We start from the raw sequence: 67,500 nt of genomic DNA on the forward strand, positions 1-67,500 counted from the left end.
TTATTTTGAGTGTTTGGCATGTGTTCTCCTCGGGGTCCTTGACTGACCTCTCCTCTGCATTATCGCTCCTCATGCTGTTGGAGTTCGTGCTTTTCAAAGTACTGGCAGCTTGTTGTCTGTTTCTGCAGTACTGAAGCTTTGATCGGGCTCCAGCGCTCTGCCATTAAGAACATGTGTTTAGTAGACGGCATGTCTGCAGTCGCAGAACATTCCCATGTTTGTGTGTGTGTGCGTGCGTGTATGTGTGTGTGTGTGTGTGTGTGTGTGTGTGTGTGTCCACTCTCATGGAGCACATGCATCTGGGGTTCATCGTAATGCCCGTGGTATGCGAACAGCCACAGGAAATGACATCACGTCACCACGGCACTTGTGGTTTACTCGCTCTCTCTCCAGCTTCTTTTCCTCAGGGCTGTTGTGGAGCATCCGGGCGTGTTTGTTTTGAGGTTGTGCAAAAGCCTACGTTGCGGTGGAAACCGCGGTTGAAGCCTGAGATCCACAGACCGGTTCACAAGCGTTCCCCTAAAGTGCACAGCTGTGGGGGCTGATGATTTCAAAGAACATGCATCCAGCTCCTGAGATGTTTGCCTGAGTGAGATTTTGACTGATCACCTCCAGATTACAACTGTCAGTCAGTCAGATGGTTCAAATAAATGGCCAGAAGTGATGATGAATTTGGCTGCGGTTAAATTGAGATTTGTTTAATCTGATGGGGAAAATGTTTCTGTTTGAATTAGCGATTTCAGGATTAAATACCTGCTTTGTACTTACCCCAGACAATTAGTCAAGCGCTTGCTATTATTCCGGTGTGTTTATTTTTAGTCTGAGTGGAAGAACGAGCGTGTCTGTGTGTGTGTGTTTCTTTGATTTGTACTGGTGTGTGCTCTAGTTTGTTCATGCGTGGCAATAACATGCTCGCCCAGGTCCCATTTGTGGGTGTGCTGCCACGGGGTCAGATACACAGATGCACTGTCCAGTCCACGGCCCTGTGAATGCATTGAACCAGGGCCACTGGTGGTGGGCTCACATTCGGGTCAGCAAAGAAATGGGACAGGCTCAATAAAAACAGCCTGATCAATTCAGGGGGAAAGGGAGCTTGTTGGTAAAGCCACAAGTATGCATCTATATTTGTGTGTTTGTGTGTGTGTGTGCGTGTGAAAGGATCTTTTGGCACGCTTACAACTGGGAAGTCCCTTCTCCTACCCAACCCATTGGAATAAGGATGCCGTGACCGTTTTTGTGAAATGAAGGCTTTGTTTTTCTATGTTGTTGTTTAATATGGGAGCAGCCCTGAAGCTCAGGCTGTTTAGTTTCCTGCTCTTGGTTATCTGACTCCTTTGGTCAGTGCAATGCCCTCTCCTCTCTCAACCCCAAGCTGATGGAACCAAATCAAAAACAAAGTCATTATTTCCACTGAAATGTTTAGCAACAGGGCCGACCGGGCCCCAAAAACAGTGGCGCATTGAAAGTTTTGCAGGCCGTGGTGCCGCTCTTGTTACGTAAGTCTTGAGCAGTGAGCGAGTGAGGCAGTCTTGCCCAGTGAGGTCACCCTGTTCCATAACTATAGTATTAATACGCTTATGGGGCAAATGCTTCAGCGCCACGGCTCTGCCCCACGCCAGCTAATCTGCCCCTCTTACGCAATCTCACCAGACCCCATGGTGGCAGTTGAGCTGACTCTGGAACACATCTGGGCCGGACGTGACCCTGGTGCGGCCTAGGTCTGGCTTGGACCTAAGACCAGGACTGTTCCACAGACAGACTTCATGTTCTCTGTGTTGGTTTGTGACTTTCCACTTGTGGCCTGCGGATCTCCATCAAATCCTAAGTGACTCAATTTGAGTGATTTCGTGCCTATCACATTGCTTGATTGTCTCTGTGTGTGTGTGTCTGTTTATAGCTCTTATATGAATATTGCATGAAGGAGAGAAGGGTAATTTATAGATCATACTCTTCAGTTTAGCATTCATCATTTCGTTTATAAGACACTCATATTTTCAAAGCCAGAGAAATAGATAGAGAGATCAGTATAAGCTTAAGAAATCCTTTCCGGCCTATATTGATGACTGTCCTAGTCCTCTGTATGATTGATTGTGTTTGGTGTGTGTATGTGTGTGTTTTGCCTTGAAAGGCTTTGTAGATTATGGCACAGGGAAGGTGAGTTCAGCAGGCAGCCACACACACACACACACACACACACACACACACACACACACACACACACACACACACACACACACACACACACACACACACACACAACTGGCAGCACAGATGGAACGGCCAAAAGTGTGTCACTGCTGTCCCCTAGCCTAATCACCTCTGTGCCCCTCCTCCTTCCTTCCTCTCTCTCTCTCTCTCTCTCTCTCTCTGTCTCTCCCTCCCTCTCTTTCTGACACATCCTCCTGTTGTCAACCCATTCTACTCATGCATGCTGCAGAGTGGTGGAAAAAAAAGGCCTGAAGTTATCCTTCTGAAGACTTTGTTGTTGTTGTTGCTGCTGCTGCTGCTGCTGCTGAACGCGCGCGCATGTATCTGTGTGTGTCTGTGTGGGAACACACGCGGCGTTGGGACCTAGAGCGAGCCCGCACGCAAACGTGTCCGTCGGCCTCGCCAAGTTAATCCCTTAAGAAGAGGTGTGGTTGGCTCTTCCCTCTCGTCTGGATCGCAGAAGTACATTTTCATTTTTTTTTTTTTCAATATCGTCATTCCGTTTTTGTGCGGCCGTGCCTTCTCTCTCTCTCTCTCTCTCTCTCTCTCTCAATCTCTCTCCTCCTCTCCAGCTTTTTTTCCTGGGGTGTGTGCTCTTTTTTGTGCGTCCCCTTGCACTGTCTTCTTCTCTCAGTCATCTGTGGCGCTTCCCGGAGGAAACACGGGATCTCTCCACTCTCTTCTTTGAACCCCGCACTCTTCTGACCACTCTTCTCCGCCACTCTTGTTTATTTTGCATGAGAGGGATGAGTTCGAACAGTGAAATGGAGGAGGCAGTGGAAGGGAGGTGAGTCACCAGCTGTCTGTGTATATATATAGATATATTTTCACACAAACGCACTGAGCTTAATGCATTCTACCATCTGCTTAACAAAACTGCTGATATTTAACTGCCTGTCTTCCCCAGAACACTTTTGAAGGCTAGTTTTCAGCCGTCTATCCCAGAGTCCTGGCTATCCAGGCTTATTTGATAGCCATATTCCCAGCTAATAGCCTTACAGGTAGCAGCTGCAGGGGCCATGAAGCCCATATGGTCCAGATTAATGGCTAAATTGATAAGCTGAGGCAGCCAACCACATTTGTTTATACAGTGAGGTTCTGTCATTAAGCGTTTAAGCTGCGTTAAAGAGTTCTCTCCATGTTTGGCAGAGCCACTACCAGCCACTTCATACTAGCATACATGCCTTGCTCATGGTGTTCTACAAGTGTACTGAAATAAGTGTTGGGAAACTAGATAGGACCTTGCTGCTATGATGCAGGGTATGAGATGAAAAACCTTGTAGGGACAAGGTTTGGAGGAAGTAGGTTTAAGTGGAGAGGACCAGTTTATTTGTTAGTTTTTTTAGAGGATCAGTTTTTTTATGTTTGTCAAGAGAATCTGTTCTAAAGTATCTGAATAATCTGGTTCAGACCCTCAAAAGGCAAAAGAAGGAGAGAGTGGCTTGCTCTGTTTTTTTGCAAAAGAGCAAGTAGAATGCATCCAATACACTTCAGCATGTTTGTGTTAATCACCCCCTTGCTGATTTCTGCTCCAGGTAGACATCTTTATATAGTGTGGAGGCAGCATTATTACCCTACTTGTCCTTTCTTCTTACCTCTATATGTCACGGTGAAAGATTTGCATACCCTGATGTGCACAGTAGAACCTATTCAGTATTGCAGTGTCTGAACATCATGTCGTGGTTGTTTGTGTCTGTTCTGTGTATGTGGGCTGAGGATGGAGGAAGGCCATATTAGGTCTTCCTTATGTTTAACCTTTAGACTGTATGTGTGTGGGATGAAATGCTACTGGAATCAGTCAGCACTTAAGTTTTAGAGGTTCTGTCATTAAGAGGGTTCATCTTGAAGCATTTTGTAACAAGAGGGACCATTCAGGAATGAACTCTCGAAGCGAGAGTCCATCCAAGCTGAAAGAGGAGAGTGGACATTTAGGCCACCGTTCAATCATTTGGGCTGGAAGTCCCAGTTTCAACCACATCTGTCCAGTCAGCGTCCACTGGTCCTCTCAGGGATGGGGGACACAAGTGTTTTTCTTAAAATGTCTTGAAGGTACTCAGACAGGCACCCAGTAATGACGGAACTCAAAGGTGTATCGTTGACACAGAAAACAACTGAGTTTAGTGGTATTATCCTGGTTACTATTGGCTGTGAACATATGCAATATCTGCAAGAAAAGCAAAGCAAATGCCTTCTAATGGTAGCTTTCTGGCATTCTATCAATATCTCTATTTTGTACGTATATACTGAACTTTCAACGTTAATTTTCAGCACAATTACGGGCATTATTATGTCATTGCCCGTCTACTGTGACCATTTGTGCCTTGTGGTCTTGTACTGATTTTTCTGTGACGCGTGTTCTGGCCACAGTGATGTGGAAAAGACCCTAACAGGCTGTGGATCCTAACAGTCTCAGACTGCTCGCAGCATGGTCCCCTTGATCATCCTTTGCTGTACACGGTAGGGTTCCCAATATCCAAATGTTTATCTCAGTAAATGTTATGTTCAATCAGTGACACATTTAGAGAAACATTTAGACGAGACAGATTCCAGCCAGACTCAACAGAATTGAGGGTTGAATTGCCCCATAGTTAAGATTAATGAGCACTTCATTTGAGTGTTTGTCTAGTTAAGGACCCAAGAATTAGAGCATTGTGATATGTTATTGACTCCCTTGCCCGTTAAACTGTGTCACTGTCAGCAGTGGAGACCCATCCGATCACCATCAGAAAGAAGCTTTGCTCAGAAGGCATGCTCAGAGCTCAGCAAGTCTCTTTCTCTCAATTAGGTCAAGCTTTCAGTCCCACAAAGAACTTTCACTCAGGCATTCTGTCTCAGAGATCAACCAGCAGAATGTCTTTTTTTTTAGTGCTAATTTCTTGCCCAAAAGCCAAGGTCATGTACCGTTGTCTTTGTTTAGTCTGGTGGGGGATTATAAAATGGCCACACAAAACGAGTATGTTCTTGGCTATCTCCTTGACACTTGCCATGTGTTCAGTTGCTGCCACAATGCCCAGTGCCCTACCACCCTCAATTGACCTACATGCAGCCCTGATTAAATTTGCCCCAACCATCCTGGTCTTCCAGGAACCTCCCTCGCCTGTAATTGAATCAGAGGGTCACAGGAAGGTATTCACAAGACGTTCTCCACAGTCTCAAACATTTGCCAGACCGGAGTGGACATGAGCTCATGGTCGGTGCTAGTGTCAATCATACACCCGATCTTTGCTTTTTACTCTCTTGGGTTTTATCATCTTATTATTAACTATTGCAATAGATCATGTGATCATTAGAGATAATCTCTTACACTGCCGTTTGCACTTTGCACTCATCAGACCTTTGCACTTTCCACCATTAATGCTAGTGATGACAAGATTGACAGGTCATCCGAGGTGTTGATATGTGACTGTGTGGTGTTTGTGTAAACTAGAGTGACCTCAGGAACATCTCTCCCCCCATCACGGGTCAGTCCTCAGAGGCCGTCCACTGGCCACCGCTGGCATTAGCTGCTGCTTTGAGTAGATTGAGTTTGTGTGCAGCTGATTTACTCTGACCTGCTGTAGGAGTAATTTCACATTTCTGTGAGCTGGAGCAGTTGTAGAGGTCGTAGAGGGCGTGTACCACGATGGCAGCCAGCTCGAATGGTTTTAATCCATCCCCTTTTCCCAGTGCAGCACCAACCATTGTAGCAGGTTTTGTGCTACAGAGGGGTGATAAGACACGAGTCCCCTGGGCTTGGTGTGGAAGTTTTGGGTGGAGAGGAGAGAAGGGAGTGCTGAAGCTAGAGAAGGAAAGAAGGGGGGAGCCACAGGAGTCTCTGCTGGGGAGACAGTGTGTCAGTCTGGGAGCAGGGGAGCTTTGTGCGCGTTTGGCTGCCTCTGATTCAGCTGTCTCATCTCATCAGAGTCCAGAACTGTCCTCTATCGAAATCACACAGGCACACACACACACACACACACACACACACACACACACACACACACACACACACACACACACACAGAGTTACAGACAGTCATAAGAGAGCACAGACGTTCTCTTTTTAAAGCACACACACCCACACTCTTAACGCTTATCAGAACTCACAATTCTAAGCCCAGACGCACCTCAAAAGCTTCCAAAAACAAGATTAACTCCAGTGTAATGAAAAACTCAGCTTAACGGTGCAAAGGCGCTGAACAAAATCATATTCCTCGGCTGGAAAAAAAAAACAGCCATTTTTCCCTGTCTGCCACACATGGCAAACAGATCTGGCAGGTCAGAACTCGACCAGGTTCCGCAGGTCATGTTTTGTGGCACCTCCGACCTCCGGCCCCTTGGGTCAACACTTGCCAACGGGAACGTGCGACCCAAGACACTCCCAGATGTAACCCCACACTACCCCGCCTTGGAGGGTGGGGTGTGAAGGGTGAAGGGGTGGGGTGCCGTGCGGTGTTTGATGTATGAGAGTGTCACACGTGAGAGGCTTGGGGATAGGGTCGTCGTGTCTTGTACGCTCCCAGGTCAGAGCGGAGATTCTGTTTACTACAGCTCGCCGCTGCCCTGCCCTGAGAAGAGAAGTGGGTCACCCAGAGGCTGCGTCTGTGCGTCTGGCTCAAAGAGTGTGTCATACATTTCTCCTCGTGTGTGTGTGCGTTTATGCTACGTGTATGCTATTTTGCTACGCGTGGAGTCTAAACCTAGTGATCTCCCTTGTATTAATGTACGTTATCAGCAGTAGCTCTTTGTACTAGGATTACCTCAGAGCACCTGTGCCAGCTCCCCCACACACACACACTCCCACCTGTCTGCCCTGAATCGTAGATCAAGCATGCAAAGCTACAGCCAAGCCAGAAATCCCATCACCTCATACAATGAGAGCGATGTCCGACTTGCTCTCTGCGACACACCAGCACCTTTGTTCCCCTGCCAGCCCGATTCCGATTTCGCTCGTAACAGCCCCCGCCGGACAGCTTCCAGCCCCCCCGCCGTCATTTCCAATTTTAGCCCCGATGTTAGCGCTCATGGCGTGTCGGCTCAGAGAGAAGCCACATCAGCGAAGTCCAGCAAAACACCTCAGGCTTTTACCAACACTTGCGCCAAGTGAAGGACAAGTGTGCTGTGGCCCATGTCCCAAAACGCTGATCCCGAACAGGGAATGGATCAGTCTGAGAGAGAGAGTGAGAGAGTGTGAGTTACGGGTCAGAGCAGATGCAGTCTAATTGTTCTCATGTTTCGGTTTAGGATTTTGCAATCTGTGGTTTGTGGATTTAGCTGCTTTGTGCGTCTGCTGTGTGTGTGTGTGTGTGTGTGTGTGTGTGTGTGTGTGTGTGTGTGTGTCTGTCTGTCTGTCTGTCTGTCTGTATATTTGTACTTGTGTGTGTGTGTCTGTCTGTCTGACGTGTGTGTGTGTGTGTGTGTGTGTGTGTCTAAGTTTTCTTTGTGGACACGCTGCATGTCTGTGGGAGGGTGGGTTCAGCACAGCTCCTGTCATCCTGCCCTGACTGCTCCACATATCACCGTTGTTAGTGGTTTTGGGTTGTTCTCATGTTGATGACCTCACCATCTCCTCTCTAGACCTCCTCTCCTCTCTCTTCTTCCTTCCAAGGAATGGTGTTTGATCGCTTGGCCACAGTCATATAATGTTCAGTGCACTGGCTTAGAGAGATAGGTGTACACCTATCCTCTCTCACACAACACGCGTATACTTAACTCCCACACTCTCCTAACAGTACTTGGTCTGCGATTGTGTTATAAATAAATAGATACACAATATAGAGACGAGGATGGAGGGAGAGAGAGAGAGAGAGGGAGGGAGGGGTGGATGGAGGGAGAAGAAACCTGCAGCTGTAATCTCACCCTTTGTCCTGTGGCAGATCCATCTATCGGCTCACGGTGGGGAGGGGAAGCGATGGACAGATGGAGGAGGAGGAGAGGAGAGATTGAAAGAGAGATAGAGTGGGCGAGGGAAGGGACCGCTGGTTTACAGGAAAGCCGCCACAACCAGGCCTGTTGCAGCCTCCTTGCTTTCCTTGCTTTCAGCTTCTCTCTCCTTCTGCAACCCGGCACTTGCCCCACTTTTTGGACGCTGGGGGAATTGCATGTCGTCCATTTTCCTTGCAGTGTTTAGCAGAGAGGAGGCTTTTCTCTTGGTATCTTTGTTGTTTACTCAACACAGAGATGCCTGCCAAGCTCCACGTTTATAAGACGGTAGAGAGGATGGCTAAAACAGGACCCATCTGTGTTCAGTCAAGTGTAGCATAGGGAATTCAACAAACCTCACCTACTGGTAGGTCTTAAAAACTATGTCAAAGGGCTACGAGACTACGACCAGTAGGCTTAATATGACATTTTTCTCCAACATAATTATAATTTTCAGAAGAACGTGTATGCTCACTTGAAATGAAACATGGCCTGCCAATGAATGGGCACACACAACAGCAGTTTCGCCTCGCCAAGGATAAAGATCTAATTAATCAAACAAAGCCAGTTAACAGCCAATCAGACATATATCCACTGACCTTAGACAGAACCAGAAGAGACATTAGACTAATTTATAGATCCTTGGATTAGCACTGAGGGAACTGGGAGAGTGGCTAGTATAATGATATTGCACTAAGTCAACGCCCAAGGGCTTATGGTTCTCTTAAGACTTGAGTTCAGAGGTGAACAAATGACTGAACATCACCACCCCCCACACCCACACACATACACACATACACATACACACACACACACGCACACACACACACACACACACACACACAAGCTAACGCATGACTGGCGAGTAGCCATCAACAAAGCTAACACTGTGTCTGAGATTCCCGCTCTTTGTGTCCCCATGGAGATACAGCACACAGAAGGCAACAAACATGTTTATCACCACAAGGGCAGCTTTGGACTTATCTCCTGAAGTCATTTCCTGTTATATTTCTCAGAATGAATAGTTTATATAGAGGAATTATTTGGGCTTATACAAATTGAACTGCTAGCTTTCAAAAAAAGGAGCTTCAATTGCTAAACAAAGGGAAAAAAGAGTCAAGGCAAGCAAACAACCCAGCGCTTTTTTTTTGAAAGAATGCAACAGAAATACACTCGTCCTTATTTAGCCTTGCAGCATCATCTCTCTCTCTCCTTCAGGACGACGCATTCCAGATGTGCTGTTCCTGTGTGTGTGTGTGTGTGTGTGTCTGAGGGCAAGAACAGTTTATGGAGAAGAAAAACACTGATTATGTACATCTGTTCAGCCGAGGCAGTTCCATCGCGCAGACTAAACGTTTGTGTGGGTGTTTTTCAGCACATAGGCGCGTTGCACTCGTCTGTTCTCACAACTTTCGCATATGAAAGGAGTTAAGGGTTCTGGGCTGCGTACTCCTCCCTGTCATTCTGGTACGTTTCTTTTTTTCCTCTCTTTTTCCTTGTCCTGCAGTCTCTCTCTCTCTCCCTCTTTCCATCTTTCCTCGTCTTTTCTCTGTCTTTTCTCCAGCTGGTTTTCATTGGGGGATGAAATCATCGCTCTGGAAGGCATCGCACAGACCTTATGGCTCTTTTAGTCTTTTTGTGTGTATGTGTGTGTGTCTCCCTTGCTCTCTCTCTCTGAATGTGTGTGTGTGTGTGTGTGTGTGTGTGTGTGTGCGTGTGCGTGTGTGCGTGTGTGTGTGTGTGTTTAATGGGCCCAGGAGAGGTGTGGGCCGGGCTGAGGTGGGATGACTTGCAGCTGGGCCTGAGAGGGCTGAGGGAGGACAGCACTCTGTGGGCCTCTGCTCCTGCAGTCCCCTGTTGGACGGCTGTTGAACGCCGTAGGTCCTCGTCTCTCCTTCCTGGCAGGATGGATGTTGGCAGTCAAGGTCGTAGGGACCTTGTGGCTGTGTGGTTGCAGTAGTCAGCTCCAGTACGCGTTCAGGCCACATGAGGGTGGATTAGCAATGCAGCGGAGCGCATCGGACCTGGACAGGGTTTTCTTCCGAGCCGGTTGCTCTGGGATGTGGTAAGCGAGGGACACATTAATAGCCGGGTTGAATGAGACCGGTGTTGAAAGAGTTTTGGATGGCGAGTCTGCTGGTCTTCGCGTGGTTGTTAGGATGTGGTCAAATCCTGTTTGAGAGTGAGCACAGCAACATCTGGATGGTGGCCCCTTGCCTTTGTTTGGTAATTAATGCTTTAAGTTTAAGTGTAGCGTCCCTGATGTGGATTGAAGTGTTGAGGTGAGTGTGGATTACTGGGTATTGTTGTCAGTGAGAAGAAGCAGAGTTACTAATAGTAACAGTAGAGTAGAGTTGGTAGTGTAAGCCTGTCTGAGACTGATGTTGAAGTACAGTAGTAGTAAGCAGCTGGGCGTCTGTGTGGGGAGTAGTGTGGGTGGCCTGATGCATGGTTGGATGATGGATGGGTGTTGGGAGTGTTGTGGAGAGGCAGGAGAGTGCTGGTTAGAGCTGCTGGAGTGCTGCTGTTAGTGGTGGTGGTGCTGCTGCTGCTGGAGAGGAGACCCTGGTGGAGGGAAGCTCCCGTCAGCAGTAGGCCATCTGTGTTGATGAGCCGGCAGAAATAATGAGGCTGATCAATACAGTCCCTCTTCTTTCTCTCTGCCTCTCTCTCTCTCTCTCTCTCTCTCTCTCTCTCTCTCTCTCTGTCTGTCTCTGGCCCTCCATCACCCACACTCACTGTTATTCACTCACTCTCTTTTTATCACTTCTTTCTCTCTATTGGCGTCTGTATCTCTCCTTGCTGACACTCTACTTTCTCTCTGCCTCTACCTCTCTCTTTATCTCTCTCTCTACCTCTCTTTCTCTTTGTCTGTCTCCCTCTATCTCTCTCTTTCTTTCTCTCTCTCTCTCTCTCCATCCCTCTCTCTATCATATCTTGAAAACACAGCACACACATTCTTCTCTCATATTTTCCTGTTTTCTCTCTGACTGCCTCTTTCTCAGTTTCCATCTTTCTTCCCCCTCTTTCCTTCTTTTTCCTCTCTCCCTCCTCCTCTCCTCTCCTCTCCCCTCTGCTCTGTCTTGGGCATGCCCATAGTGTATTCATTAGCTCAGTCCTCAGAAAGTGGAGCAGTGCTGGTAAAGACTCCTCCCTCTGTTCTACTCTCTAATGCAACCAGCACACACACACACACACACACACACACACACACACACACACACACACACACACACACACACTGTGTCCTTGCATACTGTATGTGCATGTGCCATTCCACCCGGCCGGCGACAAGATGCCCGGTGCCTGTCTGAATGCTTTGTAACCCTGGGGAGCTCTTTGGCTCCTGATGAGTCCACACCTGCTATGCGTGTGCACGCACACACACACACACACACATACACACACACACACACACACACACACACACACACACACACACACCTGCTTAAGCCTTCCCAGGGGTGAGGCCAGGTGCCAGTCTGCGGGACGCTGTGCCCAGAAACGCCGGCATGGCCTCACGGCTCCTGGTCACACTTGGCACGGGCACCATGCCAGGGCCCAGCATATGCCACTCACACACACACAGCCTCACACAGACACACACCAGAGTGCTTTAAAAGGAGCACACATAAACAAACACACATGCGTATGTGTGTGTGTGACAGTGTGTGTGTATGTGTGTGTGAGTCACCGCGCATACTTACGCCTCCGCCGTACCATGTTTCACAGCTGTTGCCTGTAAGGTCACCGAGCTACGGGAACTGTATGAGTGTGTGTGTCGGTAGTGCTGATCTGTGCAGGCGTATGCCTGTGAGTGTGTGTGTGTGTGTGTGCGTGTGTGTGAGTGAGTGTATGTGTGTCAGTGGGTATATAAGCGCTGCCCCAGTGATGTGGTCTGCAGTGCAATCAGTTCAGCTTCTGGCCTGACATCTCAACTGTGCGAGTCTCCACGTGCCTGTGTGTGTGTGTGTGTGTGTGTATGTTGTCATTGGCCTAGCTGGGGCAGTAAGTCAAACACGCTCGTAAGCAAACAGAGGAACTGGTGAGAGGAGAGCGAGGCCAACAGGAGAGATGCCTATACGGATGACGAAGCGGTAACTCTTTCAACTCTTTCAACTCTTTCTGTTTGACTTCTTTTGTGTTGAACGTCTGCACTTCAACTCAGCTGAGAGTTACTAAATCCTCGGTCGGTGACACGCTTGTCTTAAAGTTTGCCATGAAGTTGGTCGGTGGTGGTGGCTGCTTGCTGGGGTTGTTTACAGAGTGTTGTTCATTAGGTGGTTGTTTGGCGGCGATGTTGTGCGGGGAGGAAATTGGCCTCTTTCTGGAAGCAGAAATTAGCATTCTTAAGCAGAAGCTGTTTTGATGGTGTCATGTTTCATTATGCAAGGGAATGGAATTAGCAATGCAAATCAAGCAGAAAATATGAATGGCCTAATTAAGCCACATAAACAGGGGGATGATACACAGCTGCGGAAAGGGGGAAAGAGTGTGTGTGTGTGTGTGAGAGAGAAAGAGAGGGAGAGTTTTAGCATTTTTGTGGGGTTTAACATTTTACTTTAGTGCATTTCTCTGTTGTGTATCACTGTAAATATCTGTTTCTGTTTGCCCTTGTTTGAAAATGCAAATCACCAAAGGTTTAGTGGTTCCTCGGGAGTTAAGCCACAAGTGATAATGAGAAATTAATTGCCATATGTCTATAAGGACGAGATGGGATCAACAACACATTATACAGTCAGCAAGTCATGCCGTTCTCTGTGTAGCCATGTCATCGTGTCAGTAACTGACCTTTTTAGTGATCCATATACTGTACACTGCTGACCTCCTTTTCTCTATATATTTCCCTTCCTCTTTCTCTCTCTCTCTCTCTCTCTCTCTCTCTCTCTCTCCATCCTCCTCTCTCCTGGGCTTTTGCAGCAGCCGGGAGCCAGAGAGTCTGGAGATGAATAAGTTGCGTCAGAGCCTTCGCCGGAAGAAGCCCACATACGTGCCCGAGGCCAGCCGACCCCACCAGTGGCAGGCCGACGAGGAGGCAGTGCGCAAGGGCAAATGCAGCTTCCCCGTGCGGGTAAGACTCCCTGACCTCCACCCATCTGTCTGCACCATCAAGTAGATCTAGTGTCTCTATCAGTACCAGTTTTCTACCAGCAGTATGAAGACGCTTGACAGGTGCTACAGCAGCAAATATGGGGTTTACTGAATAATAAGGGTCTATACTGTATTTCAGCTAGCTTGTGTTTCTGTGGAAGTGAACCTCTGACCTTGGCAATGCAAGACACCCTGCCTGACTAGCCGCGCCATTTGAGCTAGCTGATAGCGTTTCTGTTCATATCCGATGTCAACATCATTGTTGTTCAAAACGGATCCGAAATGCTGATCCCTCACGTGACCCCTAGACTTGCCGAATGAACATTGCCTTACAGTATCAGATACTGTTGCCGTTGTCAATCAAAAAATGCCACTGGGTTACCACAGCAAAAGGAGGTAGCATATTCAGCAGCATAGTGAATAGGTAACTGAATGCACAATGAATGTACAGATTGATTTGTATGGATGTGGTCGTCCCAGACAAAGGCCACTAGACAGCGTCGTCTGGTCTGTGGTCTGTGGTGGCCGGAGGATGATTAGCTTAGCGCAGGGGCCATGGGAGCCGTCCAGTGGGAGGAAATGAGAAAAAGCTCACAGAGAAATTGAGTTTCAGGGGTGAATGGGAGAGTTCACAGCATCCAGTCACGCTCCGTCCACAATTATCACTCTATTTTTGGCAGTCATTGTGTTCTTGTGTGTGTGTGTGTGTGTGTGTGTGTGTGTGTGTGTGTGTGTGTGTGTGTGTGTGTGTGTGTGTGTGTGTGTGTGAGTGTGTGTGTGTGTGTGTGTGTGTGTGTGTGTGTGTGTGTGTGTGTGTGTGTGTGTGTGTGTGTGTGTGTGTGTGTGTGTGTGTGTGTGTGTGTGAGTGTGTGTGTGTGTGTGTGTGTGTGTGTGTGTGTGTGTGTGAGTGTGTGTGTGTTTTAAGGAACGCTTTATGCTTCAAAGGTGTACTTGGAGTACCTGTCGGGGATGCTATAAATGAAGATGTCCATTTGGAGAACTCTTTGTTCTTTTCCTCCTTTTTTCCACATTTCATTGATTTTCCTCTCGCTGCTCCTGTCAGTGCCTCGCACAGCAGTGAGAGGTAAAAAGATGTCCCGTCTCCTTTTCACAGTGTGATCTGTGTCTTTGGTTTCCTTTTGGTGGTCAAAAAGAAAAAGAGAAGGAAAGAGAAGGGAAGAAAAGTGGCGGCCATGATGGAGGATTGCACTTCACATGCTTGGAATATCAGGGCCTCAGTGCTTCTTCTTTCCCCTGGGGGGCGGGGGGTGCATACGAGACTAGGCTCCCTGCTCGTGAACTTCCCATGAAAATACTAAGGCCAATGCAATGGATAAGCAGGGAAAAAAGAAAAGCCAGACAAAACAAAAACGACAAACAAAAAAAAACATCAATCAGAAAACACAGTCGAAGAGTTAAAGAGTCAATACAGATGGATCAGATTTCAAAACTGCAGACACTACGTGAGGGAGGATCAGTCTGTCTGAAACCAGACAAAAAGAAAGAGTCAGGATGAAGAGTCAGCCTGTATCACAGCAATATCCTCAGGAGATGAGCAGAAAAGAAAGGCAGGGAAGGATAGTGTGTGGAGAGAGAGAGAGAAAATAACAGAGAGGAAAAAGAAATGAATAAGCTGAGTAAAGCAAAGATGGAGGAATGAGGGGAAGGGGGGTGACAGAGTGAGAGAGAGAGGAGGAGAGAGAGAGAAAGAGAACAAGAGAGAGAGAGAGTAAGAAGGGGAGGAGAAATTCCTAATTGAGATGATGGGAACTGCAGAGAGGCCCTGGAGTGGCAGACTGTCTGCTGAAAGGCTTTGAAAGTCGATAAATTCAGCATCAGTGGCTGGAGGCCTGCCAAGACCCACACAAAATATGGCTCTGCTCAGACGCCAGCCCTGTCCCCACTCCCGCTGTTGCCTGCTTGCCTGTCTGCCTGGCTCTGCCTGATGCTAGGCTAACAGCCGCTCTGCACAATCGATCGCTCCCAATGAAAACGGGATTTAGTTTTAAAGCGAATTGAGCTGTTTCAAATGGCCCTCGGAGTGCTTCTGGCTGGCGCAAGGCAGAGGGGGCTGTTTAAGAGGCTGTTTATTTGTTACAGGGATGAGGAATGTGGAGCACCCTTCCATGCTTTCCTGCCCTTTAACAGCTTACGACAAACAAAACAGTCTTACTTACTTGGTCGTGACGCACTGTGTCTAATACCTAAGGGCAGCATGGTTTTAGCTAGTCTCCACAATCGATAGCTTTGAAAGCTACTTTATTCCCCTGAAAACGGATCAACTTCATGTTCATTAAACCAAGTTTAAATAGCAAGAAGTGGTCTATAATGAAGTGAGGACTGCTGGGAAGAGGGTGGAAGCCTTGGTTCTGGGAAAGGGTTTGGAAGAGCTACAAAAACAAAAGCCAAGAGAGATAACTTCCCTCACTCACTTTCTTTCCTCTTTTTCTCCTTCCACCCCTCCCTCTCTCTATCCCCCTCTTTTTGTGTCTCTCTTTTTCTTTTCTTTAGTATCTGGGCTTGGTGGAGGTGGATGAGTCCAGGGGAATGCATGTGTGTGAAGAGGCGGTGAAGAAACTCAAAGTTGTAAGTATCTCACTGTTTATTTGTGTGTGTGTGTGTGTGTGTGTGTGTGTGTGTGTGTGTGTGTGTGTGTGTGTGTGTGTGTGTGTGTCATTCCTGTTTCATGTATGCTCCTCATAGGTTTCATTTCTACATTTCAACAACATAACCAGACAGCAGCAGTGCATAGGCCTTCATGAGTGTTTGGGTTGGGATGTTGTGAGAATATGTCTGGGAGAGTATGTGTGCTTGTGTATATGTGTGTGTGTGTGGAGGAGGGGCAAAGAAACATAGTGCTGTGTGTGTGTGTGTGTGTGTGTGTGTGTGTGTGTGTGTGTGTGTGTGTGTGTGTGTGTGTGTGGTATAGCATGCCAGAGATGCTCCTGGAGACAGCTATGTCAGTGGAAGTGCCTGTTTGTTCCATCTGTAAGAGCTCTTTGTTTGCCCGCCCTTTGTGTTCCGCTCTGGGTGTTGTCAGTGTGTGTGTGTGTGTGTGTGTGTGTGTGTGTGTGTGTGTGTGTGTGTGTGTGTGTGTGTGTGTGTAACTGCACTGGGAGCGGTAGTTGTGGCAGAAGTGTATTCGGAGTATGCGGGTCCCTTCCCTTCCTCTAGTGCTTCCGTTTGTTCTCCAGTGCCTTTTCCTCTGTCCATCAATCTGGCCCTCCACCCCTCTCTGTCTCGCGCGCCTCTGCTCCAGTGCTCCAGTCCAAGATTAACGGCTGGCCCCCTACTGCTCCTCTGTCCCTCGCTCACTCTCCCAATCTCTCTCTCTCTCTCTCTCTCTCTCTCTCCCTTTCACTTTTCTCTGTTTCTACTTGTTTATCTTTTTCTACTGTTTCCCTCTCTCTCTCGCTCTCTGTCATGTGGTCTGATCTCGATCTCCCTGCCTCTTTATATTTATTGCTGTTTTCTCTCGTTCACTCTGTCTTTCTCACTCAATCACAGCCTTTTCTCCTCTTTCTCTTACTCTTTCTATTTTTTTCCCCCTTTGTTCCCCTTGCCTCCCTTTTTTCCCTATTCACCTGTCGGCCTTTATTTCGAGAGAGAGCCTGTGCTTTTTTACGGGGGCCAGTCCAGTGGAAAGCCTCTCTCTCTCTCTTCTCTCTCTCTCTTTCTTCTGTCTCTCTCTCTCTTCTGTCTCCTTCCTTCGCTCACCTCTTTCCTGCTCTTTTTGTTTTGCTTCCCATTCATTGCTCCTGGCCTTTCTTTCTCTCCCTCCCTCCTCCTCCCTTCCATCCCTCCTCCTCCTCCTTTTTCCCCCCCCTGTTTTCTTATTTTCGCCTCATTTTGACCCTCACTCCGGTTACTCTGCTGCTTAACTCTTGTCTGGGGGATTATGCAAAACAGAGGGGCTCTGCCCGTTTTGTCATGCTCTTCCTCTGGTCTCTCTCTCTTTCACTCTCTCTCTTTCTCTCCTTCCGTCTCTCTTTTTCTCTCATGGCTCTGCAGGGCGAGGTCCATGTAACCAGACCTGTCCCATAATGCATTGTGCCAGCATTGCATTGCCTCAGCTGAGATAAATCCCCAACAGTATAGTTATATTCATGGGTGTTAAAACACAGGTGAAAGCCAGTCCAAAGGAAATGGCTGTGTCACAAAGAGCAACATTGTCAATCTCACAGATTTTGAGATTTCTCTGCCAAGTTGAATTTCTTTATTCTTTTCCTTTTGCATGTGTGCAGTTCATCATCTTTTCTAGAGTTATCTTGGCAGTGGGGTGAACTCACTGAAACATCATTGATGTGTAATGTTTGCTCCCCTTTCACAGAGTGGGAAGAAAACGGTGAAAGCGGTTCTGTGGGTGTCCGCAGACGGCCTCAGGGTTGTGGACGACAAGACCAAGGTGAGTGTGGTGCTTGGAACTGGAAGAAAGGAAGGGAGACAGGAGAAAGAGTGAGAGAGAGAGAGAGAGAAAATGCAAGGGAGGGGGAGAACTATGAGCCATTAAATTTAAGGCAGTAAAAGCTGGAGATAGACTCCCACTGGAATGACTCCCCTCAGTAGCCCCTAGCCATCAATAAAAGCCTCAGCTCTCTGTTGACTGGGTCAGTGGCTGAAGAGAGAGCAGGTCAGTGGCAAATGGCCAAAAAAAATCCAAGCCCAGTAGGTGAGGGCTTGGGCTTAGCTACTGCCCAGCAGACTAGCCTCATGACCGGACCATGACCATTAAGGCCACCGGGGCCATGTTAGTCACTAATGAGCCTCTCTCTGTCTTGGCTGTTGCCATGCGCTGTTGCTAAGGCACTCGGGGGCAACCGGGAGGGGTGTGCTGAGGTAATGGGCAGTTAGCTGTGAAGCGTGTATACAATCAAAGGACATACACACACACACACACACACACACACACACACCCACCTCTGTTCATCACTCTCCATCTCACATCTCCATTGCTCTCCCGCGCTCAGACACGGTAATTCAATTAGATTTCATTTCAATAGGGGTGGCAAATGGCATGGGCTTCAATCCAGCTACTGTGGAATTCAGAGGGGGGGGCAAATGGCATGGGCTTCAATCCAGCTACTGTGGAATTCATAAGCAAGAAATAACAGCGAAGTTTCAAAAGCTAGCCGGCTACTTAGTCGCTCCATGCTTTCCTAGCTACAGGCAGGCAGCCTCGATATTGAACCACACTGGCTCTAAACACTGGCTCTAATTAAAATGGGTAACTCTGAAAGCCACGATTGCATCGCTGCTTTCTGTTTTCTTTCCCCGACACGGAGTGACTCAGCAACCTCCCCCCTGTCTCTGAGCGGCGGCGCGGCGCCCGTATCGCCAGGCGTCAACGCACACTCTCATCCGTGTCGAGCTCTTCACCTCTGGAGCCCCTCATCTGCTAATTGGCTCAGGATAAACAGTCTCTTTTTTTCTCTGTTCCTCTTGCCATTCTTCACACACTCTCCGCCCCTCGAGAGGAAGGAATAGCAATCATGAGCGGGCAATGTCCCCCCCGCCCCCCAAACCTCTTCCTAATGCCAGAGTCTCTGTGTCTCTCTCTCTCTCTCTCTCTCTCTCTCTCTCTCTCTCTCTCTTTGACTCCTGTCTTGCGGACACACCTCTGTTGCGTCAACACCCAGTCTAATATTGGCTTGTGGGGACAATGGCTTGGGAGGGGGGCTCCTGAAAACCAGGCTCCTGTGTATCCAGCTGGGCTCAGCAGGTAGTGGAGGATAATATAATATTATACAGGCAGTACTGAGCCGTAGCTTTTCATAATGAGGGAAAAAATGACAAAAAGAGAGATGAAAGACAATCACGATACATGGCACAGAATAGACACAGCTCAGATGGTCTCAGGTCTTCAAGTAGAGACACAATAGATACAAAAGACTGATAAATGACATGTAGCCCACCCTCAAGATACAAAGTAGAGGAAGGCCCTGAATATTTTGCACCCAGTCCATATGTATCCTTGTCCAAAACTATTAAATGTCTCATTTAATTTGAATATGTAGAATATATTTTAGTATATTTACAAGTAGAGTTTACAAGTAGAGTTTACAAGTTCCCCACCATGCACGGGTTGCACAGAACTATGAGTGCTGCTCAAGTGAAACAAATCAATGCTGTTTGTGTCCCTCAGGATCTCATTGTGGACCAGACCATTGAGAAGGTGTCCTTCTGTGCGCCTGACCGCAACTACGACAAAGCCTTCTCCTACATCTGCCGTGACGGCACCACCCGCAGATGGATATGCCACTGCTTCATGGCGCTCAAGGACTCGGTAAGTGGGGCTTTAGGTGCCGGTGCTGGGTGGGCTGGGCTGGGCTGGGTTGAGTTGAGGGGGGATTAAGCCACCACTCCTTTGCCACGCTAAGCAAAGTGGGATTAAGATAAGGGATTATGCTGGGTTATCGCAATCTGAAGAGCTGCTGGAGCGCTTCTATCTGCCCAGCAAGAACACCAAGGGAGGGCTTAATGACAAGATTGCGGGATGCGCTTAGGACGTCCTCTAACCTCTCCAGCAATCGCAGGAAGAGCTTTTGGTTTTTCAACTCACCAACACTCAAATTGAATCCATTATTCTTTCAAATGAATCCTTCAAGATCTCCATCATTACTCCCCATTTGTATGTTTAAGTGGCTAATTTCTAATTGAATACGATGAAGACGACTGAATACCATGCGGAAAAGATGGGCACTTTGGATGGGGAGAAGTACACTCATTCAGAATTTGTTAATGTGCTCTCTTAACTTGTTGTCATGCCTCTGGTTGAGACGTCCTTTGGCCATCAGACCTGCTGTGAAGCTGTGTGGGGCATCTTTTAATCTCCCCTAATATCCCCCAACAGTCCCAGTGGTAGCAAGCTCACGCAAGTGAGGTATTATCTGTCGGGCCTGAGTTAAGCAGTGCATCTATTGAGCATAGCATCTGGTGCTATGCACTTGGAGACACTGTGGTTGTTTTTGCAAAGTCATGATGACTTGGCATCAATATTTCAGCAGCTGCTGCAATGTTGTCTTCTCAGGAAAACCATGTGACGTTTAAGCGTTTGAATTATTTACTGGATCCAACAAACAAGGCTTATCTGCTCCTTTCCTGCCAGGCAAGGCTAAATGCGCTTTTATTGGTGCTGTTGTGTTTTTTAATGCGTGAATGCTAATGCTGTCTATATCCTCTCTCATACACCAGGGGAGCTGCCTGAGTCACGCCCGCCGGGCTGCTTCGCCGCCTGCCTCGAAGCGCAAAACAGCGGGCGCTGAAGGAGTGCGGGCGCCACCGCCGCTCTCGACGCCAGCCGCGACGCCGCTCGTCCGCTGGCGGCTCCTTCCGGGTGACGTCGGGCAGCCAGCAGAACGAACAGCAACTCCAGGATAAGAAGAAAGGTTCGTGACACCACCCCCTACTGGCTCGGCTGTGTAGCTGCAGACCCATCGATCTTGTCTTGATCTACTTCACAGTCATAAAACCTCCTGCACGTGTGGTTGGTAAAGTCATGCAGCAGCTCAGGAAATGTAGATGTAACCTGACAAGCAAAACAAAAACAACCATTAGCACCACAAAAATGTGAAACAGGGTCAGGTCGACAACATAATGCACAAAGCATGTGCACTCGGCAGGGCCTTTACGGGCCATGATGTCGAGCCAGTGTGTGGTGAAATTAGTGGCTCTTTGAAAGCTGAAGCAGGTGGAGATAAGAGAAACCATATGTGGCGCGGTAGTGATCTGTGTGGCTGTTAAGGCCTGTGGTGTTGTCCCTGATGTTGTGGCCGGAAAAAGGAGAAACAGGTGTTGTGTTGACGGGCGGACGACAGCTGGGCTTCCCCCCTCGAGCGCTGCACTGATTAGCCGGGGAGCGAGTCTGTTAAACTTTGACATAAAACAAGTAGTAAAAGAGCGGGTCAGAGAGCAGGCGAGACCAACAGGCATATTTGCAGCGGACAAGTAATGTTGCACGGTTTGTTTCACATGATGAAGGTGCTGAGTGGGAGCAGAAACAGATACAGGCTTTAGTGAGCACCAGGGAACACAGAGACATAATAATGGCCTAGCGCTAACATAAAGCACATCACCACCATCAACCCCAACTCATCTCCCAGCAATGTTTGGTCAGTATCTGGCATGCCAGATTGTATTTTACAGCCACAACCACAGATCAGCTAATGAGGTTCTTGGTTCATGTCCTGCTTCTCATCCATAACCTTGGTCTGTATAGATTGTGTTATAATGGAGAGCTAGCTTATAGAGTAGCATCCTCTCTCCATCTGGTTCCTGCAAGTGTCAGGATAGTCAATAGCAAGGGGGTACCAGTGGTCCCTCTCAGGCCTTGAGTTGCTACAGCAAACTATATGCTCTGTACTGTACTGTAATGTGCTGAACACATGCATAAAACATCATCTGTTTTATGACCTTAGCAGGCATCGGTATTGATCTGAGTATTGAACACACCTTTCACTGGCTCTTGTGGTACTCTCTGGTTTGAAGGAGTATAGGACAGGCTGAGTTCATCTATCTCCATTGTGTTGTGTTAGTGATAAGGATAAAGCTGAAAGCATCACAATCAATTCTGACCGAGCCCCTCTCTCTCCCCCTTCACAGAGCCATGTGTGTCAGCCATGCCGCCTGGCAACGCCTCACCTCCAGAGGGCGCCGCATCGCCAGGGGACCGCGGCGAGCCACATGCCGTCATCCCGCGGCGCCATGCCCCCCTGGAGCAGCTGGTGCGCCAGGGCTCGTTCCGCGGGTTCCCCGCACTCAGCGGGAAGAACTCGCCCTTCAAGCGCCAGCTCTCGCTGCGCCTAAATGACCTGCCCTCCACACTGCAGCGCAAGACCGACTTCCAGACCAAGAACCCAGGTGAGCCTCCACACCCATCCACATCAGCAGCGGCTCAGAGCAAACATCACCGCCTCTTGTTGGTTTATCTCCAATGTCTGTCTGTGCTGTTTAGTATTTACCGGTATGCATCAGACTAAAAGTCCATGATTTTGATGCTGCACTTTATCTTGGCTTGTACATGTCAATCAGTAATATTAGTGTAATGATTGCACTCTGCTCACACTGACAAACTTCTCCACCAGTTTAGAAGAACTGGAACTGTTCCCAGAATGTTGTGTTTCACAGCATTTCAAGGTATTAGTAAAAGAAAATGCTCATGTCAAGTCAGCATATGTTAAACGGTCGAACACTGCCAGTTTTTAGGGCAGATGAACACTCATGGATTCCATCCAAGAAAAAGCTGCTGCAAACGCTCTCATTTTGTGCAGTATCATTTATTCCTCACAGAATCATAATATTATATATGAAGTATTTAAGCCCTCTTGACGCATCTTGATATTTGAGTGAGGTGTATAAGAATGCGGTTTCAGCTATCGTCTGCATGCGAGGAGACATGTAAGAAGAGCATCTCTGGTGTAAAAAAATGGCCTGCCGCATTTATATGTCACTAAATCACCGGGCTGATACCGGCATGAGGTCTTCATCGGTCTTGTCAGTGACATCTCGCTCACTAAATTTAGCCAACTGCCCGTGCTGTGCCAGTATCACGTGATGAAACTCAATCATGTTTACGGTATGACCTACTAAGATGCCATCAGGCTAAGATTTGCCCTCACACCAGGCTCATCTGTGAGTGAGGGCTGGCTTTGCTATTGTTGTGGTTTGAAAATCCTCAACCCCAAAGGCTACACTTAAGGCCCTGACTCACTGTGGGAAGTCAAGAGTGCCAAAAACATAGTCCTAAGTCATGCGTTTTCATCTGTGAGCTCTCACTGTAATTCCTCCCAGTCTTCAAAACCATCATCTCCTCCCCCCTCTCCATCACTGCATCATTACGACACTGGCGTCCTTCCTCGTGCGGTTAGCACTCATCAGTGGTGCTTGAGTCATAACCACAGTCGGGTACATTTCTCTGAAATCCCGCCGAGACGCAATCCATTATTAACAATATTACATCACCAAGTGTGATTGTCATGGTAAAGGAGCCAAACTCAGTGGTGGCTTAGTGTCTCTGCTGTGATTGGACGTTCGTATGGGAATTACAGTTGATGCATGGGGTTAGGATTCCCACACTGATTTCATTACATAAGGGATGAGGAGCTTAAAAAGAGCTGTGAACCTGTAGATAAAAATCTCAGCCCCTGTCATGAGACTAAAATAGATTTGTATTGAAATGTGCAGAAGCATCAGTGCTGTTGGCTGTCAGGATTGATATCACATCAACTGGCTTACTGTGTAAATATTGTTCCCCTGTATGACATCACAGTGGATGTTCTTTTACTAATACAGGATTATATTTATGCATGTATTTGATCTAAAAATAGGTGCACAAATCAAAGATAAAATGTTGAACTGCCATTGGACTATGAGGCAAGAAATGCTTAAACACTGCTATTCCTGAGAATAAATGAACGCTTGACCTCACCGACATTTTCCTCTGGTCCCCCCTAGTCCCCGAGATGGACCTGACTGTGTCCGGAGAGGCGGACAGCATCAACGCACTGTGCAGCCAAATAAACATGTCCTTCACCAAACCATCCGAGGAGCTGTGTGCCAAACCCTCCACAAATGGCTTGCCAGTCAGCACCATCCCCCCATGATCCCCCCTCCGCCTGCCCCCCTGCAGGGTGAGTCACCCTCACCAGCCCCCTGGTGCTGTGTCAGGAGTGTGTCACAATCAAGTCGACTGCTTGGATGCTTAAAATAATATTTATCCAAAAGAGTGAGAGATGATCCGCACACCAGATCGCTCCCATTCAGCGTTTTGATGTTGTTTTTATGACGTTTCAAAACTAAAATAAATAAAACACTGTGAATGGGAGCTATTTGGTGTCCCGATCATCTCTTATTTTTTTGAATACTGATGTGCTGGATCATGCCTCCATCCAATTTTGGCCTGGGGATGTGCATGGCTTTTGTGGTGCTTCTGAAATATATGAATGCAAACTCAGTGGATTCCAGACAACCTCCAAATATAGTAGATAGGTTGGGTTGGGAACATAACATTAATGTGTGCAATTTAAATGTATAACAACTTAGTCAGAATGCTGTTGAAGACTGTAGTTGGAGACTGTACATGAACTGACTGCGGGGAAATGTATGGGATGTTAAGCTATTTCCTGTCTCCTCTTTCCAGCCACCACCTTGTGGGTGCAGACGGAGAGCCCAGTGCAGGCGCCCCCTGCTGGCCCCCAGGGGGGTCACAAGCGAACCCCCTCGGAAGCCGAGCGCTGGCTGGAGGAGGTCTCCAAGGCGGTGAAGTCCACGCAGTCGACGCCACCCCTCCCTCCTCCGCCCACCCAGCAGCCCCCTCCGGTGCCCACGCTGCCCGGTCCTCCGGTGCCCACCCTGCCCGGTCCGCCGGTGCCCACTATGGCGGTTCCTCCGATACCATCCATGGCAGGCCAGCCGGGCTCCCTGCCCACGTCCATGCAGCCGTTCCCACTGGCGTTCGACGCCACCCCAGCGCCGGTTGGCATGTTCGGCCAGCCGCCCCTCCAGCCTGCCTTCGTGCCCATGCAGGCCTACATGCCCACCATGGCCAACAGCATGACATACCCCAACGCCAGCGTTCCAGTGGTGGGCATCACCCCATCCCAGATGGTGGCCAACGTCTTCTGCACGGCGGCCGGGTCAGGCGGAGCTGCAGCCTGCATGGGAGTGAACATGGGGCCCAAGACCGGCGCGATGAACACCGGACACCAACCGGCCTTCCCCAACCTTCCCGGCGGCTTCCCAACAGTGCCCTTCACCACTACGCCAGTGGTCAACGGCCTTCCACACAACCCCATCAGTGTAACGTCCAACGGGGCGAATCACTGCACGGGAGGCACCAGTATGAGCATGGTGGGCAGCCTGGCCAGCATGGGCAGCATTGGCATCGGCGGCAGCAGCGGTGGCAGCGGTGGTAGCAGCTGGCCCATGGACGGCGCGCCGCCACTGTCGGCCAACCCGCCGGCTGACTCTCAGGAGGCCGAGCGCTTCGAGGCGAAGTGGGCGGCCCTCGAGTCCAAAACACAGCCCAAAACAGCCAACCCCTTTTCCAACGACTTACAAAAGACCTTTGAGATCGAGCTTTAACTGTGTCGAACAGTGCCAGGGGATGGGGGGTGGTGGGCTGGCCCCCGTCCCCAACGCAAGACTGAAACCACTTTGCTCCACCAACCCCCCACCTCCGCTTTCCTTCTCCTGTGTAGATTTTATCCTCCTTTTTTCTGTCTACCGAGAGAGTTTCCAGCAGGCACCTGTACCCTGAACGCCATGAGAGGATTGTTTCCATGTTGGGGGAGGGGGGGAAGGGGTTGTCACCTTGCATTCTGCGCCCGTTCAAGAAGCCCCCTCCCAGAACACTAAAAGCCCTAGAGGACACATCAGTCACTGAGTCATGCGTGCCAGACCTCCGTCATGGCATTAAGACAGCGAGTCGACGCTTGAGTTCATAGGAACTGTCATGAGCGATGATCACCATTCACGAGCAAATGAGGAAAAAGACTGTGAGTGCTTAGCTGATGAACTGAACAGATGGTCCGGTTTGCTATTTATTATTTTACATTTTTACGAGCTATATGTTAAAATCTGATATTTTTATTCCACAAAAAAGACATGGGTATGTTTTGATGGTTTCCCTGTATTTATTTCTGTTGAGCGGGAAAATGGGAACTGTAATTTTGAGCGGGAGGACAAATGACTCACAACACGAAAAAGCTGTGTAATGTGAGCCATATTGATGGATGCTGTGCCGACTGACGAGAGAGCGTGTGCGAGAGAGAGGGAGAAAAGGAACGAGTGAGAGAAAGAAAGAGAGTGTGTGTAAATAGCATGTTTCTTTTTTACTCTCCCTCTATTTACTATCCCCCGAGTGTGGCTTTCACTTGTTATACAACCTCAGTGAGTCACTGTTGAAACCACCATGTCACTAGGCCCTTCATTACACTTGGCCCGCCTCACTAGGGCCACCGGAATGTGGTAGAGTGTTCTGGAAGCTTCATGAATGGTACATCTGACATCAGAAAGGGCCATGGAGTCCAGTTCTTCATTACAGTGCTTTTTTTTTTAATGTTCACCAAAGGGAAGTTGTCATTGTGCAGCCAGACTCAAAGGTCATAGAGGATTAAGATGATGGTTTGTCCTTGTGTAGAGCGCCTGTAAGAGCCTTGAGAGGAATGTCTCGGAGTAGGAGGTAGAAGACATCAAACTGCCCCAGATAGCAAGCGGTTCTGGGACACAAGTGGCCCTGATCTGGCATGAATCTGGCACCACATTGGCTTCCATGGCAGTTGCTATTTAGAATGCTGCTACTACTGAACCTTCCTGTCTCCTGGAGAGACAGTTACACCATTATCCAGGCACAGTAATCAAAGAGGCGAAGAAGAAAATCAGTATCAGAAGGAATAGTAAAATACATTGTTCTTTTTAGAGAAAGACCTCGAGACCTGATCAGTTCTGCAACTCAGGTCTGAAGAAGACAGGGCACACCATCTCATCCAACAGCAGCAGCAGCAGCACTGACATTTAGAAAAGGTTATGGCGTCGTGCAGGGTTTGTTTGAGCTGGCGCGTTGAATTTTGTAGGGGATGACTGCAGGTAGAGAACTTCAGAGGGATAGGAAAGGTTGACTGAAGAGGGCTGAATTAGAAAAGAGAGGGACGGAAAGAACGAAGGAAGAGGAGAAAAAAGTGAAAGAAGCAGAAATTACTTATTGCTCAGAGAATGTGGAGGACTAGGGAAAGTCAATGAAGGCCTTTGTGAAGGGATTGGCAGGTTATGATTGTTTAAGCACAGATGAATTGATTGGAAAAGAATTTTGCTAAAAGGGAAAAAGTGATTGAACGCTATGTGGAAAAAGCTGTGTTTCCTTTTATTTTTTTATATCGAATGAGGTTCCAAATGTTCTTATTTATTATTTTATCACTGACAAAGAATTTATTTTTTCAAGTAATCCAAAAGTTTGACCCTCAAACTTGTTATTTCCATTCCATCAGATAGACAAAATGAGGGAATTGTGTCACATTGTGCCAATTCCTGTGGCTGTTTTCATGTATTTTAAACAGTATGTACACATCAGTTTCTTTTTTATCTCTCCTAAAGCAACTAATGAATAAATACTAATAAACAGAGCAGAGAATACTGTGCAGGGCATTCCATGCTCCTAATGGCATGATGGTCCAATGACTTTGACCAAATGAACCAAACAAGCCTGGCATGATAAAGGATTCAGTGGCCCCAATAGAGAACCGAGGGATGGGATTTGCACAGGGATTCCTGGAGGGTGAGGGCATTTCCCAGGCATGGAAAAGAGCTAGAAGGCCGAAATTCAAAAAGCAAAATGTCCATCTTCCCTGACAACTGCAGAACCAGAGATCAGCTTTGTGGCCCCGAAGGCTGTAGTAGGGACTTTGAAGGGTTGTTTTGCCAGACTCTGTTGTGACTTCAGGAAAAATGGAAATAAATATGACACACTGACATACACACACACATACATACATACATACACACACACACACACACACACACACACACACACACACACACACACACACACACACACACAAAACACACATGCTTTCAGTTATTCAGAGCTCCTTGACTGGATTCAGCTGATAGCTTGGCAAATTGAATGGTTTATTTTCTTAATTTGCGGGTCATTAACTCCTACTTAGCGGGCCAAACAAGGCCATCCCTCTCTCTTTGTGTGGCACAATGACACTCTTGCCTAATCCCCCGTCCCAAAGACATGAACGTGGTTGGTAGGGTAGGGGATTCCTGACTAGCTTTCCAGGAAATGTTTTTCATTATTTTGAAGTGGGGAAGTGATGCCCCGTGTTTTATGCAGAGGACAGTCATGGTGGAATTGGTGTTAATTTATTGGCTCTGGCCCTTTTGTCCACAATAAAAAAATAATTAAATAAATGAAATTAAAATGTAGGTTCTTCAAAACAAACTAAATTACCTCATAAACTTGATTGTAAAACTGTAGTGTAGTGATAACAAGCCAGTGGAGTTTATTTTTAATCTTTATTTACAGAATTTTGTATTTAAACCTACATATTTGTATTGTAATTACATTGTACAAAGATAAATAAATAATATAATATTAAAACGCTTCTTGTATTGGTGGTTTGTGTGCTCTCCCTCCCACATAAACAGCTTCTCCTAAGATGTCCTCTTTGGATTCTCCTAGGACACTTCCCATAGAAAGCCACTTTGAATATCTTTCATATCTTTTCATGCAGATTCTTCTCAAAAGTTAACTACACAGTTTTTATCTATTAAGCCCAGATGGCTAAATGCTCCTGTTTTGTACTGTTTTACACACTATTCCCAGGCAAGACAAACAGTAGCCCATGAAGAAACAGGCCCAAACATGCCATCTACTTCTCACATTTCCACTTCTCAGGGCCCTCCTGACACCCCTTCCCTCTGAGCTGACCTGTTCTTGGTGAGACTCCCTCACTCCACCTCATGCTGGCATGTGCTGAGCATTCTGGCTGCATAATGGCTGCCGTGCATCACCAGGTGGGTGCTACACATTGGTGGTGGTAAGTGAGGTTCCCCCTTGACTATGAAGTGCTTTAGGAGTCTTGAAAAGTGCTACATAAATGTGAATTGTTGTTGAGAGAAATGCGAGCCAGAGCACTGTTGGGTTCTCTGGCTCCTCCCCACAGAAGACAAGACTTGTCTTCACACCCTCCAATCAAGCATCCCCTTGGCTCTGTGTTCTATGGCACTGTGAAGCTGTGATGAACCCTTCCACCCTAAGGATCCCATTTGGCGCACAAAGAATTCTTTGTGTACACAGAGCACTGCATGTGGAACAGTCTACAGCTACACAGTGATGTTCTCATGTCCTCATGTTGCCTGTGTGTGCAGCCATGATGTGTTTGGTGTACGTACGGGCTGAGCAACCAAAAAAAAGTTAATTCATTTTTGGTTATTTTAGATGATAGAGATCTGGCAGCTGGCACATTTATTTAGAGTTGGTAACTCATGAGTGATGCCATGATGACGCTAAACATGCAGCTTGACATGGGAAGGGCGTGGGACACGACACTGGGACTGAGTATGTGTATGTACATTGTGCATTTTTACTCCCCAAAACACACACACACACTCTGAGCCTCCTTCCGAGCCCTCCGCCAGGTTTGTCTGGTTCATGACCCAGGGTGAGGACTCCTTGGAATGCGCCATCTTCATCCCCAAGTTTGCCTCCGCGCTAAGCCTCATGTGCACAAAGGTCAGCGCAATTTACTTTTCCATCTTGTCTATTACACACCTTTAACACAGAACTCCCTGCACAGCACACTACTCCCTGCCTTCCTTACTCCTCTCATCTAATAGTGCTCAGTGAGACCAACTGTGGTGTGGGCGAATATCAAACCTGAGAAACCACGCATGCAATCTCTGAGGCAGGCTCAGGGTCAACCATGCAGCATATCCCCCAGCAAGGATGCCTGCCTTCCCAGGAGATTGAGAAAACACTAGAAAAACGTGAAGTTCTCCAAACAGACACTCTGCTGCATAATGCCCCGCCTCCCCCCATTCCGAAGGAGAGGATAAGAAGGGGTGTGGAAAGCAGGATGGACATGTGGGAAAACGGGACAAACAACATGGATGAGTTGCCATGGAAACCATGAGGCAGAGTAATTTATAAACATCCCAAAAGGGCCAGCGTAAGCAGAACAGAACAGGAGCCAACAGAGCACAGGGACCACACATATCAGGTATAATTATGGTGACATACCATACAACATTCAAGAACAAAAAAAAAATACATTGTACTCACATGCAGATGCAGCAGTTTTTCCTACAGCCTTGCGTCCCTGTGGAAATATTGACCTGGATATATGTATTGATTGAAGCATCAACAGGCTTATTTGTAATTAAATTCTGAAAAAAGAAAACCCGTTCCACTGAAATGTACAAGCTTACACTTGCATAATGAAACACAAATGCTGATCATATCATAAAAATTGCAAAATAGTTTTCAAAAATAGCACATCAGTACTGTAGCCACAGGGGCAGCCGTGGCCTACTGGTTAGCGCTTCAGACTTGTAACTGGAGGGTTGCCGGTTCGAACCCTGACTAGTAGGCACGGCTGAAGTGCCCTTGAGCAAGGCACCTAACCCCTCACTGCCGCTGTTGTTGTAGGCAGCTCACTGCGCCGGGATTAGTGTGTGCTTCACCTCACTGTGTGTTTCACTAATTCACGGATTGGGATAAATGCAGAGACCAAATTTCCCTCACGGGATCAAAAGAGTATATATACATATACTTAGTGTGGTAATTTTCTTTTTTCCAGAAGCAGCAGCCATTTAGTTCCAGCCAGAATACACCACACCACAACAGCTTAAAATTTATGAAGTGATCATGACAAATAATTTAGGGGAAAAACATTGCAACACACATGTCTCCATCATTGTAATACTGATGATGTGAGACATACAAATAAAACAGTGTTCGACTTTCCAGCCTTCCAACCGGCATAAACCGGTGCAGCACCAAAAGCCAGCTGCCCCAGCATGACCTTTGCTAGTCACACTCCTGGGATCAAGGAGGCAATTGCCTTTTACCTCCTGGAGGCACACACACACAGCTACGTGTTTAATTGGGGGAGCTATTTGTCGTCTACGTCAACAGTCCCGTCAGCCAGCCCCCATGCACCACTGCACTGCCTCTCTCCAGCTGCAGTGCAGACAGCTTGCCTGGGAAAGACAGAAGCACCTGGTGTTGTAGACTGCACAGGCCAGACCAGACTTAAGGCATTAAGACATTAACAGTTACAGTATTAATAAAGCAAGGAATGAAGCATGTTTCTTTTCAAATGCCCTTCCTGCCAAATGTGTTTTGATTTAGACTTGGCCTTTTTAGTAATATCATTCACAGGATCATACCGTATACAGTATGTATATATGTGGTATCAGTGACAGTGATGGTCTTGTGAATGTGAGTGCATTTTTCTGAAGATTTATGCCATGCTCTGTGAAAACCTCTGATCTTCCGCCATGGCAATATGATGAGGGTGTGCCATTGTCAATAGCGGAACAGATGGTGGAGTCTGATAACAATTACAGAAAATATTAGAGAAAACTGGCTCCTCACAGAAACAGCACTCCTCCCTGGAATGAAAACACTGGAGGGTTGGCAGCCTGGTCGGTGGAAGCAAATGTTTCTGCCAATAGACTAATTTCAACTGGTTGGGTTTCTCCACCTTATTCTTTCTCTGCCTCCCTTTCTGTACTGTACATCTGCCCCACCACTCTCTGCTCTTGTCTATTTTCTTATCCTTCTCTCCCTCATTCCCAGCTCCCTCTTCTCTTCCCTCTCAATCTTTCTCATTCCCCCTCTTCACTCTCTTCCTCTGTGCTGCCCTCTTCTTTCTCTCTCTCCCTCTATCTCTCTCTCTCTCTGAACCTCTCTTCTCTCCCTGTCTCTACAACCCACCTCTCTCTCTCTCTCTCTCTCTCTCTCTTTTTCTCTCTCTAAGTCCCTGTGCCCTGGCAGTGGCCGGCCCTGGCAGTGCCAGCTCCCCGGAGCCTGTGCCAGCGGTTGTCATTCATGATGGCCGGGGGGGGTCCATCTCGGGTTGAATGCTAAAGGCTGGCACACAGAGACCTGGGTGTGCACGGGCATCATGACTGGGGAAGGAGCGCCGCAGGCCTGGGGGGACGGGGGACGGGGGACGGGGGACGGGGTGGACGGAGCTGACACAGGCCGAACACAAAACAGACAGGAAGACAGACATTGGGGCATTCAGACGAGGCTGTGCAGAGGCAACCTGGGAACAAACTGACACACACACACACACACAAGTGAACACAGAACACCGAGAACCTAGAGAAGCTATGGGGATTGACAGACGTGCAGGTCAGCAGCAGCGTGAGAGAGAATGACAGGGGAGGGGGCATATCAGTATCCAAGTGAGAGAGAAACTGAGAATCAGAGGAGGCAGATGATGGCTGAGGACAAGCACACAGACAGACGGACAGATGGGGCTTTTTAGATGACATTCACAACCAGACTCAAAATGCTAATCAAGTCCAGCCTCCAGTCTATGATCAGGCACACACACCACACAGCCCAGGACATGGCAGACACACACAGACACAGACACACAGAGACACACACAGACACAGACACACAGACACACACACACACACACACACACACACACACACACACACCAAACAGCCCAGGACATGGCAGACACACACAGACACAGAGAGACACACACAGACACACAGACAGACACACACATACACACACACCACACAGACATGAGAGTGCAGATAAGATGCGGTGTCAGATTTCAGCAGTACATGGATGAGTTGCCTACCTAAATGGCGAGTGCTAACAGCCACTGGGAGATGATTTACGAGCAGTCACACTGATGGCAGTCTCCCAGGAGCAGAGGCATTGGCAGGCCACGGCTGACTCCAGAACAGATCTGGCACTCATTCGGACGGGTCCACACACCGGATCAGGGTAAGAGCCAAACCAGACCCAGACTAGACTCAGTTCCTGGTGATCAAAGACCTTTAGTTAAGGAGACTTCACATAACTCTTTGGTTGCTTATGAAAGCTCTCCTCCAACATAGGAATTTTAAGGTGAGGGGTAGAGTTCGAAAAAAGGCTAAATTGTCATGTGTTTTTATTGAGATGCTGTTAATATGCTGGTCAAAGTCACCAAATGAGAGTACAGACAAAGTCCCCAAAATGTGTGTGCAGTTGTGCAGACAACACAATAGCACACAATGCAGACACCACGGTTTATGCAAGACGGAAAGACATTAATGAGGTCAAGAACTGTGTTACAGGATGAACATAATGAGCCACAGTGGTCGCACAGACCTTCTACAGATGACCCATTTCTTCAGTCAACCCCGAAAGAATGAGCAGCCAAGGGGCGATTCAACAGAAGGCCCCCACTTCCCCCCCACCATCACCCACAGAAGTCCTCCCTCCCCAGGGATGAATGAGATACTCACCCAGAGACGGGGGGCTGTTACAGGTCACCTTCAGGATCAAGACTACTGAGCCGTGTTAATTTGCCTTCTATTTGGATGTAATTGTATACGCACACAAGCACTGTACCTGAGTGTGCATGACAGAAAGTGTGAAAGAGAAGAGCAGTTTTTACACTTTTTGACTCGTTTTTTTATTCTATGCTGCATGATCATACTACCTTCGCTCTGCTTCTCTCTCTCCAACAATGTGGAGTCAATTTCATTGATTCATTTTTGGGTAGCTTCTTTCTTTTTTTGTGTAGTGTTCTCCCTGACATGATGCATAAACGTTCCATTATTTATGAGTTCAGAATGTTCAGAACCACACATAACAAAACATTCACTGAAAATGAGCACTGAAAGTTTGGTTTCAGTGCAGACTATCAGTATGTACACTTCAGTGGCGGAAAATCCCAATGGTATTGTGGTCTGTTAATAGCTATAGTCAAAAAGGAGACTGCAGGTATATTACACACATGATCATAAATCACAGTGACACACAGAGAGAGACAGAGAGAGAGAAAGATAGTGTGAAAAAGAGGGGCCATATTGCTCTTATATGTCCTTTTGTTTTAATATTATTTTCTTTGGATTTGGATATGTGCCTCTTTATTCATATTCCTAATGATTAATTTCTGAATCATTGTGTCAAGCACATCTTGCCATAGTCTATTGGTGAGCATACAAGGGCACAAAGAGAAGGCTTGGACTCCCTCTAGTGGTGAATACCAGTAACTATCCAGTTTGGATTTTTCTAAGCAATCGGAAAAAAAAAAAAAAAAAAAAAAAAGAGTTGTAGGTCAGTGGGCCTTATCATAATGACTAGCCTTCCAGTTTTATGAATTACTATTATGAATTACCCCTAATTTATTACGTGGAGCCAGCTTCTCAATAGGCTGTTGTAAGTCTGGAATACATTTTGTCAAGTGACTTGAATTGTCTATGTGTATCAAGAAATAATTTTCCAAATTACCAGGGAACATTATCCAGACAATCTCAGCTATGGAAATCATTTAATATTTTATTTCAACTATTCTGTTATTTTTAATAGTTATCCTTGAGCTGTAACCTGTATGGTTCCAAACAAGAGTTCATCCATAATGCCTGCAGTGAATAAACAATAAACCATAAAGTTGAACAAAAGCATTAGACTTGTCAGAATGGAAACTCAAAGCTCTGTTGAAGATTCTGTTTTAACAACTATTATTATTCTACACTCTGCCAGGAAACCTGGATCTTCACCTTGAAATGCCCTTCAGTCAATACCAGCCAACCACAGCATAAACAGCACATGTGCCTCAATGGGATTGATAAAAAGCACATCTGCTTGTTTGAAATTCGTTTTTTGACTTGATTGTGTTCTTTTCACAGTCCAGTGGTAGAGGACAGTAAAATCCCAAATTAAAACCTGGCTTCCAGAATTCCTTTGAGACAGCTAGTAGGAGCCAATACTCCTTTTGAAATGTCCGCTTCTGTGTCTGGCCCTCCAGCACTAATGGCCACTATGACATATCCGGTAGGGGTCTCTCAAAAACGTCAATAGCCTACATGAACAGGACACATGACCCAGCCAAAAAACACCATCACACACAAACTGTTGTTAGGGTGGACTCAAAAGGTTTATGATCATCTTTAATACTTATTACAAGAAAGCAGAAAAAACACAGATTGTCTGAGGCAGAAAATCAATTATATACAATTTAAAAATCATAGCTTTGGTTAATAACTGTACAGTCTTGCATTTGCATATCCAGTTCCGGGGCATGTCTAAAGGACTAATATGACTGCTACATTTCCAGTGAGAGTGTAAGAGAGTCTATGATCTGAGAGGAAAAGAGAGATGGAGATACTGGGACACAGATGGAGCATTAAAAATGCTTTAAGGGACTTGCCTCTCCCTCAACAATCTCAGCTTTAACTCAATATAACTCAGCATTAGGAGCCGGGCACCCACGCTGCACTGTAGACCACAGCAAGCTCGCCACCTGCACCACGCAGCAGTCTCCTCTCGATTGTTATTGGCCATGTGAGTTCCACTAAGAGTACAAATTCATTACACAGCTGGTGAGATGAGAAAAAAAAAGTGTTAATTTTGCCTGTCTCACTGGTAAACATTAACCCACTGGATATGATAAGGAACGGAGAGGTGCAGTGCGAAGACGACAACTATCGCCTTAGACCATCACTGGAATGTTAACTACACGGCATATGTACTAAACGCTTATTATTCGTCATGTCACCGGTCGGCCTAGCGGAACCGATTTTAGTGGCTGTTCTCTCCGCTGAGGACTGTATGACCTATGCAGCACGTTCCAGTGCCCAGGATTGCCTACAGAAAAAAAAAGTGCTCAGTGTATAGGGACAAAGTCCCGCGATAAGGTGAGGTGTGACTTGGCTCGGCAAAGTCCTTATGCTATCTGCAGATGTGCGGATGACAGCCCATCCCTGTCTTGTCACCTCCACCAGAGCTTCACTCAAAAGCAGCAAGTTCTAAACAAATTAAATCATACATAGTTTGCTCATTTCCCTGTCGAAAAAACAAAGTGTTTATACGACGATTAATGTGTTTCTCGTGTCTGCTTATTTGTTTAAAATGCTGCAGAATGGGTTAACTACATGTCCTGAATTCCACGTGGTCAGCGAGGCCTGAGATGAGTCACAGACGCAGGGCGAGAGGAGGGGTCACCTGAATCAGAAGGCTCTTGGCTGTGGATAGTGGTGGAGTTCTTCCCTGATGCCAATGGTCATGCTGAGGACTTTACTACGCCCACCCCTACTGACAACGGCATCAGCTTTTTCATCAAGAAGAGTAAACAGAATGAACAGAGGAACAGACAGCCTTGGACAGCTCAGACTCCTTGGCAGGTATGTGTGTATGTGTGAGTGTGTTTGTGTGTGTGTGTGTGTGTGTGTGTATATGCGAGTCTATGTATATGAAATAGTGTCTGTCTAAGGCTTTCCCAGGTTTCCTCTACAGGCTGTCCTTCTGCCTGGCACAGTCGTCACACACCCGCACTGGATGGTCCCACCCACGAGAGGGCACTGGCCGGCTCTGGGCTGAGCAGCCGCCACACACGCCCTGCCCGCAGGCCCGGCAGTGATGCTTGGGGATGCTGGGCGTGAAGGCCTTGTGGCACTGGTGGCACTCGACGATCTCGTGATCGGGCACCCAGTAGTCAGGCCGTGCCACACCCTTTACAAAACCTGAGACGAGAGGAGGATGGAGAGAAGAGAGGGATGTTAGAAGAAGAGACAGTAAAGTCCTGTTTTACATTTACATTTATTAATTTAGCAGACGCTTTTTATCCAAAGCAACTTAGATACTGTATGTCAATTAGAATGCATTTCCAAGGAATTGCATTCTAATTGACATACACATAAAGTGTGTGTGCTTGCTCAGGTGTGGTTCACCAATGGATGCAGTCAGTGAAATAGGGTGTGCTGAACTCGGCTCGATCCAAGGATTCCAACAGTACCTTGTTTTACGACATCGGGCATACGGGTCAAAGGTTACGTGCATTAAAGGTTGTACCAGTGATAGCGGGGATACGTCACTTCTGTTGATGTTCAAACAAAACAGAGAGCTAGCTCGCTATTCCCTCCCCCTCCCTCCCGTGCAATTAAAACTCTCTTAAACGCGCATCTCGTTGGTTATTGGTTGAAACACTTTATTTTGTCTTTGAGGGGTTGCCTTCCCTTGTTGGTAGCAATTGTTTTTGTGTACAGATCTCGAAGCCTAGGCTGCCTACAGAGACACGTTTTTTTGACGGCCTGCTTATAGGGCAGGCAGCTTAGATGAATTAGATAAATGTGATAATTTATGTTTGGGCCTTTTTTGGGCCTGAAATCGCTGATACAACCTTTAACACGTGTCCGAAACACCAAAATGCTAGTTGCAGTGCCCCCTAGAGGTCAGAGAGCACCAAATTGTATGTGTGTCCTCACGATGGAGTCCCGAGTCCATGCACCAAGTTTTGTTGTGATACAAGAAAGCGTCGCTGAGATAGCTTACATCCTGTTTGGCAGCTTTGCAGCTGACTTCGATTGACTGTGAAAACTTTTGTGAAGCTTGGTCTGAGGATCATGTACGTCAAGTTTCATGAAAATCTGACAAAATTTGTCACCTGTGAAAGTTTAGTTTCACTTTCTGTAAAATCCAATATGGCAGAAAATCGACAAGGGTCAGTGAAGCCATCTCTGCGAGCAACTTACACTGGTTTCGGCCCGACGGTTTATAGTTGGAATGGTGTCGATATCTCAAAAGCTCTAGGAGCAGAAGCTGGCCAAAAAAGTGGGCTGACAGGAATAAAAAAAATAAGATAGGGGACCTAAGAAGAACAATAGTGTGCTGCTTTCAGCAAGAACACTAGTTATATTACAAGGGCCAATGTCCCTGGAGCAAATCGGGGTTAAGTGCTTTGCCGAAGGGCACAATGCTGGAATCTGGGAATTGAACCCACAACTTTTCTGGCTACTGCATGCTAGCCCAGCTCCTTACCACTACGTTCCCACCGCCACCACTTTAAACAGGGTGTTTCTTGTGCATGCTGTTGTCTTGCACTGAGAAGAGCCCAATTGTTGATCCTCTTCTGCTCTAAATGTTCAAAAGCCAAATAATAAGCTGTGGTACTGTATGTTATATGTCCTAGCAAATAATGCTCTTTCAAAAAGATCAGGGGCCATATTCATAAAGCATTTCATCTTTTCACTAAGAGTATTCCCAAGTGGCACTAGAAGTTTCTAACCAACAGTTTTCTCGTAAGTCATATTTACAGAGCTGTTGAGGGAAATAAACTTTCACTGAGGAGTCCTATGCTCAGAGAGCGACTCAGTTGCTATGGCAAAGTGTAAAGCATCACACACAAGCTTACATTCAGTGACTGGTTCATGAGAGACAGGTCTTTGCTGAGTGAATATGCATTCTCTTCACAGCCGACAGCATCGATAAGTAAGGAAAATAAATAAATAAATAAATAAATAAATAAATAAATAAATAAATGTGAGACAAAGGCTTCACGTTAATTAATAGACATTATCTTTGCATGATGTTATGACGTTTTATTTATTATGTTTGTGTAGGAGTTTCATTTCATAATATATTTTTAGATTTCATTTAATTTTAGTACCCGAGTTAGTTGTTTCATTTGGTTAAAGATGTCAGTTGCATTTTCATTGAGATGGTATATCTTCTCTATATATTCTGTATTCCACCACACCGCCATGACAGAAACAACCCTTTTCCCTTCTCTTTGCGTGTAACTCCACTACTAGGCTATTCCGTTCTCCCAGACTCCCAGAATTACTCTTCTAGTCAAAAAATGCTGGGACTGGTGTGCCTATTATTTTGTTCTTAAATCGGCAAGTGCTTCTTTTAGCCTTAAAATGCTTATTTATAAATAACAGAAGAGGTAATATAACATATTTACACCAACCAAAAGGGAAATGTGTTACATTTGTAATGACAAACCTATCTAGTCAATGCTTCATTTCTTGTACTTATTGCCATGGATACAGAACAAATGTATAATATAATTGACAGAAGTTCTCTGAATGTTTCATGCTGGCGTTACAAAAATGCCTGCCGGAAATCATTATATCTAGAGAGTGAAAAAAAAAATGCTGACTCGTGAGCGCTCAGCAAGTACAATGAAAATATATTTCCCCCAATCTATCTCGTGGCTGGGGTGAACGCAGGGGGGTCTGTGCGATAGCAGCCAGCGTGCTGCTGACCAAATCAGTTCTCTGCACGTAATTACTGTCCGACTCAGCCCAGCTCACCGGTCCCCACTCCACGAGCCCACACAAACGGGGCGCAAAACCTTTCATCATGGCTTCCAAAAATAACTCCCTTTTTGGAAGCTGGCTTCTACTAGAGCCGTGATTTTGCCCCCAGACTCTCATATCGGTATGAGGCGGAGTGTAGCCCTGAGGGCCCTGTAAGCCTCTGAGGAGACTGTAGGAGGGTGTGTGTGGGTGGTGCATACTTACACAGGGGGTAGTCCACAGCGGTGGACACCATGTCCAGTGTTGACTGGGCCACCTCCGTCACTTTACGCGCCATTAGAGCGTGTGGCTCCAACTGGGCCGCTGCAAGAAAGGAGACGCGACTTCATGTTGATCCATCTAACCATACCGAACATGCTTTAGTTCTAAAAGTGAGATCTGACACACTGCATTTACCAATTACCAGTAAATGAGACATTTCACTAGTGCTGTGAAATGCTGGAGAATACTGCAGTTCAGACACTTATGACACTTTAAATGGAGGCCTAAAAACTTCTGAACGCCCCTCAATACTGGTAGCCATTTCTGAAAGCCAATTACAAGACCGCCACAAATTATACACTTGAGATTTTGAGATTTAATAAGGGTAGGAGTGCACAAGTTTTCTTCTTGCTTCTCTACAGTAGGAGGTATTAGGTCACAACGACTTGTTCACAGAAAATAATGTTTCTAGGCAACCATAAATGACAGCCAATTAAAGCAGGACTTTACTGCTCTTCTCGACTAAACCTGAATTTGTTCACTAAATGTAGACATTCTCAAATGGTCCAGAGTGGGTTGACAGCTATAAGAGATGACGGAGGTTTTTAACATTGACATTGTCATAACTGGATTTCCCCATTTGAAGTGGGATCCTTCTATGCTAATATTTAACAGGGGTATGAGTCATGCTTGTCTTGCTGCTCTGAGAGCCTCAGCTAAAAGCTTCAGATAGAAGATGAAAATCACACAGAGAGATGGGAGAGAGATGGGAGAGAGAGAGAGAGAGAGAGAGAGAGAGAGAGGGAGAGAGAGGGAGAGAGAGAGAAATGCAGGGGCAATGACCAGACATAAGGAAGACAAAGCACAATTCAAGGAACATTATGTCCATGTTGAATTTGATTCTTTCCATTAAAATCTACATTCTGACTGTTTTCTGAATACTTGAAAAACACTTTCCCAACACACCCTTGCTTACACTGGAAGCAATGGCTTCCCTTGTGATGCCCATGACTAACAAACAATCTGACTGCTAATTTAGCACTCCGCACCATGCCCAGTATGCTTTGCTCAGTGTGCCAGGCGACGGGCTGGGATGGGATGGTCTGAGCTGGTTACCTTGGTTGGTGGTGATGGTGGTGGTGGTGTTGGGGCCTCCCTGGCGGTAGCAGGCATCGCAGACGCGCACAGGCCCGCTGGCCCAGCCGCGCTCCGGTACGGGCATGGAGCGGGACGAGCAGGCTTGGCAGAAGCCCTCGCCACATGCACGACAGTGGTGCTTCCGTTCCAGCTCCTCAAAGGGCTTCTCACAGGCACGGCACGCCTGATACAGACACAGACAGACAGCAAGAGAGAGAGAGAGAGAGAGAGAGAGAGAGGAGGAGAGGGGAGGAGAGAGAGGGAGGGAGGAGGAGAGGGAGGAGGAGAGAGAGGAGAGAGAGAGAGAGAGAGAAGAGAGAGAGAGAGAGAGAAACAAAGAAATAAAGATGACATGATACAAGGAGTTATGAAAATAGTAGGATGGGTCGAAGAAGAGAAAAACATGGACGATTAAGAGAAAAAAAAATTAATGGATGAAGAGAAAGAGAGAGGGAGAAAGACAGGATGTTGGTGGAACAGAGGAAGAGAAGTAAAGATCGAGAAAAGGGTGTAAGTGTAGAGACAAACAGAGGAAGAAAACCAGAGAGGGTAATGACAACCTGTATCCATGGTGATAACGCCAAGACTAGCACAGCTGGCTGCTTTTGGAAAATTAATTGTAATGATAAATAGTTGAAAAAAGAGGCACTTCAGCAATAAAAGATGAGTCACACAATGTTCAAGTAAAGAGTACAGACTGTCATTTCTGTCTTGTTCCAAATCAACAGGAACACTGAAGAGTCCCTGTTGAGGATTTCATACTGTGGGATGTCAGAAAATGTCCTTTTGTCCTTGAGAAAGTAATTACTTGCACATCATCGATTTTCACATACCTTTCACACAGCCAGCTTTGTTGGCAAGAATCTGTTCATTTTTAAGAGTGAAAATGCAATGCAACACAACACAATATTGCAAAGATAAATGCCCACGCATGATATACTAGTACTGCATGATGCAAGTACTGCATGATGTAAGCTTGATTTATGCTTCTGTGTAGAATCAACGGCGTAGCCCCAGAGAGACCTCTGCGTTGCCATGTATCCCCTCCAAGCCCTGTGCTGTCGCTTGATGCGCACCTCCAAAAAACTGTCATTTTGCGTCAAGGCGACATAGACCACAAAGGCTGTAATTGGTCAACTCAGCCTGTGTGTTTATAGCCATTGTGCTCCAGTAGTCTACTGTGGGTAGTAGCAACATGCTAGTTCGCTGAAAGAAGCTATGCAAATAAACTCAGACATATTTTTGGTTACAATGATGGGGTCATCCGATTGTATGGTGTCTCTTTGTCAGGAATGTTTCGAAATCAGCACTGCACCAGCAAGCAGTACTTTGTTCGCTTGCTAACATAACATAAACTGGCTGGCAGACACCTCGCAAATAACCTCAGACTCATTTTCTGGTTACAATAACTAGGTTATTGAAATATACTGTGTCTACTTCTCAATAACCTTTACAAAATCTAAGCAAGAAAAAACAGACACAGACGCAGACATGGGAGACGCAGAACAGAAAAAGGTTCATGACGGCTTAGAGGCAACAGCATAGTCACTGTGTGGACTCGCAGAATTAGAAATCTAGCTTAATGAGGGTGCCTCACCATGATTTCTGCATTGGGCCTCCAGTAAGGCGGCGCCACCTGGTCTGTGAGCCAGGACGTGATGGCCTTGGTGGGTCCGGTGCTGTACTCGGACACTGACTGGATGACGAAGTTCATGCCGTCCAGGACCCGCTGGGCTGCATTCTGATGGTCGGTGGGGAACAGCTCTGACTGGAAGGGAGAGAGGGAAACATCCAGCAGGAGTACTTCACTCATAGCAGACATGATGTACACAGTCTGGCATCGTATTGCCTTACGATGTCTCTGGAGAAGCTCAGCAACATTTGACAACAAAACTGTGCAACATTGACAATGAAAAATTATTTGAAAATGCACTACCTGCATCAAGTCAATGGTGACCATAGAGTACAAGTTTTGTAGAGTAACTCTTCAACTGGAACATCATCATATAGAATAGCTGTCTAGTAGCAACACTGTGTCTAGTAGCAACACTGGGAATTGATTACGTAAGGAATCAGACTGTGTGTGGATGGGTGGTCTCACCCCAGGCCAGACGTGCTTGACTTCGGTTCGGACCACACTGCCCTCAGGGTCCTGGTTCCCCATCCAGTACTGCCGACTGCGGTAGATGATGCCACAGGTGGGACACTCGAGTACATACCTGAGAAAAGGCAGTGTTTAATTATACATATCGTAGAATAGTCATTGTACGGATCATGTGTAAAACATATGTTTCTGATCTACTTATTCTTCTATCAAATAGCATGTTTGGATATGGATTAAAACTTAATCAAACTTACAGTATGTGTTTGTGTTTGTGTGTGTGTGTGTGTGTGTGTGTGTGTGTGTGTGTGTGTGTGTGTGTGTAGCTCACTTACCCTGACCAGGCATATTTGGCTAGGCCAAACCAGGGGTTGTCGGTTGAGGCTGAGGTCTTGGGTATCACAATCATCTCCCGACCTCCCTCATAGCACCTCTGGGAGCAGAGCAGAGGTCACAAGAAAAACATAAACATGAGAAGGAACGCTTCATATTACCTGAGAAACAATAAATAAAATAAACAACACCAAAGCAGATTGTGTTAAAAGCAAGCATTACTAAACTGTTACCCAAAGCCCTAACTCTAGTGAAAAAGTATTTCCCACAGACATGAGGGTATCTTGGAGGTGTAAGAATAAGGTATGAGCTACACCAGGCACGCAACTGAAGCGTTCCGTTCGCGTAGCGTCTGCTGCAACAATTAGCTCCCACTATAATCAATGGAAGTAGCTACACTAGACGTGATAGCGGCACGTACGTTAGAAAAAAATAGACCAGTCTTTTAAAATGAATTTTTCGCGTCGCGAACTGAACGCCTTCAGTTACGCGCCTGGTGTAGCTCATACCTAAATCCTAAAAGCCACCAGATGATGTATGCACTACTCTTATAAAGTTATTTCATTCTCAATTATCAATTAATGTGCTCTGATTTCATTTGCTTTGATTATCTGATAAGGCTCGAATGAAGGCCATAGTGATGCACTTTACACCTTCAGAATGTCACTCAGCCTCCTCCTCTACACTGATCTGATTACCCACTGATAGCCTGCCAAAGCAAATGAATGGACCCATTTGTTTTCCTTCTGCAGTCCTGGCAGCCATCTCAGGAGGCTTGTATAAGCACCTTCCAGTTAACAACTTAGTGGGAACAAGCACACAAGACTGCTGTTCCTCCCTCTGAATTATTTCTTGTGTTGCCAAACACCTGCGATAATGTTTACGCTTTGCCACCACCACACAGATCACATGGCACATGTGCAGTGACAAACATGGAACACAGAATGACTACAATGACTCATCCAAGACAGCAGTAGTCCAAAAGTGAAATATGGGAATCTGACTACAGAGCATGAGTCACCCCACTTAAATCTTACATAGCTTTTACTTTTAACATCAAAACTAAATATAAATAGCATTTTGCTACCCACTGGACCTAATTACTGATTATTGGACTGGTTATGGTGAATTTTCCAGGTCTGGTAAATATCTGGATTCACTGCACTGAAAGTTTCAATGTATAAAGATATGAAATACTATAGTTGAGAGTAATTTTACAAGTGCTATCATATTGTAATCAGCAATCTTGTTACTGTTAACAGATATGAAATTGTTTCAGTAAGACCATCACAGACACAGCTGGTCCTGAAATGTGTGCTGTAATAGTTTGTCTTGGTGAGTTATTACTTTGCAAACAAGCAGCTTGTAACTCATTTACATTATTTCAGTGAAACCCCATCATAGAAGCAGTTGGACGGTACACTTTGTGGGTAATAGCCTATTTTAAAGTGGTTATTACCTTACAAATGAGGACCTTGTTGTTGTACTGATGAGCATACTGGCACAAGCCATCAGCTCTGTGGTGTACACCATCCTTCTGGTGGTTCATGCCATTCTTGCACCGCACACTAGGAACGTGACAAAACAACACACCATATTCAGGTGTCTACTAATCTTTATGCAACATTCATCTATACAGCCATCTGAAATTGTCAGTTCACGCCCAAACGCTGGAGGAAAACAGATGCCTATAAAAAGTATCAATGTTATAAGGTTTGTGTCCAAGTCCTCGGATGATGAAAGTTAAAAGTATTCTTTTCATTCTGGTAAACACATTACATGTGTCTGAAAATTGATCATATTTCCTGTCAGAGAGAACAAACAAAGAAAAAAAAACTACTGCGAAATGAGGGCATTGTCATAGTTTAGTCTGAGTTAATGTTTCTAATCACCCAAATAATCGCCAGAGATATCCTCAATGTGCTCGATCTAATTTCACAAACTCTTACAGACTGCTCACAACTAACTGCAGTCCTCTATAAGCCAAAGTGGTCATTCTTCCTCAGATGCTCACTCCATTCATTTTGATCAAATAGTGCCATCTCAACTAAGAACAGTGAATTGATCTCTTCCAGGGCACTCACTTGCAGCTGAGGCAAACTGATGGGCAGGTGAAGTACTCATCTGGGAAGAAGGAGTAGACGCTGACCCTCTCATCAGAAATGTCCCCACAGAACCTCTCACTCAGGGCCTAAGACAAGAGGGGACACAGAAAAAGAAGAGAGGCAAGGATGAGGACAGTCTGGAGATCATCTTCATATAATGTACTCTCTGACGGGCCTCTATGGTTTACACTATGAGTGCACACTGAAAATTGGTAACACTTTACTTGACAGTATCGACATAAGAGTGACAAGACACTGTCATGAACACATGCCACTGTCATGACACATGAACTCTAACCCTAATCCTAATACTAACCCTAACCCTAGCCCTAACCCTAAACCTAACTTGTTATGACAAAAACCGAATGTTTATGACTTGTTTATGACACATTTATGACAGTGTCATGTCACTCTTATGTCGATACTGTCAAGTAAAGTGTAACCAAAATTAAACTACAACCAGCTCAACGACCAGAGATATTAACTGACCCACACACTAATAACTATAAGTGTGCTTACACTTCTGCTATTACTATATAGACTATTCTACTATACGGAAGACCTTCAGAGATACCTATAAAGTATAAATATGCCCACACATACAGGCACACAAATGCAGTCCTAGCAGTCCTAGTGCACTCGCACACATACACATGCACACATACACTTACCTGCAGCGCACTGAAGACAATACTAGGTGCGCGTGGGGCGCGGGTAGCCATGTTCTTCACCTGGTGCCTGACAGCTTGCAGGAGCTGGGAGTAGTCTGTAGGGGGCGTGATGGTCTGAGTGCCCACATACTGGAACGAGCTGAAGGCTTCAGTGGTCAGGTTGAGGTCATGGAAGCGCTTCTGCAGTAGCGTGTCAGCCTGGCCTGGACATGAGCTATCTGTGAGGGACATGTTGGGGAAACAGCTCTCAGATCCTGTGATAAAGATACTGCTCACTGTGATAAAGATACTTTGCTTACTTAATTAAAGAATAAAGTAGAGAGAGACTCTTGGGGATCACCAGGAGCCTGCCCAAGGCCAGCAGTGGCGTGGTGCCATATGGAAGCGTGAATGAGTCAGCCAAAAAATAAAACACATCCAGAAAGTGGTGTATTCTCAGTTTTTAACTAAATAGACTGGGTGGCAGAAACCTGATGTGCATGCCAGCTATTCACTTCATTATATAACAACAAAAAGTAGATGGGAGTGGAGGAAAGTAGAGGAAATACACATTGCTGTCTCGAAGGCCAGGGTTGCATTCCAGTTCTATGGTTCACTTCCCCTCCCCTTAGGTGTACATCAACATTCCATCCCACAGGTAAAAATATGGCCATGGGGTTGGTGAGCTCACTGGAGATATCCACTTTTGTATTATACCCAACCCCTTAGGTCAAACTGAAGTTTTAAAGGCTGTTCTTCCTGACTGGAATGGCCTGCTAACTGTACTAATTGCTGATCCACACACCAGAAAGCACCCATTCACAGTGAGCTTGTTTACATGCACACTAATAATCTCATCATTATCTTATTTCTGGAATTATTAAATTATTCAAGTGGTCATGTAAACGGCATAATGTGATATGCTTTATCAGAGAACGACCATTATCTGATGAGAAATCACACCTAGATTTTCCCCCAATAATCTGATTTCTTCATGTATACCGTTAGTCAGATTTATTTAGGCTAGTTCTTTTATATCTGCGCATGTGTAAAAACCGTAGAAAACGAATGTGATGTAGTCAAAAGTAACGCGAGCGGCAACTAGACAACAACAAACATGGTGTGGAGCAGCAATAAATCCACAAGCAATAGTCACTTCTGGAGCGAAAAGGAAACCAATGTTATGCTTAACGAGATGAAAAGCCTTAATATACTCCATTTCCTAATCGGAATAAAAATAGACATGGGGACACACTTCGAAAGGTGTCGGCAAAAAAGGCGGAGGCAGGCTTCAGAAGAAGTGTGAAACAATTACGCACTTCAAAACTAGACTGCATTTCCGGCGGGAACTGCGAACGTGTGCTTGCCCTGGTCCGGTCACCAACGTGAGCAGACAGTGACATATGCTATGCTGAACCTGGCTTGATCCAAGCATTCTAACAGTGCCTTTCAGTGTTGGAGCAGTAGCAATACCTCAAAAGCTCTATTCAACTATTGCCTCGCGGGGTGAATGCGGTTCGTTGGATTTTACCTGTGGCCTGCCTTCGAATTTAGCTTCTATGACTAAAATCAAATCAATAAAATAAAACAACAGCAGTGATTGGCTGCAAAAATAAATAATGTCACGCGTCTTGCACCTCTCAAACTGGGCTATCAGGTAACCTAGAGAAAAAATTGAAATTATGAAATATGACTAAGGCATTAAAATGCTGCTTGTTTGTCAGGATACTTTTTCACTGATTTATTTTAATATATTCCATCCCCTAATTCTGTTTTACTGGTTTATTTGACAAATAATCTATATGGATTTGCTCTATAAAGACCTTATGTCTGTTTGGGATTGTTTTGAGAGCCTATTGATGTATCTCAGAATAAAGGAATGTCCACAACATTAGTGATGTTTTTTGTGTGTGTGTGAATGTATTTTACTTAACTCATTGAATGTAGCTGGATACTCATGAACGCATGTCTCTAATAGCCACAATAGGAGTAATTTTAGCAACACCGTATTTTGTGTGGCCCATAACGACCCAGTGGATCATGAAAGCTTGATTAAAATCTTGATAAGATTAAAATGTACCAACAGCTTGCTTGTTTTTTTTTATCTTCTTCAGATTGCCACTTATCTGTGGTGTAAGAGTTCAGTATAGGTTTAAGGTCTGGGGCAGGGATTTGACATTCTGTGACTTTCTCATTTCCCCTCAGACCAACATGGCCTGGGACCCAGCAAAAAACTACACTCAAGTACTGGTTCTTTAGACGTTCTAGTTGATCAAGCTCAGCTTTGGTTGTACTTTTTGCGTGACATTAAAGCCTACTGGAAAGATTTTTAATTGCAATTTAATTGAATGCAATTTACTTTTACGATTAAATAAAATGAATTTATCCCTCTCACCAATATTTATTTACAAATGTACATAGGCCTACTGTAATTACATTTATACATAGTTATTCTACTGATCTTTATACTATTCATCCTGCACATAGACTTATTCTTACTACTCTTAAAATGTTGTTTCTGCACTGCAATGACACTGTTTCCACACTGCACATAGCTGTATGTTATGTACATATCTGTTATATATTTGTCATATTGAATATCCATATTTATTCTGTTTTATTATATTCTGTTAATACACTGCATATGTCTATATTATTATTTCTACTATTATAATGTTACTGCTACATCTACATACATTATTCTACTTATTGTATGAGATAACTGCTAATACACTGCACATATTTATATTTAATTCATATTACTCTAAACCACCTTCTGTAAATCAACTGTATACTACATTGCACTATATTTCTTGACCTGTCTCTGTATATTTCATCACCTTTCTATACTTTGCATCACATTGCATGCATACTGTAGCTACATGAATCACAGCTAAGATCCTTGGTTGCTATGAAGGCCAGTCGTTCTAAATGGATGGTTGCTATGGCCAAAGGCCAGTTATCTCTGCCGTTGTCAAGCGGGCATATCCTAACTTTATCTTACCGGTATTTTAAACATCTCTATTTTACTTAGCCTACTTCCATACAGTGAGTCCCATTAAGAAGTGGCCACTTCATTTGCGCTTACCGTGATTCACGCAGCAACATTATTAAATTAATCTGTCACCATATGCCTATGCCAACGTTTGCAAAGAGGAGAATCTTTCAATTTGATTCACAATGAAACGTTATATTAAATGTACATGTAAACAATGAGTAGGCTAGTTTTGGTTGTTGTTGGTGGTGTTACTGCATCCCTTAGTTATGCCTACAATGCAAAACTGTTCCCTTGTGATTGTTAGACGCATTTCAAAACATCGCGACGTGAAATGCCACCACAAAACATTGTTTGTGAATCGGTCTTATTAGGAGTTCTCGCTTAAGCTGTCACAGACCCAGGCGCTACTTTTAGGGCTGAAATGCTTCCTGAATTACTCTTAGTAAAAAAAAAATTAGGAGTCCTAAAGTTACGAGCGACGAAGTTACGAGTACAAGCATCTCAAATCAAATGACCATGGCATTACGCTAAGCAAAATAAATCCCATAACGTTACAGCAACATCTCATCCCTATGACATAGCTAGCTAGCTTCTAGCCACACAAGAAATAAATGGATGATGTTAAATCTCCGCTTAGCATTCTAATAACAGAAGGGGCACATTTATGTGGACCACTACAACATGACTCATTATGTCTGTAACTCTATAAAACACTTACTTTCATAAAGGAAGCACACCATCCAGCACATACACATGGAAACCGATATTTTAGGTACTTGGCCACGAACTCAAAACGTGTCTCTCTGAAGCTCTGTTCTAGAATCTTTGCTCTGAACACTGTTGCTAGGCAACATCAAATAAACAAAATGATAGTCTTTTCAAGGTATTAAAAGCAGAGAGGGTTAAAGCGGAACTAGTAATCAAGGATCTTTGTTAAAAGTGTACGTGTGATTATTCATATTAATAGGTATAGCCTATGGAGTGCTGCCGACCACTGTTCATTACGGCCTAGAATGCCTTTACAACAAAACAACACAGTAAAACCTAAATGCCCGTAAACATATGCATTTGCATACTTGTAACATTTTTAATAATACTCTCCCATCATGATATTTAACAATAATGAAAATTTTAATTTGAATACCGTGGATGTGAAAATAACTGTACTACGTCAGCAATAAATAGCTAAAGTTCTCCTTACCATTTCAGTTCGTAAGTCCATACTATCCCATGGCAGAGCAAGGATTTCATGATTGGGCAAGGTTGCCCGGAGACATTGTGCATACTTAGAAGGCATTGTGATAGATGTACCAGAACAACTGCAAATGTGGAAGGTGATAGTTACCAAATACGGGTGGGTGGTTTGCCAAATGCTGGAACCTTTTGTAATGTTTTCTTTTTTTTTTTAGCTTCTGCACCCTCACATTGGAGTCCCGAGTTCAAACACAAAATTTGGTATCGATATGTGACAGTGTTCCTGAGATATGGGCGACTTCCTGTTTGAACTTCGGCGGCGATTTCGCTTTGGCTGTGACGGGCAAACGCTTTTCAAAATCAAAAAATCCTTCTGGTAACTTTTGTGAGGCTTGGTCCAAGGATAATGTATGTCAAGTTTAAGGGCGCTCGACCAAATTTGTGACCTGTGAAAATTTAGTTTCGTTTTTCTGTTCAATACAATATGGCGGATCTTAAACGACCATCCACCTGACGCCATCTTCGCGACCAACTTAGACCGGTACTGACCGGACGTTTTAAAGTTGGAACGGTGTCTCTGTCTCAAGGGGCCTAGGTGCTAGAGCTGACAAAAAATTAGGGAGACGGGAATAATAATAAAACTTAAGAAGAACAATAAGTGTGCTGCTTTGCAAGCACACTTAATAACAGGAAGTTTGAGTTTTACATCACATACTTTGAAAGAAATCCGACTAATGGACGGAATCATGTAAACTAGGTTTTTCTGATTACCGCATTACTGAAGTGCATGTAAACACGCGAGATCAGATTATTACCATTATTTCATTATTCCCAGTTATCTGATTATTATGGTCATGTATGGTCTCACTGTTTAGTGGCACCGTTTACAGGTACCGTCTTAGCTCTCTGGTGTGCAGATCATCTCTGATTCTTTTGGATACTGATTTGATCTGCTGAACAGATTAAAATGGGTTTGATGTACCGGTTAATGCATTAGAACATTTCTATGTGTGTTAGGGGAGAGACACGTTGGGCATCATCTACTAAACTCTTAGCGGAGCATGTTAGCAAGTGGTGAACATATGGATGGGCACAATGATAAGACATGCATCTGCATACATGCGCAAAGGTAATCTGAGGTCAGTTTGAGTGTCTCGAGTGTGTTCATGTGTGCTGTGCCCACGCCCTTACCCTGTCCCAGCAGCTGTGTGCGTGACGTCTCCTGGAACACCATCACGGCAGGCCCCAGGCTGGAGAGGGGCACGTCCAGGCCGCAGCGGCTGGAGAGGGCGCGCAGCTGCGGGGTGAAGTACCGCAGGTAGGCAGCAGAGGCGCTCCCCAGGAACTGGAACATGTCGTTGTGCAGCCGCTCGGCCCGTGTCCGGTACACCACAATGTCCGACACGGCCAGCACCTTCAGCAGCAGCCGCATTCGGCGGTTCTGGTGGGTGGTGGCGCCGAGGAGGCCCTCGGTATCCAGGACGACCAGGCCCAGACTGGGCTCGAAGGCAGCCCACACACCGACCGTGCAGGTGGTGGGGGAGGGCGAGGTGGCGAACACCTCCTCTCCGTCAAAAAGCACATGGTTGAGTGTGTGGGATTTGCCATCACCAGTGTTGCCAAAGATGGACAAGACCTTGACGCCAAGGGTGCTGTCACTGTCAAAGCCCAGCTTCTGTAGGAAATGCTCGACATCACGAACCTGAGAGGGGAGAGAGGAGGGTGCAGGAGAGCGTGTAGAAAAAGGTTAAGCCAAAGTCGAGTTCTTAAGAGTTCTTGAGGGGTTCTTGAGTTCTACCTGATGTGAAGATTTCTGGAGTGAGTGCCCTGCCTCACCGCTTTGTTTTGTGTAGCAAGACAATAAGGTGGGCATTCTGTACCATGGCAGTAAACCAATCAGATTGCTTAAAAGAAGTTACACCAGAACAGGAAGGAGTGTTTTAAGTGACCCACCACAAAGATCTTCTAGATCCGTCTCTGACCACCACAAATACACTTTACTTCATTGTATAATTTCTGAAGTTATGTAGGTACGTTATATGTTACGTTGGAGTTACTCGCGCAGCAATAACACACGGAACTCCTGACAATAATTGATAACAATACAGGTGATCAGAGTTCACAGGTGACAAACCATGACTCATAAGCTTGGCGAGGCATGTGACTGTCCAAGGAAGCCATCAGAGTAAACCGAACACCAGGGGCGCTCCCATATACTACTTCAAGGTACTTTCCGTCCGGGTGGAGTTGAGGAAATATGGAAGCTATATACAAAGCTAGCCAGCAACACCAGAAGCTGGATCGGAAGTTACTTTACAACAGGGTGACAGTTACTAACAACTGTGTGACAGCGATTTGTCGTTGTGATTCTAAACAACTGCAACTGGCCTGTCTTGCAAGCTAACGAAGAATAGCTAACATTGACCCAACAAGCTAACAGTGTGGGGACCACCCTCTCAGATTCCACCAACACTGTTTAGGTGGCAAGTATAATGCTGCTTATAACTAGACAGTGCACATTTGGCCGAGCTGTTGATAAATTAATTCATACCGCTAAGGCATTTCAACATATTATTTTGGTTGTACGGGTGTCGAAGAGATGAGTGACAGCTTCTAGCTTGTCAGCTAATTAGCTAACTTACATCACATCCTCAAACCTAAGAAAAACAACAAGACTGATATACAATGCTAGCTATATTAAGCTAACACGTGTGCAACCCCATAATAACAACTCCCGGTTAAAGGTAACTTGCATGACTCAGCAACAATATACACCAAATTGTATGAGGATGTTTTCGTTGACTGGTTATTAGGCTACCTCTTTCCAAACAAACACATTTTAAACGCTAATTAATGTTGCGACAGTCAACTTAAAACGTAACTGAGCTTGCGTTAGCTAGGATAAGTTAGCTAACTTGCCTGTAAGTTTTCATTTTCGTCAACCAAAAGGAAACTCCTCTCGCTACCATTCTCTTCAATTCCTTTATGGTGACTCGTAAGAGATATTTCCTCCATTTCTTTCAGTAGCATCTCAGACATATTTGGACATGCCACTTAGTACCATCACTAGATAGAAGGCTGACCCTCTTTTGTTGATAAAGAAGCTGGCTAGCACGCTAACTTCACAGACAACAACAAACGAATTTTGCATGTACACTTCCCCTCTCCCATGGCAGTGGTTGTGACGGGTTGTGACAGTTCACTTACGTCAGCCGAAAGGCAGATAGACCTGCGTAGTTGCAACAAGGTGGCAAAATGCAAAGACCTGGAAACTTTCATAACATTGTAGCAACATAGTAGCCGACCAAAATGTTATTATTAATAAAGATTGGCTACGTTGTAATGCTTTGCCTACTGGCTTAGAGGCCATGTTAGTTGGTTGGTACCTAGGTAGCCTACGAATTAATGTAAAACATTTAAAACATTCCTATTTGATACCGTTATAAATATGCCAGAGGCTATGCCTGAGTCTGTAGGTGGGCCACTCTTAGCTCTTTAAAGATTTGTTTAAAAGATTTGTAAAACAATGCAAGGCTAATATGATTTTTTTGTTTGTTTCTTTGTAGAATGTATCATCTCTCTCTTTCTCTCTCTCTCTCTGTGTGTGTGTGTGTGTGTGTGTGTGCTTTCAAAATGTATAGTCAGATGATGATCATGCATAAAGTGTTGTGGCCCACAGAAAGAAACAGCTCAATCCTGCTGTCAAACTGTCTTAATTATCAAGTAGGCCTATGCTAGCCAGAGGCTTGATATTAGCAGAAGGTGTAAGCATGATCCACATGAATAAATTATTTTTACTTTTTTTTTTTTTTTAAAGAAAAATTCAGATACAGGGCCCACCTTTCCTTTCTGTGTCCATGACAGAGAAGCACAGGCATGATGTAGGCCCTAGCCTAATTATTCCCATATTTTGAAATAAGAACATAAATGAAAAGGTTAAAAGGGGTGCAGCTTTTGTATTAGGGCACAGTTCTTCAAAGATCAACAGGGTATGCTGTATTCCATGGAGCTTGCTAATGTTCATTAAATATTTGTTAGCAGAGATCTATAAATATCACATGTCACAGAGAAGCAGGGAAGTGGCGCCATTGCAGTTAAACTGAGATGATGGATTGAAATTCCCTCTTTGGCTGAACCCATTCTACCAGAAATGCTCACAGCAGCTTGAAATAATCTGAAATCTCGTGTGAATTAATGCCTTTAATGAAAAATAACTTATTTGAGTCAAACCTACACCATAACTTAATGGGAAGTACATTCACATTTTCTTTCTCTGCTTTCTACCACTCACAAACGGCAGCATGAAGTGCTGGATAATACCTTTGTACCTTTGGTGTGACTAAAAAAGAAAGATAGCTTTATCAATACAGGATGCAGCTTTGTGGTGTTGATTAGGCCTAAGGGTGTTTCGGGTATTTTATCACATTCCTTTGAAAGCATTTCATGTGTGAAAAGCTTATTCGACCTGGGGTAATCGTATTAACGGCAAACATTTCTTCAACATAATAATCACTGGAACATAATGAAGTGGGAATGCAATGCAGGTGGTCTAAAATGGATAGTTTTGAGCAGAGACAGTTAATTTAGTATAGCATTGTGGTCAATGTTTTCATACTGAGAGCCCATGCTGTGGTCAAAAAGTTGCATTTGGTCAATGGTATTGTGGCCAAATCTGCTAGAAGAATGTGTCCTCCTGTTTGCCTTTCTGAGACAAAGCAATCAAATGTTCAGCAGATACTGTAATAAATCTTAAAACTTACTGTTTACATGTAACTTCAGCAAGATTCAGTGAGGACCTCTTTTTATAATCTGCCTACACGCATTATAGAGTTTTAGTCTAAAATTAGGAAGCTACCCATTTACAAATCTCTCAAACAACAGCCTATTCAGTACTGAGTTTTGCTATAATCTGGCATCATATAGAGATGTCATGCTGAGAAGGATTTTTATTACATTCACTGGGTGTTTTGACCCAGACTATAGAAGTAAATAGCAAAGATTCCGCTCTAAATATTCTTTGCTAAATACAACCTGGATGACTAGTGGGAATGACACGTGTGTGTACTTCTTCACGTGAATGTATACCATCAAAATCTATTTGACGTTGATACCAAGAGTAGTTGCTTATAAAATATAGCTCAAAAGAGGTTAATTGTTGCATAGTGTTGATTAAAATATTTGTCATTTTAATAATTTGCCAATACCTACTGAAATGATCAGACACATATTTCAACGTACACAATGGACACATTTTCCTACAGTCCTTTAGAAATGTATGTGATAAAACTGTAACATAATGCATATGTCACTGCAATTAAACCTGCATTTATTTATATATAAAGTAAAAAAATATCCTAGGTGTGTGTGTGTGTGTACAATTAAACTGACCATGTTTATTTTTGGACGCTACCAACTGCAGGAAAACACTGCACCGGCAGAATCCTACACAAAAGCAAGGAGGAAATTGTGTAAGGTCTGCACACACTACAATTAAAACTGATGCTCCGACATCTCAACCTTGACATTACAGTAAATGTTTTGGCTTATCTGAGTAGTCTTAGGCGGGACTATTATATGGTTAAAAGTGTTCCTTGCTGGTAGTTGTAGTGCATTTTCTATACGTATGTTTAATATCAATGCGTATAAAAACTACATTTCCCCCAACATGCCAATAAGTAATCCCCCTCCTATTGGCTGGATGCTCCAGCCGCAGCCCCTGAGAATGAATGAAATTGAAATTGCTGGTATATTACATGTACAATACCGGGCATCTGCAGTCTACATTGTATCATTCTATATCAAAATGGCCACAGTGGTTCAAAACCCTCTGAAAACGTAAGTAAATGCATTTTGTTCTGGTTTATTACAGAAATGTGCGGAGCCATGCCGTACTGTTTAGTTTTCTAAAAATTGCATGAAATCCTTATAACAGAGTTGGAAGTGTCAATACGTGCACTGTGGCCGGCAGCGTGAACACTGGAGGAATGGCTAAAAGTCTTAGTACGGCGTCTTTATTTGGCATCTGGGTAACATTTTCACAGAGCGGTAGTGGTTGACATGCCGCGCGTTCACAATTTTCTGTATTTGGCACACCGTAGCTTCTACTGAGCGATATGGTGGAATGTGAAAGTGGCATTTACGTGACCCGGCGTCCCTAGTTAATAGCATACATTGATCTCTATGAACTTGCATGTTCGTAAATCGGGAGATGATTTTTCTTTTCTTTTGATATAGCGACGTTCCATCAGCCCCAAAATAACAACCAACACGCCAAAGATGGAATCGTCGCCAACATATTACCTGTGCACGACGAAATTATAGAGTTAGAAACAATACACCAAGCTCTCCAAACAGCTCTCGGCAATTGTCGGCTTTAGTCCTTAAAAACCATTCACTTACTAATACTGCATTTTATGTTTTTGCTGTCCGTCAAAGATTAGGCTATTTCCTATGTGCCCTTACAACCTTAGCTTTGAAGTGGCCAGAATATTGACCAACAACTATAATGATGAAAACGCATCTGTATTTAGTCGTCTGAAATATGTAGGTATTGATACGGTTAATTTAAGAGTGCTTATGCCTATGCTGCGTTATAAGGACAGACATTTACTGTAACCTCCCGCTCCCCTACCGAATGAACGATTGACATTCCATCAAGTTTCCGTACGATTCCTTTGTGCGGATTGACAAGAAATTGTACGCGTGCGGAACGCAGACGCCCGCACGGGCTGGCAGCCAAAAGGTGGCTTTGCGTCTGTCTCAGAAACCGAGACCTTATCGAAGGGCATACTTTGCTGCTTGCCTCTGCTAGGATATGTATACATCCATTTAAAAACCAGACTGAGTCTAGTTGTCCCACACTCCTATTCGTCTCTTTGTGGTAACCGTATAAGCTATCCTACCTGTGCGGAGTGTGGGTGATGCAGAACTGCACCCGCTCCTGTCACCCATCGCAAGGTACAGTTTAAACGACATTTCATGCAGTACTTCAAAACGTATCCGCACCTATTTTGCGTTGTCTTGGCAAGTTAAACCGTGGTAATAGCCTAGCAATGTTTTTGATTTCATCAGCCGGCACAAACCAACTGTGATGGTATTTAATGAAGCCTGAATTATTAAGTGATATGTGGAATACAAACTGTCTGCCTCTTTAGTATTCTTTTTGTGTCCACGAGACTTCAAACACTGTTTTGTGTCACTTTCATGAGAGCTGCCTTGGTATAGAATCACCCAGCCTTTAATAAGAGAATATAAAGACATATTCGGTTGTCTTTTTACTAATTATTTGGTGAACTGTCAAACAGTTTGATGATGGCATATATATTTGAAATCTCTGAATGGTTCTGCTTCACCTGGTGGGAACCAAGTGTCCTCCTCTTCTTAGTCCTGTGTATTGTATACATTCATTCATTCATGGTCGCTGAGTTACAGCACATTGAAGCAGGGTTTTCTTCAGGTCCATGTGTTGTAAGTGGCAAAAGGATACATTTTTCTCCTGGGGCACAAGTTCAATTGCACATGATATGAACATGGTGAACATGGTATCACTGTTCACTGTTCAAAATATACCCTGTGGCGAACGCAAACTGACCATGTTGACACCTTAGAGGAAGGTTACAACAGACTGAAATGAACTGAAAAAGAGCATAGACCAAACATGCTTGCATAACTGATGGCAACAGTTATGTTTGATGTTATATGATGTATGATGTTTGATGTTACATCTGAATGCAAGAAGATTAGTAAAGTCCATTAATCAAATGATCCAATGGGGGTTCTCTTGGTGTCTGCTTATTCCCTAAAATTACTTTGACACATCTCTAGAAAATGAGAGTAGTCTTGTGAGGATTCTTCACTTTTCCACAGGATTAGTCTTTCAAAGCTTTTTTCACCCCTCTCCGCTCCATTCTCCCTCTTTTTGCTGTGTCTTTCACCCTCCCCGTCTGGATCGGGCCATTTGCCTAAACCTGACCACTATTCAGTTCGAAGGATTCCATTGGCATGGGTGGCATCAATGTGCTCTTGGTTTGTTTTTTTCTCCACACTGCCTACCAGCTGCATCCTCAAACATGACAAACAAGTCTTCTCTCCTCACTCTCCCCTTCTCTCTCCTCTCCTCTCTTCTCTCACTGTTGTCTCCTCTGCTCCTCTCCTCATCTGTCACTTCTATTGTTTCTCACTCTCATTTTTAAACAAGGCTCTTTTCTCTCCTCTTCCTCATTCCCGGGTTATTCTCTTTTCATTTTCTGATTGCGCCCCTCCCTCCCCACCCCTCACCCCCTTTCCCTCAATACTTTCTCTCTGTCACTTCGTTGAGGGAGCTGTCGTATGCTGACTGTTCTGATAGTTATTCTGCCTTGCCTGGTTGATCAGAGGGAAATGAATTCTATATAATACTGCACTGAGCCTCTGCTAAAGTGGCCCTGTGCTGAATGCATTGGAGCCTGAACCCATTGCCTCATTTCTCGATTGTTCTCTTTCTCTCTCTCTTTCTCTCTCTCTCTTTCGCTCTCTCTCTCTCTGCCCTGTTTTGGTTTGTTTGCATAATGTCTACAGCAGTTCTGTAACGGCATTTTTTTTTCCCAGTCAGTCAGCTTCTTTCTCTCCCTCTCTCTCTCCGCAACTTATAGATCCTCATTTTCTTTACAAGTCTAGCAAGGGAGAGAGAGAGAAAGAATGAGAGAGAAAGAGAGAATGAAAGAAAGAGAGACACAGATAGGTATTTTTAGCTCTATGACCTATTTCTCCAAAGCTACCTAACTGACTGTCAGTCATAGCACTGTTGCTTGGGGATGGAACAGTGTATGGTGGCCGTTTGTGCTTGTAGTTTGGAGGCTGAGTTGGCGGAAGAAGGCCAGAGAGAAGGAGAGGCTGATGGCTAGACTCAGCTGGATCTGTTGGCCAGGTAGTTGCTAGGTGCACAAGGCGACATTTATGAAGAATAATCAGGAGGGTGCTTAGTGACTGTGTGTGTGTGTGTGTGTGTGTGTGTGTGTGTGTGTGTGTGACTGTGTGTGTGTACCTGCAATGGACAGACACACACATTACATTGCATTATATTTGGCTGGCGCTTTTTAGCCAAAGCGACTTCCAACCAGGTAAACAATCAAGGCAGAGTGTTATAAGGACAGTTAGTGCAGCAGTAAGTGCTATTTCCATACAGTCATATAGGTGTCTCTGAAATTATCATGTTTCTCAGGATGCTGCACAGTGCATGTGGTTCATAAATTAGCAGGTGTGCTATCACACTGAGAGCTGAAGCATGACGCGAAGGGAGGAGACAGACAAAAAGAAAAAGAAAAAAAAAACACAGATGAAGCACCAGGCCCGCATTCAGGCCCATTCGATCAGCCTGGCCGGGTAGAGAGGGCCTCAATGAACGCATCAGTGACTGTGCTGCTCTTACATTATACATGAATAAATAAATGCAGATAGTCTTCTGCCATGTCAAGAGTTGGAGTGACTGTCATACGAATCGGGACGGGTCTGACACGAGGTTGGCGCCATGCTTCTCTCCTCTAATGGCACACTCTGCAGTAACCTAGATAGTGTTCTCAAAGAAGCGTTTCGGGAGGAGAAATCTATTGCCTCTGACATTAAGAAGAAGACGAGGTGAACAGTGTGGCAGACAAGTTGATACTCCAAACCCACTACATCTTGTCCATGTAGAGTACACAGTCAGCACTAGACTGCCTGTGTTTGCCTTTGCGATTAACATTATGCAAATGTGTCTCTCTTAAAGTACAGTATCTGTGTGGGGTCTGTGTGTACCTTTGTGTGTTTACGTTACGTTAGTTCATTCGAGTTCATTCCCAAAGCAGCGGTCAGTGCATCTTTGTGCGACTGTGATTGTGGTTTTTTGTTTTCTTTTCTTTAGTCGGACTGTTTACTCCAGTGAATGTGTTGCTCTTGTGGTGCGTAGCCTCAGATCAATTGTAATTACCGCGCCATGGCTCCACATGGGGGATTGTTTTACTGTTCTTTCTCAAAATGGCTGAAAGACATAAATTTCCAGGTGCTCTAATGAAAAAACATTATTTGAAGTTATCTAGGAGAACGTGCACATTTATATGTGTGCAATGTATAGTCCGTAAGCCGGTAGATCATTTTTATGTGGCAGGTATGAACAGTTTGTGTGCATAGAAATTTGTTTTGTTCGTTGTGTGTTTGTTTGTGTGAGTGTGTGTGTGTGTGTGTGTGTGTGTGTGTGTGTGTTTTTTGTTTGTCCACTGTTTTTTTCTTAATAAACCTCGCAGAGCACCTGAGGGCGTTTATGTTGTGGGTGTCTTTGTGACTTATTTCCTAAGTGAAGCTATTTATACGCCAAAGCATTTCTGTGTTTGGCTGTATGTTTGTTTTGTTTGTTGTGTGTGTGTGTGTGTGTGTGTGTGTGTGTGTGTGTGTGTGTGTGTGTGTGTGTGTAGTTTTGTTTTATTGTCTGCCTGTAGATATTTGTGCACCAGACTATATTGCACATTTGTGTTTGCATTACTTTGTTTTGTGTCTGTACGTGTTGGTGTCTGTGTCTCATTTGTTTACACTTTCTGTCCGTTTTTTTGTGTGAGTCAGTTTATCATTGTGGCTTTTTTATGCATCTATATGTATATTTGCAGTGCATTTGCCTGTTTTATGTTTTTGTATTCTGTGTTCATTTGCATGTGCATGAAAGTGTTAGTGTATTGTGTCCGGGAGGGACATGTGACTATGTGAGTGTTTGAAAGACAACCTGTGTTTATGTTTGCTTAATCTCCTGTTGTGTGCACTACTCACATTCATTACTAACATACACTACTAACATTCACCTGTATATGCTTTTGCTCTGTGCGTTTGCATTGTTTGTGTTCTGTGCAGTGATTTAAGAGCATGTGATGTGCATATGTCAGTTTGTGTGCATGCCTGTGTATTCTGCCTGTGTGTGCATTTATGGTGGTGTCGGGTGTCACATGTATGTGCTCTGTAGTTGTGTGTGTGTGTATAAGTGGCTGGGAGTGTGTCTGATTAATTGTGAATAGTGCGTTTGCCTCTTTCTGTGTGATTGTGTGTACTGCACTTCTCACTGATGTCGGTAGGCCTCCTTATGGATGTTAGTTTGTGTGATTGTGGACCCTATGGAATATGGGTTGGTGTATATAGTGTGTGCTCTGTGTCTGTATACATTCAAGGTGTGTTCAGGCTTGTGTTTTGTGATTGCATATCCTGTGTTTGTGTATGTGTGTGTGTCTGTGTGTGTGTCTGTGTGCTTTTGTGTGTGTGTGTGTGTCTGTCTGTGTGCTTTTGTGTGTGTGTGTGTGTCTGTGTGCTTTTGTGTGTGTGTGTGTGTGTGTGTGTGTGTGTGTGTGTGTGTGTGTGTGTGTGATTGCGTATGCTGTGCTTGTGTCTGTGTGCAGCGGACCATGCCTCTGGAGCAGTGCTGGCGGGTGCAGTAGTCCAGTGCTGAATGCGGGTCCATCAGACGAGATTTATGGCTCTTCCACTTTGGCTGTTATTACATAGATGGATCCTCTCCTCAATCCGGAGACATTATGAAAGTGCTGCAGGAAGAAATGTTCATCGCTCTCTAGCCGGTCACACAAACTTCAGCTTCACCCACTTGAAATCCACTTGGCTGGACCGGGAATGTCTGAATGCTGACGTATAACCCTTCCTTGTTCATGATGTAGTGGGAATGTCCAAAGAAAGAGGATTTTGGGAGTTCTGTGTATATGCCCCTGCCTCATTCTAACTAGAGTTCATCAGTTTGACTCTACTCAGAGGTAGTGTTACCAGTAAATAGTGTGCAATTAGCAGAGCATTTTATGTTGTTTTTGGGAGGAATGAACGGCATCTTGTGAAGAAATAGAAATGAGAAACAAACAGTAAACAACCACAAGGGCTAATCATAACCCCTGTTGGAAATAGCCTTATGAACTTTTCCATGTTGGAATGGCCCCACAAAGATGCTCATAAATTCCAAACAGAAGTCTCGGGAAGACTTCTCGGGAAAGCGGTTAGACCATGAAGTGAGGCTATAGATGGAATTGTAACCATGGGATGTATTATGAGTTAAAGAGCACAGCTCCAGCGCCTTTTACTGTAAACTGGCCTCCTGGCTCCCATTTTCTAGGTTGTATAGTTTTTTGCCGTCCCCTACTCCGACAGTGGCGCTTCACTCCGTGGCAATGACTGACAGTTACAGCACCCATTTAAAACCTCAGTGTCCACCATGGTGCCACTATGCTGTAGGAGTGGCTAGCCACTATGCTTTTCTCTGAACCCCCTTCCACACACACACACACATACACACACACACTCCTTCTCCTCTCTTTGTGTGTGGCTTACATAAGCATGTATTTACCTCTGGAGAAACATGCATCAGGACACCAGGGCCACACACGCTCAGGGTTATGTCACGCCACATGCTGGCTTTCATCTGCCCGGGCTGAGCCAGCAAATCAGCCACCTGGAAGAGCACAGTGGTTGCAGTGGACGGAGACTCTGGAGTTGACTCGTTCCACTGTGTACAGTACAGCTGTTGGATTGGTGCTGTAGGCAGTGACTTGGATACTCAAGTGACATAAATTACTCAAGGCACTTTAAGAGGTAATGAGAGGTGATGATGTAGAAAACACCATTCTAACACTTACTGTGTAAGACTTTGATGTCTTTAGTTTGAAACTACCATTTCCATATGATCCAATGCTTGCAAAAGTGAGTTCCACAGACATTGTATCTGGTCTAGATGTAGAATTAGATCTCTGGCATTGGTGTAGCAAGGGGCTATGGAGAATGTACTTTGACAGAACTCCGTGCATTACAAAAGGGAATTCAACAGTGACCACATCATTCGATTTTTAGGTTCCTCTTCTTATCATTCTGATGACAATGCAGATTATATTTCAGCACATTCTGGTGAAATGAAATCAGGACCCTGGCATAGCCATGTATTCCACTGTTGCTGTAAGATTTGGAGAAATTATAAAATTTTAATGATATAATAATTAATAAAAAAAAGAAGCTCTTGAGCATGCAGCGGGCTAGCCTTTTGTTGTTACAAATATGGCAGTGCACATCCAGATAGCCACACTCATGTTTGTTTGCCTCATCACAAAGTTCCGGTTCAGCAATGCAGATGCAAAGTGATTATCATCTGGTCACCTTGCATGTGGCAGTCAGAAGCATGGTGTGTACAGCTGAGCCAAAGAGAGGCTGTGCCATGTTAGCGTGAGCTAACGTTAGCGTTATCTGTGACCTGTTACAGAGCTGTGGTCACAGGGAGTGCCCGGGATTGTACTGAGGAAAGGAAACTTGTCATTGGCCCTTACTGGGCCATCGTGCAGCTTTGTGTCATTGTGGCTGCCATTGCAGAGATGCTGCAAAAAAAAAAAAAAAAACACTAGCATAAGCATGTTTCCATAGAGCTCCGTAGACTATATAGCATATGTAGGGCTGATTGCTGGTCTAATCATGTCTGTGTGAGTGGGTAAATGTATGTGTTGTTCACAGTGTTTGAATGGGACTGGCTTTCCAGGGCTGGTCCTCAGTGACCTAGCTTTGGAGGAGGCACAGGGGAAAAGCTGTGGCCCGTCTGTAGAGAGAGAGAGAGAGAGAGACAGAGAGAGAGAGAGATGAAAAAGAAAGCTAGATAAATCATTTGACTGGGTTCTGAGAAAGAGGGTAGGAGCAGGGAGTGGAGGAGAGGGAAGATGGGGGGGCAGGGGGAAGGGGAAGGGCCGGCTGGGTTGGGGAGGAGGAGGGGTTGGGAGTGCGAGATGGAGAGAGGGGAGGGTTCGCCTGGGTAAGGGTGATATTGCATACTGTAATCTACAGACAGACACACTGGGGGGATGGGTGCACAGATTTCCTCTCTCTCCCGCCAGGCCCCAGCTCACTGAATAAGCCCCAGCCTGGGCTCTTGGCAGTGTGGGCACGCAGGATGAGGAGGGTGCTCTGGCACCATGCCAGACTGATTTCAAACTAATACTCCTCAATACTCCCTCCCTGTGATCGTTTACCTGTGGATGGATGGGCTTGTCACGACTCCATGCATCTGTGCAAATGCATTAATCATTAAAGGTGAATAACAATGAAAGGATTGGGCTTAGCACTAACCAAAGGCCCTGGCCTCACTTTTGATAGTGTTTTTCCATAGATAATAAGAGATTGTCAGACGGCAATAAATTGTTTGTGTTCATTCTAGAGGACAGTCCTGGGTTTCTTAACCTGATGGATGACGCCTTGCTCATACACCTTTCTCAGGAAATGTGTCACAATGAATCTTCAACATTTTTCACTGCCACAAAATTCGAATCATTTCGTTGCAGGGTTCATATTGAAATTGTGTAATTAATTTCAGTGCAAACACTATCCCTGGCTTTGAGTACTACCCTCACTTGGCCTCTAGAGGGAGCTCTGCCTCCTCACAGTAAAGTGTTTTTTTTTTTTAATTGTGGCTAATTGGATCCCAGGTAGTAGTTGGTCACGAAATAAACAACCATAGTAGCCAGAGCGAAGCAGAAAGACACAGGCATGTGGGGTTGGCTCAGGAGCCATTGTCCATCTGGGGCTCCAGGCGCCCTCACCTTCCCCTGCTAATGTGCTCCCTTATTGCCCCAGAAATTGGGTTAGGAAAGAGGGAAGGTGGTGCCGAGGGTGATGCTGTGTCTGTGTGCCTGTCATGGAGAAAGTCGGGTGGCTCCCTGTTCCATGGCCTCAGCTCCCCTCTCTTTCTCCCTCTCTCCCTCTCTCCCTCTCTCCCTCCCTTCCTCTGCCTCCCTCTCTCTCTCTCTCTCTCGGCGCTGGAGCTCTTTTGTTTTTGGCTAGCTGCTTCACTCCAGTTTGCCTTTGGTTTCTGTGGGTTTTTTTGAGGTGGTAGAAAAAGGCAGAGGACGCTCCAGGCTTTCTTTGTCTTCTTCTTCACTGCTGACTTATATTTTTTGTTTGTGTGTTTCAGAAATGTGGTTGTGTGTCTCTGTTGTCTCTCTGTAAATATGCAATGTGTGTGTGTGTGTGCGTGTGTGTGTGTGTGTATGTGTATGCGTGCGTGTGCATGTGTGTGTGTGTGTGTGTGTGTGTGTGTGTGTGTCTAAGTGTGTGTGTGTATGTGTATGCGTGCGTGTGCATGTGTGTGTGTGTGTGTGTGTGTGTGTGTGTAAGTGTCTACCTGTGTGGATTTGTAATTTGGGTCTGAAATACACGAAAACGCCTCTACTCCTATTTCTCTCTACTCCTTCATTTTTTAGTAAATGTTGCATTCCCTCACGCTGCACTGCCATATAGAGTATTAAATATTGGCCTCCCCGACAAACAGTTGTTTGATTGTAAACTCTTAATTAATTTGGTGCCAATGAAATGGAGCGATTAGGAGCCATGTCTCTGTGGGCTTGTCTGGGGCTCCATCGTTGGCTTCCCAGTCTCTCGCGACTAACCTGCCAAAACCTCTGGAGCTGAACCCAGTCTAAATAGCATTCAGTGGAACACACACACACACACACACACACACACACACACACACACACACACACACACACACACATCACACACACACACACACACTCACACACATACACCCCCCACACACACACACACACACACATCACACATGCATCACACACACACACACACACACACACAGACACACACACACACACACACACACACACACACAGACACACATCACACACACATGCACACACCCACACACAGGCACACCCGCTATTGGCCGTACAGAAATGGGTTTGGGCCAGTATAGATGGCGCAGGTTGGGTTGCTAGCTCCTCTTCCTATCTCTCAGTCGATTCTGCAGTGCCTTCTCGGGTGTTCTTCCTCACTACCCCACCCCCACCACACTCACACACCCTTCAATACAAACACTTTATTTTTATTTATTTATTTATTTTTAGCTTTCAAGGGCAAACAGCCGCAGTGTAATGTAATGAGATTGCGAGGAGAAGCAACCAAATTGAAGGCAGCCATTTTCTACAGCTGTCAACTTATTATGGAGAGGCTGACTTGCGCCGATAACTCCAGCAGTCTAGAGGCAGAGGGAGTGGGGGAGGGGCGCAGGGATAAATTGGTAGTTTGGGTGGAGGATGGGGGTTGGTTGATAAAAGGAGAGGGGAAGGAGGGTTGTGGTGGATTGGACAGACCTACGGGGTTAGCTGCTTTGCAATTGGAGTGATTTTTCCCCCACACCAACTCCTACTTTGAGATTCCAGAATTAGCACAGCTTTAAAAGCTGAGCCTGTTCCCATATCACACTCTTAATATTTTAAAAGCTTCCTGTGTGTTTGTGTGTGTGTGTGTGTGTGTGTGTGTGTGTGTGTGTGTGTGTGTGTGTGTGTGTGTGTGTGTGTGTGTGTGTGTGTGTGTGTGTGTGTGTGTGTGTGCTTGTGTAGCATGTGTGTGTGCCATGTCTATGGGTGTGTATAGTGTGTATGTGTATATGTGTCTGTGTGCATGGCATGCACACATTCACTGTGCTGTATGTTGCATGCTGTGTCTAATTAAAAAGCTGTTGAAAATTCCAGTGAATAATAAAAAACACTGTGGAGTAATGATGGTTTGATTTTAACTGACAGCAGCGCCAACATCTGCAAACATATGTGCTGTGCGACAAGCTGTTTTTTTCGGTGTGGAGATGTGTGTGTGTTTGTGTTTTGTGTGTGGAGATGTGTGTGTGTGTTTGTGTTTTGTGTGCGGAGATGTGTGTGTGTTTGTGTTTTGTGTGTGTGTAGATGTGTGTGTGTGTTTGTGTTTTGTGTGTGTAGATGTGTGTGTGTTTGTGTTTTGTGTGTGTGGATGTGTGTGTGTGTGTTTGTGTTTTGTGTGTGTGGATGTGTGTGTGTGTTTGTGTTTTGTGTGTGTGTGTGTGTATGTGTGTGTGTGTTTGTGTTTTGTGTGTGTAGATGTGTGTGTGTGTTTGTGTTTTGTGTGTGTGGATGTGTGTGTGTGTTTGTGTTTTGTGTGTGTAGATGTGTGTGTGTTTGTGTTTTGTGTGTGTAGATGTGTGGTGCACTGCGCGATACATGCTGGTCTGCAGAGCTTTTCCCAGTTTCTACCTCCCCACTGATAGTATGTCCACGCACTCCACACAGTGTTCACTGGCAGGCTTGCATTGAGCAATGGTAGTGTTTTTAATCACCAGAGAGAGTATCCCATTCGTTACTTCCTAATGGCTTCCTACCAGCACTGCATGGAAATAGGAAACCAAGAAGTGGCTAAGGAGTTCTGTCTTCTTTGAGCAGTGCTATGCTACAGTGCCTTGGTATGCTGAATGTTTTTGCTGAATAGTCTGCACACAACGATTGGTTTAAGGATATTCTCTCCATCTCTCTCTCTCTCTATTGCTCTCTCTCTCACACACACACACACACATACACACACACACACCGCCCCATGAGTCCCATTCAAACCTGCACACAAATTCTTTCTGGTTTGCTTTAGGCATTTTCTTTCTCCTATTGATTTCCTTGCTATCACCATACTGATGCAGAGGCTCTTTTCGCTTGGATGGGGCTGCACCAACTTACCTTCTGTGTCGTTGAGTTTTAACAGGGCCCTAAAATCGTTTTATCGCCACCTCATAAAATCCATTATCAGTTGAACCACTTTGCAGTGTTGTTATGACTCCTTCTCATGCAACTACTAATTGTTCTCTTGGGATGATTGATTTGTGGGTTATAGGGATCTAAAACTCAAGCATGCACTGAAACTGGATCTTGAAATAAAATATTTTAAAATGATCAAAGCTGATTGAAGGGCTTTAAAGTTGTTTCTTTTGTTCATGGTTCCTGCTGTTGTTTCGTTGTCCAGAAGGCACAG

At 45.2% G+C, this 67,500-nt stretch overlaps 3 protein-coding genes across 4 annotated transcripts in view; 2 read left to right on the plus strand and 1 right to left on the minus strand.

Moving 5' to 3' along the window:
- The first annotated feature begins 2,739 nt into the window (after positions 1–2,739).
- numbl (NUMB like endocytic adaptor protein) lies at positions 2,740–28,261 on the plus strand. Its single transcript, XM_048265219.1, is given in 10 exon segments — positions 2,740–2,995; positions 13,027–13,177; positions 15,709–15,783; positions 17,528–17,602; positions 19,340–19,480; positions 20,450–20,582; positions 21,796–22,053; positions 23,647–23,786; positions 23,789–23,822; positions 24,332–28,261. Coding segments are annotated over 10 exon segments (2,001 nt in total). The 5' UTR covers positions 2,740–2,945; the 3' UTR covers positions 25,276–28,261.
- A 6,551-nt stretch (positions 28,262–34,812) lies between these two features.
- Positions 34,813–52,879, minus strand: si:ch211-11n16.2 (zinc finger FYVE domain-containing protein 1). The gene is made up of 11 exons (XM_048265001.1): positions 52,621–52,879; positions 50,893–51,403; positions 45,531–45,748; positions 44,839–44,945; positions 44,214–44,322; positions 42,757–42,854; positions 42,422–42,539; positions 41,918–42,088; positions 40,300–40,504; positions 39,187–39,285; positions 34,813–36,402 (listed from the first exon to the last, which is right to left on the minus strand). Exons 1-11 carry the CDS (start codon positions 52,738–52,740, stop codon positions 36,170–36,172), a joined length of 1,989 nt encoding a protein of 662 aa, XP_048120958.1. The 5' UTR covers positions 52,741–52,879; the 3' UTR covers positions 34,813–36,169.
- A 2,569-nt stretch (positions 52,880–55,448) lies between these two features.
- Positions 55,449–67,500, plus strand: part of dpf1 (double PHD fingers 1) — a 39,227-nt gene continuing 27,175 nt past the window's right edge. The window contains exon 1 of one of the 2 annotated variants that reach the window (XM_048265376.1): positions 55,449–55,536. In XM_048265376.1, the coding sequence (XP_048121333.1) occupies positions 55,505–55,536 (32 nt within the window). In that variant the 5' untranslated portion in view covers positions 55,449–55,504. Of the gene's footprint in view, positions 55,537–56,594; positions 56,659–67,500 lie in introns of those variants that run through there. The other variant, XM_048265377.1, reaches the window with a different exon arrangement.

Source organism: Alosa alosa, chromosome 15, assembly GCF_017589495.1.
Source record: "Alosa alosa isolate M-15738 ecotype Scorff River chromosome 15, AALO_Geno_1.1, whole genome shotgun sequence".
Classification (NCBI taxonomy): domain Eukaryota; kingdom Metazoa; phylum Chordata; class Actinopteri; order Clupeiformes; family Clupeidae; genus Alosa; species Alosa alosa.

Bases quoted from the DNA above. Each gene is read 5' to 3' on its own strand.
- si:ch211-11n16.2 (XM_048265001.1), bottom strand. From the start codon at position 52,740: ATGTCTGAGATGCTACTGAAAGAAATGGAGGAAATATCTCTTACGAGT. The intron at 51,404-52,620 runs GCAAGTTAGCTA...CTCCCCTCTCAG, and splicing joins ACGAAAATGAAAACTTACAG to GTTCGTGATGTCGAGCATTT. The intron at 44,323-44,838 runs GTGAGTGCCCTG...TCACGTTCCTAG, and splicing joins TCAGTTTGCCTCAGCTGCAA to TGTGCGGTGCAAGAATGGCA.